General features: G+C 37.0%; 2 non-coding genes and 1 pseudogene across 2 annotated transcripts; 1 reads left to right on the top strand and 2 right to left on the bottom strand.

Annotated features, from left to right (window-relative positions):
- The first annotated feature begins 20,553 nt into the window (after positions 1-20,553).
- LOC120577257 (uncharacterized) lies at positions 20,554-20,635 on the top strand (annotated as a pseudogene).
- An 8,133-nt stretch (positions 20,636-28,768) lies between these two features.
- Positions 28,769-28,875, bottom strand: LOC120577225 (small nucleolar RNA R71). The gene has a single exon (XR_005643300.1). It is a non-coding gene; the product is annotated as a small nucleolar RNA R71 (small nucleolar RNA).
- Positions 28,876-46,616: 17,741 nt separating this feature from the next.
- LOC120577210 (small nucleolar RNA R71) lies at positions 46,617-46,723 on the bottom strand. Its single transcript, XR_005643285.1, has one exon. It is a non-coding gene; the product is annotated as a small nucleolar RNA R71 (small nucleolar RNA).
- Positions 46,724-72,089: the final 25,366 nt, after the last annotated feature.

A 72,089-nucleotide genomic window follows, 5' to 3' on the forward strand; every position in this document is an offset into this window, starting at 1 on the left:
ATACACACATTGTACCACTCCATGTGAGAGTGTATGAGAGACAATACATATGAATTTTTTTGTGTGAGGGACTACAAGGACACTTGTCAAAATTGTATGTGGGTGTACAAATGGTACATGTCATCTAAGATGGTCTTATGTATCACAATGCTAACATTTATAAGCAAACATTGCTTTCTCGATTCAACTTTAGAAAAGGTTACAAAATTATGACAGTGGAAAAAAATCTTTCTCTACCTGAATGCAATGATATATATTTGCCATCAAGAGATGAAATTAGAACTTACCGAAGCAAGTATCAATATCTTCATATTGGGTTGGTGCAATTTGCTATGGTTGAACCTGCATCGGATCGAATTCACACTCAAATTTTTCAAGGAAAGAATCGAGCAGTCTCTTTATCAGTAAGATTAAGAGATTCTAAGTTCCAAAATCTTGAAGACTCTATCTTGGTAAGTTTTAAAACAACAGAGAGTGAAGATGGCACTGCCGTAAAGTTTAATTGGTTTCCGAATTTTTCAATCTCTGTTTGATCTAGCAAATTCAAACGGTTTGGTGGTTACTATAGATCCCTCAAATTGTGCACATTTAGATGTTAAGTACAAGTTATGTTATAAATTAATGAAGACATCTCTTAAACCTAACTACCTATTTGGAAATCCTGTTGTAGAGGTGAACACTAAGATCACAAACTTCGTTGTTCCCCAAATCTAATACTTAGGTACTGTTGCTGAAAGCTTCAACAATGAAGGCTCGAGCCAAGTTTGGAGATTATTATTACTTTTCATGTTTTTAGCTTTCCTATTAAAGTAGCAATTCTCTAGTTGCTAGTTCACAGTAATTAGCATACTTTCCCTCTTTTATATAAATACCATTGTACTGTACTCTTTTCATAACAAAATGAGAATTAAGAGTTTCATTCATTTCTCTCTAAGTCATATTGTAACACTCCGTTTTTCCAATATAAAAATTTCTTAACATAAATCAGAGTAATCATCAATTAACGGGATATCACATTCTTAAAAATCTTAAAAACATAGATAAATAATAATTTATCCTTCATCGACAAAACTGCAGCGGAATTAAATTCAAATCATCATAAAATCTTGGCACGCAGGCCTCCTTAAAACATCTCATAAATTCAGTTAAACATCATAAATGAATACGTAAAAGAATGAAACATGCATATCATAAACCCCATCCCGTTACGTATCAGAGCAACCTAGGACTCAGTGAGGCAAGGCCACTCACGACAGCAACACTACACACTAAGCTCGATCACCTGCAAGTTACTCATACGAAGAGCAACATTTCCAAGCAGAAGGGGTGTTACAATTGGTATCAGAGCAGGTCGGTCCGTCCGGCCAATTAGAAGAGTCGTGTCGAGTCTTAGTAATATTTGTATTACTATCTTATGTTGTTGTTGTTACCTGTTGTGTAGAATCTCAGAATGGCTAGAAGAAACGATGCTGCGTTAGCTACTGCACTACAAGCTGTAGCTCAAGCTGTGGGACAACAGCCTAATGCGAATGCTGGTGTGAATGCTGAGACGAGGATGCTTGAGACTTTCATGAGGAATCATCCTCCTACTTTCAAAGGAAGATATGACCCTGATGGAGCCCAGACGTGGCCTAAGGAGATCGAGAGGATTCTCCCCGTGATGCAGTGCACTGAGATTCAAAAAGTGCGTTTTGGTACACATCAGCTGGCCGAGGAAGCTGATGATTGGTGGGTTAGCCTTCTACCTAACCTAGAGCAAGACGGTGCTGCTGTGACTTGGGCTGTGTTCAGGAGAGAGTTCCTGAGAAGATACTTTCCGGAAGATGTTCGCGGGAAGAAGGAAATCGAGTTCCTTGAGCTGAAGCAAGGAAACATGTCCGTGACTGAGTATGTTGCCAAGTTTGTTGAGTTGGCAAAGTTTTATACGCACCATGCTGCTGAGACTGCTGAGTTTTCGAAGTGTATCAAGTTCGAGAATGGTTTGCGGCCTGATATTAAGAGGGCAATTGGATACCAACAGATCCGAGTTTTTCCTGATTTGGTGAATAGTTGTAGAATTTATGAGGAGGACACCAAAGCTCATTACAAGGTTGTAAATGAGCGGAAGACTAAGGGCCAACAGAGTCGCCCTAAGCCCTATAGTGCCCCTGCTGATAAGGGCAAACAGAGAATGGTCGATGATAGGCGGCCTAAGAAGAAGGATGCTCCTACGGAGATTGTCTGTTTCAAATGTGGTGAGAAAGGCCACAAGAGCAATGTTTGTCCAGAGTAGGTGAAGAAATGTTTCCGGTGTGGCAAGAAGGGCCATACTTTAGCTGATTGCAAGGAAGAGGGTCATATTGGTTCTCAGTGCAAGCAGCCTAAGAGGGCGCTGACTACTGGTAGGGTTTTTGCTCTGGCTGGTACACAGACAGAGAATGAGGATCGCTTGATCAGAGGTACTTGCTATATTAATAATACTCCTTTAGTTGCTATTATTGATACTGGTGCTACGCATTGCTTTATTGCTTTCGATTGTGTTTCTATTTTGGGTCTTGATTTGTCTGATATGAATGGAGAGATGGTTGTCGAAACTCGAGCTAAGGGTTCGGTGACTACTTCTCTCGTATGTTTGAAATGTCTTTTGTCTATGTTTGGTCGTGATTTTGAAATGGATTTAGTTTGTCTACCTTTGAGCGGTATGGATGTGATTCTTGGTATGAATTGGTTAGAGTACAACCATGTTCATATCAATTGTTTTAGCAAGTTAGTGTATTTCTCTTCCGTCGAAGAGGAAAGTGGTGCAGAGTTCTTGTCTACCAAGCAGCTGAAGCAACTGGAACACGATGGTATCTTGATGTTTTCTTTGATGGCTTCTTTATCTATTGAGAATCAAGCAGTGATTGATAAGCTACAAGTGGTATGCGACTTTCCTGAAGTTTTCCTAGTTGAAATTCATGATGTGCCTCCAGAGAGAGAAGTCGAGTTTTCTATTGATCTTGTTCCTGGAACGAAGTCGGTGTCGATGGCACCTTATCGTATGTCTGCTTCCGAGTTAGCTGAGTTGAAGAAACAATTAGAAGATTTGCTTGAGAAGAAGTTTGTTAGACCAAGTGTTTCACCTTGGGGAGCACCAATTTTGTTAGTAAAGAAGAAAGATGGTAGTATGAGGTTATGTATCGATTACTGTCAGTTGAACAAAGTAACTATCAAGAATAGGTATCCACTTCCGAGAATTGATGATTTGATGGATCAGTTAGTGGGTGCACGTGTTTTCAGCAAGATTGATTTGAGATCAGGTTATCACCAGATTAAAGTAAAAGATGAAGATATGCAGAAGACAGCTTTCAGAACGCGGTATGGTCACTATGAATATAAAGTTATGCCTTTTGGTGTTACCAATGCACCTGGAGTGTTTATGGAGTACATGAATCGCATCTTCCATGCATTTTTGGATCGGTTCGTGGTTGTTTTTATCGATGATATTTTGATTTACTCCAAGACTGAAGAAGAACATGATGAGCATCTGAAGATTGTCTTGCAAGTGCTGAAAGAGAAGAAACTTTATGCTAAATTATCTAAGTGTGAGTTCTGGTTGAAAGAGGTAAGTTTTCTTGGCTATGTTATTTCTGGTGATGGTATTGCTGTAGATCCCTCTAAAGTTGAAGCGGTATCGCAATGGGAGACTCCTAAGTCAGTTACAGAGATTAGAAGTGTAACGCCCTCTCTAATTATTCGAATATTTTTAATGAGTTTAGAATACACTTATATGATTTGTATAATTTATATGATTTATTTTGATGAGTGATATTTTGTTATGATATATGTTGGTATTTATTAGTATAACATATATGTTATTTGGTTTAGAAATATAAATGTTATTTGATTTAAAAATATAAATGTTATTTGATTTAGAAATATATATGTTATTTGATTTGGAAATATATATATGTTATAGAGATATATTTGTTATTTATTATTGTTATAGAAATATTTTATATATATGTATATATTAGAATAGAATATTAATATTTGGATTTAAGAGAAAAATAAGTAGGTTAAAGATTTATATAAATAGGAGAGACCTAGTTTAGAAAAACATAACGTACGTGCGACTGCTTTTCGAGAAAAGGGAGAAAAAGTCAAGAGAATAGGGAGAGACCTAGAGGGGCTGCGGTTTCTGCAAATTAAGGTAAGGGTGAGACTAACTTTGCAATTCTATTAAGTATGTGAATCAATGGTTAGGTTTAACATGATGTAGGATGAGTTTTTGAGGGATTGAAAAGTAGGTTAAAATTGTAGAATTAATGAATAAACGGTGGAAACTTGTTAAAAAGATGTAGAAACTGTCCTTAGACCTTAGATAATGATTTAGATGAATTCTGGAATTGAAATTAGGCTTTGAACCATGTTGTTTGATGGATTTTCGAGAAAACCCGTAGTCTGCCCGTGCTTCTGTTCATCGCTCGCCACGGCGAGTGATGATCCTCGCCTCGCGAGTGATGACCTTCATCGCTCGCCACGCGAGCCCTTTTCCTTCGCCTCGCGAGTTGTTTGGTGCAACTCGCCATGGCGAGCAAACCTTCCTCGCCTCGCGAGCTTAGGCAGAGTGCATGTCATATTTTGTGTTTCGACCTTTTTAGTTGGACCTTGGATGCCTTAGAGTGCCTGAACATACCTAGTATTAATTAGGATTGAATGTAGGACCAGATTGAACCCAGAACAACACTAGTTTGGGAGATGAGTGGTACTCGCCATGGCGAGTAAGAACTCTCGCCTCGCGAGCACATCCAGAATTGAGTGCTTTTGAGGAATTTGAGACCTGAGTCGTTTGATTGGATTAGGAATGGAACTTTAGGTACTAATGAGACCTATCTAAGATGTTAACTGTTATTTGTGAAGCTATATTGAAATGCTAAGTGTTTATAATGTGATTTATTGATTGATTGCATTACTTGAATTATTATTGAATGATTAGGAAGTTGTTGAAAATGAATTGATATTAAGCTGTTGATATGATCTGATTATGCTGTTATTGTTATTTAACTAAGTTGCATGAGTTGTTGTTGATTATCATTTGATATTGTTATATCCTGAGATGTTTATGTGTCGCCTATGTTGTTGTTGTTGGTTATGTGAAATATTTATATGCCTTATGTGGAAGATGTTTGATGTTTAAGTTGTTGATGCTTCACATTAATATTGTTATGTTGTGAATTGCAATTGATATATTGATATCTCTCTATTGTTGTGTGATTTGACTGTGCTACTGCTGTTACTTAACTAAGTGCATGATGTCTATATATATATTATGAAATGATGACGTTTAGCTCCAAATTATTGGATGCATGATGATATGTTGATTACGATGATTACGGTGTTTTGTTGTTAAGAGTCCATGCATAGCATTTCATTGAGCTTTGTCCTCACCACGATTAGGAGCTTTGTCCTCCGCACGTTTTAGGAGCTTTGTCCTCCGCACGATAAAAGTATATTAATACTTATGATGACGATTGGTACCACATGCATATAAGTGTCTAAGTTGCATTGTCGCATATGTCGAGTCAAGGTCGTTGTTGATGAATTATCATCCATGAGTTGTTAAGTTGTCGATGAATTATCATCCATGAGTTTGTCGAGTTGTGTTCTACCCATGTGTTGTTAAAGAAGTACCTACGAAGATTATACGATGTGAATTATATGATGTTGACTAAAATGTTGCTATGTTGTTTAACATGTTGATTATGATACTGTTATGTTGCTACGTTGTTTAAGATATTGATTATGATATTGTTACGTTGCTATGTTGTTTAACATGTTGATTATGATACTGTTATGTTGCTATGTTGTTTAACATGTTGATTATGATATTGTTATGTTGCTACGTTGTTTAAGATATTGATTATGATATTGTTATGTTGCTATGTTGTTTAACATGTTGATTATGATACTGTTATGTTGCTACGTTGTTTAAGATATTGATTATGATATTGTTACGTTGCTATGTTGTTTAACATGTTGATTATGATACTGTTATGTTGCTACGTTGTTTAAGATATTAATTATGATATTGTTACGTTGCTATGTTGTTTAAGATAATGATTATGATATTGTTAAGTTGTTATGATGTTGTGTATAATTGTTACTATTAAGTGATGAATATGTTGTTCTATATATGATTAATATTATTAAGTGAATATTATGTTATGTTATTGATGATGATCGAATGTTGTGATTACTTGGTAATTGTTTATCAAAGATGCTATGATGTTTAAGATGATATTGTTTAAGATGTTTATGTTGAAGATTTATGATGTTGATTTTGGTGTTAGTATGTGTTGATTATATTTTCATAAGATGATGAATACGTTGTTGTTATATTATTATAAGAAGATGTTTATGTTATGATGTAGATAATTATTACTATTAATAAGAGATGATTATATTGTGTTGTTTTAAAGTTATTAGTGATGATGATTACATGACGATATCTATGAGTTGTTAAGTGTACTTGATGATGTTTATGTTAAATTGATAAGTTGTCTTTTATTAATGAATTGATAATGAGATGTTTGATGAATAATTATTATTATGAATTAATGATGTTGTTATGTTGTATATGAATTAGGATTAAGATGTTGTTATGCTATATATGAACTATGACTATGATATGATGATCTATGTTTGTTACGATTTGGTTAATATGTGTTAAATGATAATTAGAAGTTGGTTGAGTTATTAAGAATTATTACATGAAGAATTATTATTACTAATAGATGAAGTTATTTGTGTTGTTAAATATAATTATTGAATTATATGCTTGATATTATTGTTTTGTGAAATCTCACCCCTTCTGCTTGAAAATGTTGCTCTTCGTATGAGTAACTTGCAGGTATTAATGATTAGTAGAAGTGGTGGCTCAAGTGTCTTTAGGTGCTCTGATACGTAACGGGATGGGAATTTGTTATTGCTTTCTATTCCTTACGTATTGTTTCTGCAGAGTTATGACTATGTTTTTAGAATAGATTTTTATGACATAATTTTAAAGAGGCTTTAGTGCCAAAGACTGTTTTAGTTATTGAAGAAATTCCGCTGTGAAGTATTAAAGATTTTGTTATTGAATTTTAAATGATAAATAGTTATTTATTCAGTTTATGATTTTAAGAAAAGAAGTGTGACATTCCGTTTTTGTTAATTACTCTGATTAAATAAATGAAATTTTCACGTTGGGAAAACGGGGTGTTACAAGAAGCTTCTTGGGTTTAGCTGGTTACTACCGAAGATTTATTGAATGATTTTCTAAGTTAGCACTTCCGCTAACGCAGTTGACTTGTAAAGGTAAAGCTTTTGTGTGGGATGTTCAATGCAAGAACAGTTTCAGTGAATTGAAGAAGCGACTGACGACAGCTCCGGTTTTGATTTTGCCGAAGTCCGATGAACCTTTTGTGGTTTACTGTGATGCGTCCAAGCTGGGTTTAGGAGGTGTACTTATGCAAGATGGTAAAGTGGTAGCTTATGCTTCAAGACAGTTGAGAATTCATGAGAAGAATTACCCGACGCATGATTTAGAGTTGGCGGTTGTGGTCTTTGTATTGAAGATATGGAGACATTACTTGTATGGTTCGAGGTTTGAGGTATTTAGTGATCACAAAAGCTTGAAGTATTTGTTCGATCAGAAAGAATTGAATATGAGGCAACGAAGGTGGCTCGAATTATTGAAAGATTATGACTTTGGTTTGAATTATCATCCAGGTAAAGCTAATGTTGTTGCAGATGCCTTGAGTAGGAAGACATTGCATATGTCCGCTATGATGGTTAGAGAGTTCGAGTTACTTGAACAGTTTAGAGATATGAGCTTGGTTTGTGAGTGGTCACCTGATAGTGTGAAACTGGGAATGCTGAAGATTGATAGTGAATTTCTGAAGAGTATTAAAGAGGGACATAAAGTTGATGTCAAGTTTGTAGACTTGCTGGTTGCTAGTGATCAGACTGAAGATGGTGACTTTAAGGTCGATTACCATGGTGTGTTGAGATTCAGAGGTCGGATTTGCATTCCTGACGATGAAGAGATGAAGAAAATGATTCTTGAAGAGAGTCATAAAAGTAGCTTGAGTATTCACCCGGGAGCTACGAAGATGTATCATGATCTAAAGAAGATTTTCTGGTGGTCTGGATTGAAACGAGATGTGGCACAGTTTGTGTATTCCTGTTTAGTTTGTCAGAAGTCGAAGATTGAACATCAGAAACCTGCTGGTATGATGGTATCTTTAGATGTGCCAGAGTGGAAATGGGATAGTATATCCATGGATTTTGTGACGAGTTTGCCGAATACTCCTCGAGGGAATGACGCGATTTGGGTGATTGTTGATAGATTGATGAAGTCAGCTCATTTTCTACCGATTAATAGTAGTTTCCCTGTTGCCCAGTTGGTAGAGATTTATATTAAGGAGATTGTGAAGTTGCATGGTGTTCCTTCGAGCATTGTATCAGATAAAGATCCAAGATTTACTTCTAGATTTTGGAAGAGTTTGCAAGAGGCTTTGGGTTCTAAGTTGAGATTGAGTTCGGCGTATCATCCGCAGACAGATGGTCAGTCGGAGAGGACGATTCAGTCGCTAGAGGATTTACTGAGAGTTTGTGTTCTTGAGCAAGGAGGAACTTAGGATAGTCATCTTTCATTGATTGAGTTCACATACAATAATAGTTATCATTCTAGTATTGGAATGGCACCTTTTGAGGCTTTATATGGTCGGAGATGCAGAACTCCGTTGTGTTAGTTTGATTCAGGAGAAAGAGTGGTCTTAGGACCAGTGATTGTTCAGCAAACTACTGAGAAAGTTAAGATGATTCAAGAGAAAATGAAAGCGTCGCAGAGTCGACAAAAGAGTTATCATGATAAGCGCAGGAAAGATCTTGAATTTCAAGAAGGAGACCACGTGTTTTTGAGAGTCACTCCTGTGACTGGTGTTGGACGTGCTTTGAAGTCAAAGAAGTTGACTCCGAGATTTATTGGTCCGTATCAGATATCGGAAAGAGTTGGAACGGTGGCGTATCAAGTGGGATTACCACCGCATCTTTCGAATTTGCATGATGTTTTCCATGTGTCATAGCTTCGGAAGTATGTTCCGGATCCATCTCATGTGATCCAGAGTGATGATGTGCAAGTTAGAGACAACCTTACGGTAGAGACTTTACCGGTGAGGATTGATGATCGGAAAGTGAAGACGTTGAGAGGGAAGGAAATACCCCTTGTGAGAGTCGTTTGGGACGGAGCGACTGGTGAAAGCTTGACGTGGGAGCTAGAGAGTAAGATGCTGGAGTCTTATCCAGAGTTGTTTGCTTGAGGTAAATTTTCGAGGACGAAAATCTTTTAAGTTGGGGAGAGTTGTAACGCCCACTTTTATTTAATTAATTATTTAATCGAGTCTAGACGAGTTATATTATATTTATATAATATATGTGTGAATTTTGATGATTTATGACGATTTAGATTATTTGGATGATTTTAGATGAGTTATGTGTTTTGATGATTTTTATGAGGTTATGAGACTTATTTTATTGTTTAATAAAATAAGATTTGAAAATAAAATAAGATATTTAGTTAAGGGTTGTTTTGAGATTTTAGAGAGCTTTGGGGGAGAAAGTGAGATAAGATAAGATATTAGGAGGAGATATTAAAAGGAAAACCTAGTCTTAGAAAAATTAGTACGTACGATCAAACTTTGGAAAAAGGAGGAAAAAGCCATAGAAGGGAGAAGACCAAGAGAGAGCTGTGATTTCTTCAATCCAAGGTAAGGGTGAGACTAATGATTCAATAGTGTTAATCTATACAATTCTGATGATCAAATTAACAAATTAGGATTGAATTAGAAAGTTTATGAAATTAGGGTTAATAGGTGAAATTGATGATCCAATGATAATAAGCTGTTAAATTGATGCATAAAATGTCCTTTGACCTTAGATTATGTTTAGGATGAATTCTGGAATTGAAATTAGGCTTAGAATCATGAGATTAGATGAATTTTCGTAGAAAACTGCATTCTGCCCGAGCCTACATTCATCGCTCGCCCTCGCGAACGATGATCCTCGCCTCGCGAGTGATGAAGTTCATCGCTCACAACACGAGCCTCTTCCCTCGCCTCGCGAGTTACAAGTCGTAGCTCGCCACAACGAGCAACCTTACTCGCCATAGCGAGCATGACCAGAGAGCATGTTGAATTTCGTAATTTTGACTTTTGAGTTGAACCTTAGATGCTTTTGAGTGCCTTAAGATGTTTATTAAAGATTAGATGATAATTTAGAACGAGATTGAACCTGGTTAGCTTAGAACAACTTGAGTTGGAAATCTGGCTTGTACTCGCCATGGCGAGCAGATGCTCTCGCCTCGCGAGCACTTCCAGAACTAAATACAAGTTAGGATGTTGCGATCTGTTTCGCATAATTTGATTAGGGTTGGACCCTTAGGAAGTAATGTGACCTATTTAAGATGTTAACTGAAATCTGTGAGACTGTTTGAACTGCTAAGTTGTTTGTAATGTGATTTAATGATTAAATGCATTACTTAAAATATTATTGAATGATCAAGATGTTGTTGAAATGAATTGTTGTTATGAAGTTATAATGTTGTTGTGATCTACCTATGCTGCTATTGTTATTTAACTAAGTTGCATGAGTCATAATAAGATGAATAAGATGATGTTGAACATCCAAATTATTGGATATGTATATGAGATGATGATTAAGATGTTTTAGATGATTGAGTCCATGCATTAGCATACATTTGTTGGGGGCTCATGCCCTGGAGCTTTGTACTCACCATGATGGAGCATTTGCTCAAAATAATTGTTGGGGGCTTATGCCCTGAAAGTATATTAATACTATAATGTTGGGGGCTCATACCCTGAATTGGTATCACATGCATAGAAGAGGTTTAGGTTGCATTGTCGCATTGTCAAGTTAAATGATGAAAGATGTTATGTTATTTATTATGATTGAATGAAATGAGTACTTGATATTTGATTATCAAAGATGTATGATGTTTAAGATGATTATGTTGAAGATGTTTATGTTGTTAATTACGATTGTTGAATTATATTGATTAATATTATTGATTTGTGAAATCTCACCCCTTCTGGTTTGAAATGTTGTTCTTCATATGAGTAACTTGCAGGTGATCAAGCTTAGTGTGCAGTGTTGCTGTCGTGAGTGGCCTTGCCTCACTGAGTCCTAGGTTGCTCTGATACGTAACGGGATGGGGTTTATGATATGCATGCTTCATTCTTTTACGTATTCATTTATGATGTTTAACTGAATTTATGAGATGTTTTAATGAGGCCTGCGTGCCAAGACTTTATGATGATTTGAATTTAATTCCGCTGCAGTTTTGTCGATGAAGGATAAATTATTATTTATCTATGTTTTTAAGATTTTTAAGAATGTGATATCCCGTTAATTGATGATTACTCTGATTTATGTTAATAAATTTTTATATTGGGAAAACGGGGTGTTACACATATTATGGTATCAGATTTCTCTCTCATGAGAGAGAAGTTCCGATCCTAACCGTTTTCTGTTACGGTTGTTTCCGCCGCATTCTTCTTCTTCTACCTCTATTTTTCTTCCCTCTTTCCACCATTGTTACTTGCATAAGCTCTTCTCTTTGCTTCTCTTCTTCCTCTTTCTTGTTTCAATCGGTGATTTTCATCTCTTTTCTTCTCTTTCTTCTCCTTGAATTTTGCGTTTTTACACATTGATTTTTCGATTCCTCAATTGAATCATGCCTCCTCGTCAAGCTCCTGTCATCATTCAAGCTGCACCACAACAAGATGTAGAATCGGTTTTCTACGTTCATCCAAGCAAAGGACCGAATTCTGTTACGATCATTCCCAAACTCAATGGCTCAAATTACTTAGTTTGGAGTCGTTCGATGAAACGCGCATTGGGAGCGAAGAACAAACTCGCCTTCATCAATGGCATTATTCAACAATCTGAAGCTTTGGATTTGAACAGAGCAGCGTGGGAACGGTGCAACCATCTAATTCATTCATGGATTATCAATTCCGTTTCTGAATCCATTGCTCAAACTATTGTCTTTCACGATTACGCTTCAGATGTTTGGGAGGACCTGAAAGAGAGATTCTCAAAAGCTGATAGAATCAGAATTTCTACTCTTCCTTCTTCCATCAACAATCTAAAGCAGGGAGGTACAACTGCTTCTGAATACTTCACTGAGATGCGTTCACTTTGGGAAGAACTTAATTCACATAGACCTCTTCCAAATTGTTCTTGCATTCATCGATGCTGTTGTGAAACTTCAACTCGTGCTCATGTTTATCGTGTTGAAGACCAAATCATGCAATTCCTCATTGGATTGAATGATCAATTTCCGATTGTCAAGACTCAGATCTTGCTTATGGATCCTCTTCCATCCTTAAACAAGGTGTATTCTTTGGTGATTCAAGAAGAGAGTAATCATGCACCTATCCTTTCTCTTCCTGTTGATGAATCCAATATTTTGGTTAATGCTGCTGATTCCAAGAAATCCTATGGTCGTGGTAAAGGATATTATAGCAATCAGAAAAATTCATCTAGACACCGTACCTTTTGTAACCGCACCAACCACACCATTGATACCTGTTACCTGAAGCATGGATTTCCCAATGCTAACAGACCAGGAAATTCCACTGCCTCCACTTAAGGATCCACTAATAGTGTTACAGTTGAATCTGAAAATGTTAGTAACACTGAGCATGGGAATGGTGACTCAGGTTTCAGTATTTCTCAAGACAGATATGAGTACCTTGTGAACTTGCTTCAACAAGCAACTCTGTTATCCTCAGCTGTGTCTCCTTTTGTTTCTACTTCAAATCAACTCACCACTTCACCATCCATGCCTATTGTTCCTTATCAGTCAGGTATACAAAGTGCTTTCTCATGCTCTTTTCATATCAATTCTTTGCTTATTTGGATCATAGATTCAGGCGCTAATGATCATGTCTGTTTTTCAAAATCTCATTTCACTGCTTTTTACAAAATCAAACTTGTGCTTGTTACTCTTCCCAATGGTAATTCCATATATGTTCATTATGCTGGTAATGTATATTTTACTCCTCATTTGTACCTAAATCATGTTCTGTATTCTCCTGAATTCAAAGTCAACTTAATTTATGTTTCCAAAATGTGTGATTCCTTATCTTGTAGTGTCAATTTGCTTCTAATAAATGTGTTATACAGGATGTGACATCACAGAAGATGATTGGTTTGGGTGATAAATCAAATGGTCTCTACACATTGTCTATGCAGTTTCCTAATCAGAAGATGCATCCTCATAGTAGTCTTAAGTCTTTACCAAATAAAATGGCACATAGTGCTTGTACTATTTCTGATTCTAGTTTTACTCAGTCTCAAACTGTGTTTGGTAGTTCTAGAATACCTGAATCTGCATTGTGGCATTTCAGGCTTGGTCATTTGTCGAATCATAGATTGTCCCCTATAACTCATTTGTATCCCTATATTATTGTTGATAATAAAGCTGCATGTGATGTTTGTCATTTTGCCAGACATAAGAAATTGCCCTTTTCCCATAGTTCTTCTCATGCTAGCAGTAAATTTCAGTTACTTCATTTTGATATTTGGGGACCCCTTGCTATTAATTCTATTCATGGTCAGAAATATTTTCTCACCATAGTTGATGATCACACTAGATTTTTGTGGATCATATTGCTTAAAACCAAAGCAGAAGTTCCTATGCACATTAAAAACTTCATTGTCATGATTAAGAATCAATTTCATGTTACACCTAAAATCATCAGAACTGATAATGGTTCTGAATTTCTCCTCCATGAATTTTATGCCTCTAAAGGTATTTTGCATCAAAGGTCTTGTGTTGAAACCCCCCAACAAAATGGAAGAGTGGAAAGAAAGCATCAACACATATTGAACATAGGCATAGCCTTATTATATCAGTCAAATTTACCTTTATCTTTTTGGTCATATGCTTTCTTACATGCTGTCTTTCTCATCAATAGAATACCTACACCTGTTCTGCACAATTTATCTCCTTACCATTTACTTTATGACAGTCCACCAGATATCACTACTTTTAAGGTCTTTGGTTGTCTTTGCTATGCTTCATCCCTTCAAAGTCACAGAACTAAACTTGAAACTAGAGCCAGAAAGTCAGTTTTCTTAGGATACAAGTTAGGTTTCAAAGGCTATGTTTTATATGATATACATATCAGAGAGATCTTCATATCTAGACATGTTGTTTTTCATGAATGTGTTTTACCATATAAATCCATTTCCTCATCTCAGAGTCTTGATTGGGAATATTTCACTTCAATTTCATCCCCTCCTATCATTCCTTATGTTTCTAATATCTCTCATTCTCCATCAACTACTGAATCTGTTCCTCATACTCAGCCTACAACTACTACTACACCCACTAATGACCCTTCTCCTCCTCCACCCATTAGATGTTCTTCCAGAAATAAAATCTCTCCTTCTTATTTGAAGGATTATATTTGTCCTCATAAATCATCTACATCTGACAATAACTTGTACTCTATTTCCAATTATGTTTCGTATCATAACATCTCTAATCCCAACTCTCATTTCATTTTGTCTCTTCATGCTCATAATGAACCCAAAACCTACACTAAGGCAAACAAGTTTGAATGTTGGAGGCAAGCTATGCAAGTTGAGCTCACTGCTCTTGAAAATACTGGAACTTGGAAGATAATTGATTCACCTCCTAATGCTAAACCTATAGGTTGTAGGTGGATTTACAAGATTAAGCATCATGCAGATGGCACTATTGAAAGATACAAGGCCAGACTTGTTGCTAAAGGCTACGATCAAGTAGAGGGGTTGGACTACTTTGACACATATTCCCCTGTAGCCAAACACACCACCATCAGATTGGTTTTAGCACTTGCTTCATTAAATCATTAGCATCGTCACCAACTAGATGTCAATAATGCTTTTCTGCTTGGGGATCTTCAAGAGGATGTGTACATGGACATCCCTCTAGGTGTTTCCACCACTAAGCCTAATCAATGCTGCAAGCTTCTCAAATCATTATATGGACTCAAACAGGCCAGCAGGAAATGGTATGAAAAATTGGCATCTCTGTTAGTGAATCATGGGTATAAACAAGCTTCAGATCACTCTTTGTTCATCAAACATAGTACCACTCAATTCACTGCTCTCTTAGACCATGTTGATGACATAATCTTAGCTGGTAACTCTTTGGATGAATTCACTTTTATTAAGAATATTCTTCACAATTCCTTCAAAATTAAAGATTTGGGCCAGCTTAAATATTTCTTGGGTTTGAAGGTTGCTCATTCAAAACTAGGCATTTCTTTGTGCCAAAGGAAGTATTGTTTGGATTTGTTGTCTGATACAGGTCTTTTAGATTCAAAACCTGTAGCCACCCCTTCAGATCCTTCAATCAAGCTATATCATGATGATTCACCTCCATACATAGATATTCCTGCTTACCGAAGACTTGTTGGGAGATTATTGTATTTGAATGCAACTAGACCAGACATTACCTTCATTACTCAACAATTGAGCCAATTCTTATCTAAGCCAACTCAAACACACTACAATATAGCTTTAAGAGTGATTAGATATCTCAAAACTTGTCCTGGCAAAGGTCTTCATTTTCCCAGATCTTCACTTCCTTATATCTAAGGTTACTCAGATGCTGACTGATGAGATAAAACCGCAAGTGCACGGTTCTATCAAAGTAGTAAAAATAAAGTATCGTTCCGACAGGGAGTTATGAATTTAATTAACTTTTAATGATGATTAGATGAAAGAATTTTAGATAAAAGTTTGGATTTTTAATTACAAGAAAATAAAAGAAAAGATAAAAGCCTTGGGATTATTGGTTCATCCTAACGACAAGTCCTTCTCAAACCAATCTATTAAACTTATAACTTTATGTTAGACCTAATTTCTCAAGACAGTTTCTCTTTTGTTCCTCTAGCAACCAAGCCTATTTCGCTGACTTGATTACTATTAGATTTTGGTCCTAAGTTGCAACCAAGCCTATTTCGCTGACTTGATCACAATTTAGAATCCTTGAAGTTTGAAACTATATGTCTCAAAGATTGTAAAGACTATTTTGCTGCCTTTACAATCTTTGTCTAAATTCACTTGTTCGAATATCAAAGCTCCACTTTCGTTTTATGAATTGATATTTGAGATGATGGATAAACAATTATCAAACCCTCCACTTTCGTTTCCACAGTTTGATAATGGTTGATCCATGTTAAAGCGGTGAATTTAGATAAGGAATTAGGGTTACATAAGATTAAGGTTTAAAGCTTGGTTTGATTAGGATTATGTCATTAGACTTATCCAACAATCCCAAGACAAGAGAAGTCTACTCACTGACGTTCATTGTAGACAAGGAGAAGAAGAAAGAAAACATAAAAGTAAATAACAAAGAAAGTAAAATGAACTTTTATTAGAAAGACAATTGTCACATATTGTATTCCAAGAAAAGATGAATATTTGTGATGGATGGCTACTCTATTTATAGCATACATTTGACATAAAATCTAAGCAATTACATTCGGGCTAAAAATAGAGTAGCTTAAAATCTAAGCAAAAGCAGCAAAAGACACTCTGGAGGGTGGCACGGCCGTGCCAATGCTAGCACGGGCCGTGCCAAGCTTCTGACTTTAGGGGAGACATATTTTGTCTTCCAATCTTTGTATTTTCGTACCGAATCAGCTCCAAGTCCCTTTCTTTTGCTCCAAGACTCAATCCATCCAATATTCATTCCTGAAATATAATAAAATGCAATTTGTAGTAAACTATCTTAAAAAGGAAATAATATTAATATAAAATAAACTAAAATCTAATTAAAACTAAACTAAATAATATCTAGAAATAGGTAATAAATGACTCATCAAACTCCCCCACACTTGAATCTTTGCTTGTCCTCAAGCAAAAGGCATAGACATGGCAGCAACAAAAGGATTAATATATGACACTTTAAATAAAAGCTTATGTCTCCCTCGAGGTTTCATTTCAATGTACACTAATCACAACTTCAAGCATTCCTTGTAAACTTATTCAACCCGACAACAAATCTCAAGTGAGTGAGTGTGTGTAGTCCAACCTTTTTCTTGCTCCTGTATAAGATAGATATTATGAGGAACAGGTTCTAACCTTACCACTAAAATGACCGAGAAAAATCTTTTCTTCATTTCATATAAGAGAAGTGGGAGAGTTAAGATAGACTTGATGAATTTATACATTTGGGGGCTTGTAGATGCCTAGGGACTATCATTTCACATTGGAAGTCCGTGAGAGGGTATCCTTTCCTCCAAGTTTCTATGATCACCCTAAGTAGTGCTACAACTTGTTTACTTCACTTAGGAAGTTCCTCTTTTTAGAGGGTTTAATTTAAGCACAATTTGTTTGAGAAGTCATCACCACATTTAGGAAGTCAGTGAGAGGGTATCCTTTCCTCCACGTGCTGGTGATATCCTTCTGCCCCATTTCGGTTTACACATTTCATCACATTAGAATTATTCCCACACAAACTTATACTACTTTTACTCTGAAGATTTTTAAGGGTCCAGGTTACCATTAAAGCTAGAACGTGTTCCTTAAAATACCTATTCATACACTTACTCAAGGATTGCAACTAGGTGCTATTCTCATTGGAGAATTTTCACAATAAAACTTGATGTGGGTATAGCAAGAACACATACAACACAAGAAATCATTTTCATGTACAAGAAACGACCATTGAAGAGACAAAAAAAAATTTATGTCATAATAAAATAATAAAAATAAGCTGCTTATTCATGCCTTTTACAAAAAAACAAAACAAATGAATAAAGTTCAAGGGAGTTTGGAAACACTACGACTAAAGACACTTTATTAGGCTCCCCCCACACTTTGGAGAAGCATTGTCCTCAATGATTTAAAAGAAGAAGAAGAAAAAGAAGAAGAAGAAGAAGAAGATGATGAAGAAAGAAGAGAAGTAGAGAAGAGTAGAGGAAGAGGAGAGCTCACAATTTTATTGTAGTCCATAAGGTGAACTTGGAGGTGAAGGTGTTGCATCATGTATCAGAACATTTGATTGCCCCTTAGGACATCGTTTCTTAGCCCGATCATTTCAACACCTTGTCTTTGTTGCTCAGTGCATGTTCTTTGAACTTTGGTTTGCATCCATGCCCACCGTTCATCATTATAGTTTCCACCGGCTTTTTGTTCATGGTGTTGTGCACCTACCTCCTCTTCATCACCACCATCATCATCACCATCATCTTGTACCTGTGGGTTAGTACCAACATAAAGCAAATTTTCCACCACCTCCGGATTAGTAATGTCCGAATTAGGTAGAATAATCAAACAATTAGCTTTAATGATTCTCCATTCATATTGGTAATTGTGAGTAGGGTCATGGGTTTTAAGGAATGACAAAGTAAAAGTTTAGATAATAGTTCTCATCTATCCTCTTGATCCCTTGATTCACACTCACCCCAAACTTCTTAGCAATAAAAGTGATGATTCCATCTACCATTATATTACCCTTATCATCCGGTTTTCTTTCTATCAATTGAAACAAGATAATCAAGCAAGTAATAGCAAATGTTAACATGGTGGTTATAAAGAATGTCTCATAAATAGCTCATCCTTCCTCATCAGTCCCTATCTCTTTCCTAGTCTATCCATAGCATTATTATCAGTGTATCGACAAGCATAAATAGATTGAGAGATAAGAGCTTTAGACCTACTCCTTTGCTTGTCATCTTTAAAATGGATGTCATGGTTCTTGGATGTTGCTTTCTCTTTCTTTGCACCACTTCTAGAGCTTTCAATCTCCTTGCCTTTTTGATGCCATTGACCTAGTTAACTTGGTTTGGGTTTTAGGGAAGGTTAGGGTTTGGTAAGGTTTGTTTAGTGATGGGTTGGGGTTTAAGTGAGGTTGATGAGTTTAATGATGGAGATTGGTGAAGAATTTTTTTTTGGTTTTTGGGTTAGGGTTAAATGGTGTAGAATTTGGTATTTGAATGGATGAATGTTGGTTTTGATTGGTGGTAAATGTTTGGAATGATGAATGGAGATAGATATGGAGGTTTAAATGTTGATGTTATGGAGGTTTAGAGAGGGAAGTTGAAGGATGAGGGAAGTTTGTGTTTGAGAATGAAGGAAGAAGAAGAAAAGTGAAAAAAAATGGTAAAAGAGGGTCTGGGACCATGGCACGGCCGTGCCACCACAGGCACGGGCCGTGCCAACTCTCTGGAAGTTGGCTAGGTCACAGGCACGGCCGTGCCAAGCTTCTGGACGTGCAAGGCTCAATTTTCTTCATTTTTTTGCATCAGATTTGGACAAATACCTACAAAACAAATTAAAACAACAAAAAAAAAAACAAACAAAATAAAAGCAATTAAACCCGTGGGTTGCCTCCCACGAAGCGCTCGTTTAAAGTCATTAGCTTGACAATCAAGAGGTTTCTCTACCCTATACCCAATCTTTCCAAAAGGGATAACGGCGTCAACCTGACATTCTCTCCCAAATCACACATGGCTTTCTCAATGCTTTCGGATCCTATGACACAAGGTATGGGGAAACTTTCTGGATTCTTAAGTTTAGATGGCAATTTGTTTGGAAGTATTTCAATAAAAATTCTAAATTGGTCATCTAACTTGGAATTGACAAAACCTTGTGCTAATGGATTTTTAGGCTTATGAGGTGGTGAAACAAATGGCTTTTCATTCTCTCCTATAGTTTTTTCACTTTGAGGCTCATCACTTCCTATCTCTCCCTCATTGTTCTTAATTTTCACAACGGGGTCCTTTAATTGGTTACCATCCCTAAGAGTAATAGAACTTATATGGCCTTTGGGGTTGGTTTCAGTTTGACCTGGGAAGATCCCGGTGGTTCGAGAGGAAGCAGTCACGTGTTGGGCCACTTGAGAGGTTTGGGTTTCAAGTATCTTATCGTGAGTTGCTATGGAGTCTACCTTGGATGTGATTTTGGCAAGAGAGTCATTCAAAAATTTAGTTTGGTTTTTAAGTTCTTGGAGTTGCTTGGATTGATTTATAACATAATTTTCCATTAAAAGTTCCAAGCTGGATTTTTGAGGGACTCTTTGGTTGTTTGCATAACTGGGTGGTGTTGTTTGTTGTCCAAAAAGATATTGATTTACTTGCTCAGGACCTCTAACAACACTACCTAGTTGGCAATCAATGCCAATATGGCCAAATACCACAAACTTCACAAGGAGGTGATACAGGAGCAGGTGTGACTGCACTAGTATTCATTGTATCAAATTTTTGTCTTAGTGCGTCAACCTTAGCAGTTAGATGATCAAGGGAGGAAATTTTGTACATACCTGCCTCCTTTTTAGAGGGTGAAGAAGCAGTGATGACTCTCTCACTTGTCCACTGATAGTGGTTTTGTGCCATGCCCTCGATCAAATCATATGCTGCTGTGTAAGTTTTATTCATCAAAGCTCCACCTGCAGCTGCATCAACATAAATTTTTGTGGTATACGAAAGACCATTATAAAAGGTGTGGATAATAAGCCACTTCTTTAAACCATGATGGGGGCAAAGCCTAAGCATTTCTTTGAAACGCTCCCACGCATCGTAAAGAGATTCACCATCTTTTTGAGTGTATTGAAAAAGCCTCGCCCTTAATTGAGCGGTTTGAGAAAGGGGAAAGAATTGGGCAAGGAAAGCTCGCCTCATTTGGTCCCATGAAGTGATATAACCAATTGTCAATGAATGAAACCAAGCACTAGCTCTATCCCTTAAGGAAAAAGGAAAGAGGTGCAGCCTTACGGCCTCTTGGTTTGCCTTCAAAGTTCCACTGAGTCTTAGAAAAGTTGAAATATGAAAATTCGGATCCTCAGTGGGTGATTCGAAAAATTGATTCTGCTGCACTAAGGAAATAAGTGCAGGTTTTATTTCAAAATTATTACCCTCAACCGTTGGGTACACAATAGCATCGTATGGCTTATCAGAAGATGTGATTGCATACTCTTTGAGAGCACGTTCCTCAACCATATCGTTATTATTATGTGTTTGTTATCTTCTTTTATGTAAGAATCTTTCGATCTCGGGAACGAATTCACCAAGACTTTTGTTTCTTCGCATAAAAGAATGAGAACCCAAGAAGTTAACGGTAAAAACTAAGAAATAAAAAGAGGAAGAAGAATAAAAATAAAGAGAGAGAATTTTTTATTTTTTTTCAGTCTAATCGTTAAAAAAAATTAATCAAATTGCAATAACTCCCCGGCAGCGGCGCCAAAAACTTGATGAGATAAAACCGCAAGTGCACGGTTCTATCGAAGTAGTAAAAATAGAGTATCGTTCCGACAGGGAGTTATGAATTCAATTAACTTTTAATGATGATTAGATGAAAGAATTTTAGATAAAAGTTTGGATTTTTAATTACAAGAAAATAAAAGAAAAGATAAAAGCCTTGGGATTATTGGTTCATCCTAAAGACAAGTCCTTCTCAAACCAATCTATTAAACTTATAACTTTATGTTAGACCTAATTTCTCAAGACAGTTTCTCTTTTGTTCCTCTAGCAACCAAGCCTATTTCCCTGACTTGATTACTATTAGATTTTGGTCCTAAGTTGCAACCAAGCCTATTTCGCTGACTTGATCACAATTTAGAATCCTTGAAGTTTGGAACTATATGTCTAAAAGATTGTAAAGACTATTTCGCTGCCTTTACAATCTTTGTCTAAATTCACTTGTTCGAATATCAAAGCTCCACTTTCGTTTTATGAATTGATATTTGAGATGATGGATAAACAATTATCAAACCCTCCACTTTCGTTTCCACAGTTTGATAATGGTTGATCCATGTTAAAGCGGTGAATTTAGATAAGGAATTAGGGTTACATAAGATTAAGGTTTAAAGCTTGGTTTGATTAGGATTATGTCATTAGACTTATCCAACAATCCCAAGACAAGAGAAGTCTACTCACTGACGTTCATTGTAGAAAAGGAGAAGAAGAGAGAAAACATAAAAGTAAATAACAAAGAAAGTAAAATGAACTTTTATTAGAAAGACAATTGTCACATATCGTATTCCAAGAAAAGATGAATATTTGTGATGGATGGCTACTCTATTTATAGCATACATTTGACTTAAAATCTAAGCAATTACATTCGGGCTAAAAATAGAGTAGCTTAAAATCTAAGCAAAAGCAGCAAAAGACACTCTGGAGGGTGGCACGGCCGTGCCAATGCTAGCACGGGCCGTGCCAAGCTTCTGACTTTAGGGGAGACATATTTTGTCTTCCAATCTTTGTATTTTCGTACCGAATCAGCTCCAAGTCCCTTTCTTTTGCTCCAAGACTCAATCCATCCAATATTCATTCCTGAAATATAATAAAATGCAATTTGTAGTAAACTATCTTAAAAAGGAAATAATATTAATATAAAATAAACTAAAATCTAATTAAAACTAAACTAAATAATATCTAGAAATAGGTAATAAATGACTCATCACTGACTGGGCAGGTTGTAGAGACACCAGAAGATCCATTTCTGACCAAGAAACAACTCACTGTCTCTAGGTCTTCTTCTGAAGCTGAATATAGAGCATTGGGAGCAGCTACCTGTGAGCTTCAATGGCTGATGTATCTTTTGAAAGATTTGCAGATTACATGCACTAGAATTCATGTGTTGTACTGTGATAACCAGAGTGCTCTTCACATCTCAGCTAATCCAGTGTTCCATGAAAGAACTAAACATTTGGAAATTGACTGCCACATTGTCAGAGAAAAACTTGCAGCCGGAATCATGAAACTTCTTCCCATTTCCTCTAAAAATCAACTTGCAGATTTTTTTACTAAGTCCCATCTTCCTCAGCCTTTCAATTCTTTGTTGTTCAAGTTAGGTTTAGTTGATATATACAAACCTCCAACTTGAGGGGGACTATTACTTTTCATGTTTTTAGCTTTACTATTAGAGTAGCAATTCTCTAGTTGCTAGTTCACAGTACTTAGCATACTTTCCCTCTTTTGTATAAATACCATTGTACTGTACTCTTTTCATAAAAAAAATGAGAATTAAGAGTTTCATTCATTTCTCTCTAAGTCATATTAATTATTCTGCTTGTTGTATCTCCTTTTATTTATATTTATAATTTGGTATATTATATGTGCGGTTTGTATTATATATGACTAGTAATTATTGTTGGGTGGGACTTGGTAAAGTTTAATTTCCGTACTGATGTTCTTGTGTTAATGTATGAAAGATTTAGATTTTTATGTCTCAGGTGTATGGTTTTCTTATTAGGGTTTCCGTCTATACACGAAGTCCTGTGATAAGATTTTACAAATCGAGAGTGTACCTTAACTCGTTTTTCCTAGGTAAACTCGTTTCGAGAACTCGTATGAGTTTACCTAAAATTAAAATTAAATAAAATTTATTATTTACATGACATATGTAAACTAATATAATATTATTTCCGTTTTCAGCCACCATAATTGTAACGCCCACTTTCGTTTAATCGTTTATTTAATCGAGTTTAGGTCATTATATTATAATTATATAATATGTGCATGATTTTGGTATGTTTTGATGATTTACGATGATTTGATTGATGACGTGATAAGTTATGAGATTTATTTTATTGTTAAATAGAATAAAGATTTGAAAATAATATAAAATATTTAGTTGAGGGCTGTTTTGATATTTTAGATAGTTTTGGGGGAGAAAGTGAGATAAGATAAGTTATTAGAAAGAGGTATAAATAGGGAAGACCTAATATCTTTAGAAAACCATTGTACGTGAAAACTTTTGGAAAAAGGGAGAAAAGCTTAGAAGGGAGAAGAGCATAGAGAGGGCTGCGATTTCTTCATAACCAGGTAAGGGTGAGACTAATAATTCAATAATGTTATTTACTGTAATTCTGATGATTAGTTGACAAAGTTAGGATTGATTTAGAGAAGTTTTGGAATTAGGTCAAAACCCTAAAAAATTGATGATCAAACGGTAAAACTTGTTAGATTCATGAAAGAACCGTCCTTTAACCTTAGAATATGTTTAGGATGAATTCTGGAATCAAAACCACGCTTTGAACCATGTTGTGTGATGGATTTTGAGAAAAACCCTAGTCTGCCCGTGCTTCTGTTCATCGCTCGCCACGGCGAGTGATGATCCTCGCCTCGCGAGTGATGAACTTCATCGCTCGCCACGCGAGCCCCTTCCCTTCGCCTCGCGAGTTGTTTGGTGCAACTCGCCATGGCGAGCAACCTTTCCTCGCCTCGCGAGCTTAGGCAGAGTGCATGTCATATTTCGTGTTTCGACCTTTTTAGTTGAATCTTGTATGCCTGTGAGTACCTGAACATACCTAGCATTGATTAGGAATGAATGTAGGATCAGAGGGAACCCAAAACAACCTTAGTTTGGGAGTTGAGTGGTACTCGCCATGGCGAGTAAGTACTCTCGCCTCGCAAGTACAACCAGGATGAACTTGTTTATGTGTTTATGCGATCTGTGTCGCACTTGTTGATCAAGAGTGAACCCCTAACTGGTAATGAGACCTAGTGATGTCGTTTAATGCAGTCTGTAGAGTTGTTTAAGTTATATTAATATTAATTGAATATGAACTATTGTATTGTATATTCATGCAAGATAAGAAGATGTGATAATGATACAAATTATGTGCTTTGATATAATGATATCATCTTGTTATGTGACCTGTTTATGCTGCTTCCGTTATTTAACTAAGTGCATAATTATATGATGAAGTTTAGCTCCAAATTATTGGATGCATGTTGATAAGTTGATTACGATGTTTTGTTCATATGTGTCCATGCATAGCATATCATTGAGCTTAGTCCTCACCACGAATATTAGGAGCTTTGTCCTCCGCACGTTTTATAGGAGCTTTGTCCTCCGCACGATTAAAGTATATTAATACTTATGATGACGATTGGTACCACCTGCATATAAGGAGTCTAGGAGCATTGTCACATTGTCATGATTAAGATGCCTTGTTGATAATGAATGAATATGTGATTATGTGATAAGTGTTTATTGATTATTTTACGTTGTTCATAATGAATTGGATATATGATTACGTGATAACTGTTTAGCATTTATGCAAAGTTAATAATGGAATGATTATGATGTTAATTTATGATTCGCAATTACATTGATTAATGTTATTTTATTATGAAATCTCACCCCTTCTGCTTGAAAATGTTGCCCTTCGTATGGGTAACTTGCAGGTGATCGTGCTTAGTGTGCAGTTGCCGTCGTGAGTGGCCTTGCCTTCACTGTGTCGTCTAGGTCGCTCTGATACGTAACGGGATGGGGTTTTATGCTATAACATGCTTCATTCTCTTACGTGAACTGCCATGAATATTTACTGTTTTGACTAACTCTTTTGAGATACTTGTTGGGCCTGCGTGCCAAAACGTTTTACGAATTATGATTATGATTTTCCGCTGCAATGTTTAAGATATTGGTTAAATTATTATTTGACTGTTGGATTATGTTATATGTGATATCCCGTTGTTTTGATGCTTACTCTGATAAATGCTATGTTTTTAATGAAATTTTGATATTGGGAAAATGGGGTGTTACAATAATAAACTTGCAAAATCATAAGTCTCTTAAGTCTTAACCATCCAAAAAGGCAAGTTCCACAAGTTCATGAAGTTGTTAATAGAATTATAAAAAAAGGGTTAAATATGTTTTTCACCCGTCATTTCCGGTTTTCGTCCCTTTAAAATTTTCGGTTTGATTTTCGTAAAATATTTATTTTCCGGAAAACACTCTTAACAGGCCATTCAAAAACCAAAATTTCTTGAAAAAAAATTCTGAAAATGGCCTATTAGGGGGTGTTTTCAATATATATTTTTTTTACGAGGGTGTGAATCAAACCGAAAATTTTATAGGGGCGAAAACCGGAAATAACATATATTACAGGGGTGAAAAACACTATTAACCCTTTAAAATAATAACGGGAATTAAGAAAATTGAAAGTGGTAATAAATTTATTTGTAATTACTATTGTTTTTACAATTTTATTCTTTAAGAGAGAGAGAGTTAGTGTATATTTTTAACATAGTATTTAATGTTGATTGAAGAAAAAGATAAAAATAAATAGGGATATGTTGGTAAATTAATAGGCTCTGAGCCCCGTTAATTTAATTATAATCAAGTTAAACTAATATGACCTTCTTCTGAACTCTTAGTCTTTATGATGTGAGATTATTCTGAGTGTTATTCCGAATTTAATGATGAATTTAATTAACATTGATAGAACTCAGGGGGAGCTTACAAACCTCATACCCTAATAGTCAACGTGTTAATTAGATTAACAACAATTGAACATTTTAAGTACTATTGTTTGTCATCACCAAAAAGGGGGAGATTATTGGAACAAAATGTGTTTAGCAATAATAATCCTTAAGAGTTTTGATGATAACAAAGTATTAAAAATTGTCAATTGGATATGCTTATATTTGTTCAAGTGTACAGAACTATAGACAAAATTTGACATCTTAAATTGGTCTTGGAAGAACAAATATAGAGCAAGTACATCAACAAAAAGGGAAGATTAAAGCGTCTGAAGAAAACTGCTTCTGAAGTCTGAAGTGCTCCTGAAGTGATGACGTCATCAGAAGCAAGTTCATCAGAAGCTGTAAATCACCAGAAACTGCAGTTCATCAGGAAATGCAACCTAAAGTTTCAAAAGCTGTTTCAAGGATTCAAACTCGCCTAAAATTGCAGAAGACTGGAAAAGTATAGCAACGGCTATTTTGAAAAGCATTGGATGCTTAGCGTTGACATAGTACGTTTGTATGAAGTGTACAACCACTAACTCCACTACTCTGTTTTTGTCTCTGCTACAAGACAAAGATAACAACTCTACCTACAACAATGTTTATTCACATTGGGAACGCATTTGAAATTGATCCTTCATAGGACAATAACCATATCAGGCAAAGGATCATTGGTGATTGATGAGTCATTTATTGCTTATTTTTATATGCTTTTTAGTTTAGTTTTAATTAGATTTTATTTTATTTTATATTACTATTATTTCCTTTTTTAGAATGGTTTATTACAAATTGCATTTTATTTTATTTCAGGAATGAATATTGGATGGATTGAGTCTTGGAGCAAAAGAAAGGGACTTGGAGCTGATTGAATGCGAAAATATGAAGATTGAGAGACAAAAATATGTCTCCCCAAAGTCAGAAGCTTGGCACGGCCCGTGCTAGCGTTGGCACGGCCGTGCCACCCTCCAGAGTGTTTTTTGCTGCTTTTGCTTAGATTTTAAGCTACTCTATTTTTAGCCCGAATGTAATTGCTTAGATTTTAAGTCAAATTTATGCTATAAATGGAGTAGCCATCCATCACAAATAATCATCTTTACTTGGAATTCAATAAGTGACAATTGCTTTTCTAATTAAATTTCTTTTCTTTTCCTTTATTTTCTTGTCATTTACCTTTATGCTTTCTCTCTTATCCCACATGTCTACGATGAACATGAGTGAGTAGACTTCTCCTTGTCTTGGGATTGTTGGATAAGTCTAAATGACATAATCCTAATCAAGCCAAGCTCTAAGCCTTAATCTTATGTAACCCTAATTTCTTATCTAAATTCACCGCTTAAACATGGATCAACCATTATCAAACTATGAAAACGAAAGTGGAGGGTTTGATAATTGTTTATCCATTATTCCAAATATCAATTCATAAAACGAAAGTGGAGCTTTGATATTCGAACAAGTGAATTTAGACAAGGATTGCAAAGACAGCGAAATAGTCTTTGCAATCTTTGAGACATATAGTTTCGATCTTCAAGGGAACTAATAATAATCAAGTCAGCGAAATAGGCTTGGTTGTTAGAGGAACCAAAATCTAATAGTAATCAAGTCAGTGAAATAGGCTTGGTTGCTAGAGGAACATAAGAGAAACAGTCTTGAGAAATTAGGTCTAACATAACATTATAAGCTTTTAGTTTGGTTTGTGAATGACTTATTATTTAGATGAAACCAACGATCCCAAGGCTCTTTTTATTATTTTCTTTCAAATGCTTGAAAACCCCAACTTGCAATTCTTTTCTTCTCTAATCATTTCCAAAGGTTAATTGAATTTAACTACTCCCTGTCAGAACGATACTCTTTTCATACTACTTCGGTAAGATCGTGCACTTGCGGTTTTATCTCATCAAGTTTTTGGCGCCGCTGCCGGGGAGTAAACTAATTTAATTAACTCTTTCTTTTTTGATTAGAACTCCTTCTTCTCCCTCTTTTCTTCTACTTCTTTCTTTGTATTACCAATTAACTTCTTGGGTTCTCGATTTCTTATGCGAAGAAGTAAGAGTCTCGGAGAATTTATTCCTGAGATCGAAAGATATTTGCATAAGAAAAAGAGAGAGGCACAAAATAATACTGCTATGGCTGAACGCACTCTCAAAGAGTATGCTACTCCTTCAACGGAAGAGCCACAAGCTATTATCGTGTACCCAACGGTTGAGGGTAACAACTTCGAGATCAAGCCTGCACTACTCAATTTGGTGCAGCAAAATCAGTTTTTTGGATCACCCACTAAGGATCCAAATCTCCATATTTCTTCCTTCCTTAGACTCAGTGGCACTATAAAAGAGAACCAAGAAGCCGTAAGACTTCATCTCTTTCCCTTTTCCTTAAGGGATAGAGCTAGCGCTTTGTTCCATTCCCTAGAAGTCGGTTCCATCACTTCATGGGATCAAATGAGGCGAGCATTCCTTGCCCGATTCTTTCCCCCTTCTAAAACTGCCAAACTAAGAGACCAAATCACGCAGTTCAACCAAAAAGATGGGGAGTCTCTCTATGATGCGTGGGAGCGTTTCAAGGAAATGCTTAGACTTTGTCCCCACCATGGTTTGGAAAAGTGGCTCATAGTCCACACTTTTTATAATGGCCTAACATATACCACTAAGATGTCTGTTGATGCAGCTGCAGGTGGAGCACTAATGAACAAGAATTATACGGAGGCTTACGCATTGATTGAAGACATGGCTCAGAATCACTACCAATGGACCAACGAAAGAGCCATCACCGCCTCTACACCCTCCAAAGAGGAGGTAGGTATATATGAGGTCTCTGATTATGATCACCTTGCTGCTAAGGTCATGCATTAACTCAACAATTTGAAAAACTAAATGTTAATGCTGTCACAGCTTCTCCTACATCTCCTCCTTGTGAAATCTGTGGTATATTTGGTCATATTGGTGTTGATTGTCAGTTAGGTAGTGCTACTAACAGTGTTGAGCAATTAAACTATGCTCAATACAACCAAGGAACGAGGCCAAATCAAAACTTTTATAAAAACCCTCAAGGTTCCTATGGGCAAGTAGCACCACCTGGCTATACAAACAACCAGAGGGTGGCTCAGAAGTCTAGTTTGGAAATTCTGTTGGAAAATTGCATGATGAATCAGAATAAACAGCTCAAAGAACTAAAAAACCAAATAGGATTTCTGAACGACTCTCTCTCCAAACTCACTACCAAGGTTGATTCTATCGCCACACACACCAAAATGCTCGAAACGCAAATCTCCCAAGTGGCCCAACAAGTGGCCACCTCTTCTCAAACACCAGGAGTCTTTCCCGGTCAACCTGAAACAAACCCGAAAGCTAATGTCAATGCTATTTCTCTTGGGGGTAGTAAGTTAGAAGAGACCGTTGCTAAAGCCAAAAGTGTCAAGGGAGAGAGTGTTAAGCTTCTAGGTAAGAAGGATGCGATAAAGAAACCACTTGACGAGAACAAAGCCCTTTCCCCATTAAGGCTCGTTAAGCTTAACTTGGAGGCTCGATTTAATAAATTCTTAAACATACTTAAAAAGATTTGCATTCAGATTCCCTTTGCTGAAGCTTTGTCTCGTATGCCTCTATATGCCAAGTTTTTAAAAGACATTTTTTCAAAGAAGAAGGCTATAGAGCAAAATGAGACAATAGCTTTGACAAGAGAAAAAGGTGCAATCATCAAGAAGCCACCTCCAAAGCTTAGAGATCCAGGAAGTTTTGCCATCCCTTGTGTGATAGGGAGTGAAACCTTAAACCGAGCCTTATGTGATTTAGGAGCTAGCGTTAGTCTGTTGCCCTTACCCCTCTTTAAAAAGCTGGGGATGGGAGAGTTAAAGCCTACCAAGACAACATTGAAGTTAGCCGATCGTTCTGATATCCAACCTGTCGGATATGTTGAGGACATCCCCGTTAAAATAGAAGGGATTAACATCCCAACTGATTTCATGGTGCTTGACATAGATGAGGACAATGAGTGCCCTATAATTTTAGGACGACCCTTCCTTGCCACTGCGGGTGCTATAGTAGATGTCCAGAATGGTAGGATTGTTTTTCAAGTGAGTGATGAGCTGATAGGGTTTGAGTTGGAGAATTATATGAAAGGTCCCGCTCTCTATTCTTGTAACGTGATTAAAGGTCATGATGTGAAAGAATGCTCATTAGTATCATCTACACAATATGACCTCTTTGATCCCTTCTAATGACACTTTCTTAAAACGTCAAGCTAACGACTATAAAGAAGCACTTCGTGGGAGGTAACCCACACATTTAACTGCTTTTGTTTTGTTTTGTTGTTTTGTTTTTAATTGTTTTGTATGTAATTATCCGAGTATGATTCAAGAAAAGGGAAAGTTTTGAAGCCCCGATATCCAGAACCTTGGCACGGCCCGTGCTAACACTGGCACGGCTGTGCCAGCCCTTACCTTCCAAAAACCCTCCAAAACTCCAGAAACTTGGCACGGCCCGTGCTAGGGTTGGCACGGTCGTGCCCGACTCCAGGTAAAGATTTACCCCACCTTTCATCTTCTTCTTCCCTCATTCTCCACCACAAACATCTCTCTACATTCAAACTTCTCTCAAAAACCTCCATAACCATAGAAATTCCAAACCTCCATATCTCCCTCAAAACCTCACCAATTCACAAAATTTCTTCACCCAATCAACCACAATCAACATTTCAATCATAACCCTTCAATCAAAAACAACTTTCCTCCTATCGCGTCATTTTTTGGAGATCAAGGCTATTTGATTAGCTTTTGACTCACTAATTCATTTCACGACTGAACATTTAATTTTTTAAGAAAAAGGGGAAAAAAGTTCAAACTACCCCTATTTGAAAAGATTTAGGGTTCGGGGGTTAGTTACATAAAGGGAAGGTGTTAACACCCTTCATGTCCGTAGTACTCTACGGGAACCTCTTGGTTTTTATTTAATTTTCATGCTATAACTTGCTTGCTTATTTTTAAAAGAAGAACTAAAGTGGAAAAAATAAAGACCTAAATATCTACATTTTTTATTGATTTGGAAGGACATGGTCCTCTGCCTACGTACCCATGAGGGATCAAAACCTCGTAGTTCGGGGTAGAAATTGACGTTTTATCGGTTTTGTGTTTTTTATTAGTTTTGAAAAAGGTTTTAAAATGAAAAGCCAAGTGGCAAATAAGAATTTGTTTGTGTTATTTTAATTTAAAAGAAAATGGACTTGAAGTAGAATTAAGTTGATTGAAATTTGATTAAGAAAATAAAATAAAAAGACGGTCACTTGATTTAAGATCAAGGTTTATTGTAAAAAAAAATATTTTTGGTGGTTTTTGTTATTCGCATGTTTTTTGTGTTTTTTTGAATATTGGATCAAAATTAAACTAACGGAGCATAAAAATAAAACGTAGATACCTTATGGTGGCGTGGGACCACCACAAGGACCATTGACCTAAACTATGAAACATAAAAATAAAGCATACACCACACACGCACACATGCATGATTTACATTAAAGCCTAGGATACATGCTGTGGTCTGCGAAAAGTAAATGACGGAAAAGTAAATTGTTTACATTAAAAGCCTAGTTTACATTCTAGTATCCTTGCTATAAGATAAATGACATAAATAAAACATGCATGAGAGAGTATAAAATAATAATTACAATGCTGTAAATAAAAATAAAATGCATGAAAGAAATAGAAAAATGAGGTTCAATCACCAGGCGGGGGTACAGTAAAGAGGTGTAGCTAGCAGATAGAGTAAAAATCAGAAAGGGAAAATGGGCTGAGCAGCAAACCGAACCGGGTCAGTTGGGTAAACAAACTGGGTCGGGTTAGAGCATGTATAAATATGTTGTGACCCTAAAAAATCTCATTTTCAATGAACCTTTCTCTCTCTTATCCCCCAAAATTCTCTCTTCTCTCTCATGTTTCTTCTTTTCTTCTCCGATTGGAGAATGGGTGGCGGAGGGTTTCCGGTGCGGTGGCCGTCGAGCCATCGCGGCTGCGCCGCCGCGCCAGAGTTAAGGGTACTCTTTTTTCGATTTTTTCGTGCTTTATATCCCTCTCTCCTTCCTATTGTTGTTTCTAAACCCAAAATCTCCACAGAACAAAAGACTAAGCCTGGATCTAAGAAAGCATGAATGATTAAAAGACTACCTTTTTCGTGCTATGTTTCGATTCTGGTCCCGGATCTGCTTTGTTTCCGATTCTGGTTCCGGATCTGCTTTGTTTCCGATTATGGTTCCGGATCTGCTTTGTTTCTGATTCGTCCTCCTGATTCCGGTTCGGTCTCGCTTGACTGGGCTTGTGGTGACTTTGGTGGTGCACTCACGAACTTGGTGACGTTTTGTTTTATGAATTGATGTTGAGTTCCGGTTTTGAATGCGGCTGTGGCCTTTGGCGTTTGTTTGATGAAGGTCGATGTTGTTGTAAAAGTTTGGGTTGATGTTTTATGTTTGGTAGGTTGTGATGAATGGTTCATACATGGTTCTTGATGAATTTTTGGTTGTTTGTGCGTGAAATTGTTGTGCAGTTTTTTTGTGAATTTTCGGCCGTTTTTTGGTTCTCTCTGCTCTATGAATTTCATCCCCTAATTTTTGTTTTGCAGGTCTGATTTTATAGCATTAGGGTTGAAAAGAATAAGGAAATAAACTTGCAGAGGCAGTAACACTTTACTGGATTTGGAAACAAAAGTATGACCCTATGATTCTGCCTGTAAATGAGGCGTATGGAAAAAAAAGAAATTTGGACCCTTGCTGGAAATTTTTTCGGACTCATTGACATTATTGGACAGAACAAAAAAATATATAAAAAGTAGTAATTAACCTTAAAGTTAAAATTAATAAAAGATGGAAATTAGATGATGAAAATAAAGAGAGAAAACTTGGCCCGACTAAGAGCAAAAAATGAGGTATTTTAAAATACCTCCCTGCCGAATTTTTATTGAAAAATCAGAGATCGATCAGAGTCAAGTGACATGTGTCAGTGAGGCCTTAGGTCAAAAATTGGGGTATGACACTCCATCCCTACCAAAAATCATCAAATTCGTAGCCCCCATTGACCTAACTAAAAACCCACAAATTCTTCACCAATTCACCCAACCCAACTCCTAACACTTACTCAAACCCCAACCCCATCACCCAACCAACCTTTTCCACCAAATACATTTCCCAAAACCCAACCTTTACCCAAAACACAAAAGGTCAAACCAAGGTCAAGGATCAATGGTGTAACAGCCGATTTTTTTAGCTAGATTTATTTTAATTACTTTTATTATGTGTTTGTGTGTGATTATTTGTGCTTGTGTGTATTTAATTGTCATCGGGTGCATTTACGTGGATTACCGTATTAGAAGGGTATTTTAGTCATTTGACGGGTAAGGGTAAAATGGTAATTTTGGTGAGAATTATTTTAATAATTAGTGAGAACCCTTATTTTACTAAGTTACTAGTGTAGTGATTAGTTTTTACCGTTAGTGACCGTTGATTACATTTTACCGTTATTAATTAAAATATCGTTTGGAGTGTAGTAATATTTTTGGTTTGAATAGAAATGGGTTGAGCCCACTAGAAACTAAGTTAAGCCCATTAGTGGAGATAACACTAGGGTTGTGTTAGAAGAACCAATTCATTCATTTCACAAACATTTCTAGAGAGAGGTAGAGAGAGAAAGAGGTGAAGAGAAGAGCAAAAGGGTTTTGGAGAGAAGAACTTGAAGAATCCAATTGGGTAAGCTTAGGAGCTAAATTGAAGCAAGAGTTTGGGTTAATCTTCTTCTAAGGTACGGGGGTTAGTTATTATCATAATCAATTTCAAATTTTACATCTTTTCATGTTGTATGAAAATGGGTTGATGAACAATTCATGTCAAATTCGTGCTCTTGTTATGTTGCTTTTTCTTATACTTGAATTGATGATTATGGTATGTTTGTGGATGAAATTACATGGTTCAATGTACGTATAAATGTCAAGTTGTGAAATTTTGCCTAATTAATGATTTGTGATAAGTTGTGTTGAATTGAGGTGAGAAACAAGTTTCAATCGATGTTGTTGTTGACAAAACATGTTGTTGTGAGTGAATCATAACTTGGGTGTACTTAATTATGGATTGATGATGAAAAATGAGATGTTGTTGTTGTTTTGAGAAAATGGGTCAAATGGTGATTTTGTTTAAAATGATGTTTAATTCAAGTTTGTATATGGATTTGAGTATCTCTTTATGTCTAAAAACATTTGGGTAAACCTTTGGAATCAATTTGGGTATTGGGAGGTCAAAAATTGGGATTTTGGGGTGAAAATGGATTTTTCACGAAAACAGAATTCTCTGCAAACTGTCATCACTCGCGAGGCGAGCTGGAGGCGAGTTGGTGGCGAGTAGGCACTGGAATGGCTCGCCATGGCGAGTAACCTTACTCGCGAGGCGAGCAGCCTAGTGACAGTTTCCCTGTTTCGCGCTCTTGCATCGTTTTCGCATATTTCTATTTTGATTTAGACTTTTTGGTAAACATGAAAGTTGTAGACGATTATGTTAGCTATCTTTTGGTTTTGGTTTGACGTCCAAATGATTTTTAGAACTTGAGATATGATTAAATTACTACACATGGGTCATGTGGATTTTTGTGAAAACTTATCATAACTTTTTCTATGAGCCGTGAAACTTTTCCAAACTTGATTTTGGGGCTTAATGAAGTATTTAGAGTGAATAATTGAGTATGTAAATATGTAATTGGGATGTGATGATTATCATGAGATGTATTTTGCTATCTTACTTGGAATGTGAGAATGCTTGAATTGGTGAACTATATGTGATAGTTGATGTTGAATAACATTGTTGATTATTGATAATCATGTTGATGTGTGATGATGAATACTATGATTTATTTGTGTGGGCATGTTTTCTTGATAATGCAATGTTGTGGAGATCATCAATATAATTGGGTGTTGTCTTATATATTGAGTTGAGATTGTGAATTGTTGTCGCATTATCGAGTCCTTATACATGTCCATGCATCATAGTCGTTGTTGCTGTAAAAGGGATGACTCTTTTACTTCGAGATTATTGTAAGGCAGGTGTGAGTCCTTACATTCGATGTGCAAGTGGCATCGAAAGGTGACGACCTTGTTGAGATTTGGTACCGCATGCATTTATGTGTCCATAAGTGCATATCATAGCATGAGTCTTATGTGAATTATGTGATTGGTGATGAATCGAGATGAATGAATGTTGATAATGATTGTATATGATTGATGTTGTGAATGAATATTTATGATTGGACAATTATTCATGTGATTGATATATGTGGATACGAACTATCAAGTTGTGATATAAGTATTTATGCATGACTATTATTATTCAAGTACATGATATTATTGAATTGATTATTATCTGGATTATGATAATGTAATGCTTACCCCCAGTGGTTTTAACCGCCTACTTGCCTGTATGGGTGAGTAGATGTTGTGCAGGAGTAGTGCTCGGTGAGTCTTTGCGTGGGATATCGGGAGCTTTCTCCGATATCGGGTCGTGTCGGCTCTGATCTAGGCTTGTCGTGTCGGTCTAGATTAGGTTGTTTGTATTTTCCGTTGGATTATGATTTTGTTGATGATTACCCGTATGTTTGGGTTTTGAGATTTATCTTTGAGACATGATTTATTTGCTCATGGCATGTATATATTTGATCACTCTGATTTGTATTCCGCTGTAACTGTTGAGATTTACATACATGTCTATCAGTTTTGAATTTTGAATGAGACGTAATCTCTATTTCTTGAATAAATGTATTATTCGCATGTTTAATTGCTTAAATAGAAATAGGAGCGTTACAAATGGCATCTAGGAAAGGTGGAGCAAGCTCTTCCGGAGGACCACAATCAAAGAAGAAAACGCAAGCCAAGAATCATGGCATAGTCTTCAAGGACGCCAAGCAAAGGGACGGATATAAGATTCTTATCTCTAAACCTTTGCACCCTTGTCGATATCCCGATTCTTATACTTTGAGTGTGCTAGGACTAAGGGATAATGTGTTTAGCTTACTAGGAAATTTAGGATGGGTTGATATGCTTAGACCTATGAAAGGTTTTGAAAATTTCACTTATGAATTCTTAAGTTCTATTGAATTTACGAAGGATAAAGTGAACTTTGATAACCCCGACCATAGAGTCTCCTTCCGACTTTTGAATACGGATTACGAGATGTCTCTTGAAAATTTTTGTTTAGAGATGGACTTCGCAAATGCGGGGTTCATCCATGACTCTTGGAATCCAAATCTAAAATCGGAAGACTATGACCCCGCACTCTTTTGGAAACGCATTACCGGGTTAAGGCATTATAATCCTTGCAACAATAAGGCTAGTAACATTCACAACCCAGTGCTTAGATACCTCCAAAGAGTCATGGCTTGTACCATTTGGGGTAGAAAAGAGGTAGGAACAACTAGGACAGATGAACTCTTTATGCTTTGGGCAATTGTTAGTAACAATCCCGTTAATACTTGCTTCCACCTACTTGATTACCTTTCCTCCATAGGTGCTAGACCTGATAATAGAGCTGAGATAGTAGTCGGTGGTATCATTACCTTCATCCCTAGGAAGTTTGGAGTGGGTGAGGAAGAAGGCATAAAACCAATTGAGGGCAACAATAGGCTTAATATTGAAACACTTGTTGCTATGAATTTCATTAAGATTCACCCGCCCATGACTTATGCACTTCAACTTCGTATACCTCTTTTGTTTCTACTTCCTAACCCATCTCGGACTAACCCCGAGGTGGAGGAAAATTAGTTGTATGTTGGTGATGGATTACAGGTACATGAAGAGCATAATCAAGGTGAAGAAGAAGGTGCACACATGCACCATGAAGAGGAGCCCCATGACCATAACGCCGACAATGTAAGATGGGCATGGATGCAAACCGAGGTACAAAGGATAAGCACCGAGCAACAAAGACAAGGTGTTGAATTATCCAAGCTAAGAAATGATGTCCTAAGGGGCAACCGCATATCCGAAGAGAATAACCAAATGCTTCGGACCATGATGCAACACTTCCACCTCCAAGGTCCTCCCGATGGACCTCAATAAAAATGTGAGCTTTCCTCTTCCTCTCCTTCACCTTATCTCTTCCATCTCTATCTCATTCTATTTCTTCCTCTCCTTCTCTTTTATTTTTCTATCTTGAATCATTGAGGACAATGCTTCTCCTAAGTGTGGGGGGAGCCTAATAAAGTGTCTTTAGTCGTAGTGTTTACAAACTCCCTTAAACCTTATACTTTTGTTTTGTTTTATTGTAAAAGGCATGAATAAACAACTTGTTTTTATTGTTTTAATATGACATAAATTTTTTTGTTGTCTCTTCAATGGTCGTTTCTTGTACATGAAAGTTGATTTCTTGTGTTGTAAGTGTCCTTGCTATACCCACATCAAGTTTTATTGTGAAAATTCTTCAATGAGAAAAACACCTAGTTGCAATCCTTGAGTAAGTGTATGAATAGGTATTTTAAGGAACACGTTCTAACTTTAATGGTAACCTGGACCCTTAAAAATCTTCAGAGTAAAAGTAGTATAAGTTTGTGTGGGAATAATTCTAATGTGCTGTAATGTGTAAACCAAAATGGGGCAGAAGAATATCACCGGCACGTGGAGGAAAGGATACCCTCTCTCTGACTTCCTAAATGTGGTGATTGTAACGCTCCTATTTCTATTAAAGCAATTAAACATGCGAATAATACATTTATTCAAGAAATAGAGATTACGTCTTATTCAAAATTCAAAAACCGATAGACATGTATGTAAATCTCGACAATTACAGCGGAATATAAATCAGAGTGGTCAAATATATACATGCCATGAGCAAATAAATCATATCCTAAAGATAAATCTCAAAACCCAAACATACGGGTAGTCATCAACAAAATCATGATCCAACGGAAGATACCAACAACCTAATCTAGACCGACACGACAAGCCTAGATCAGAGCCGACACGACCTGATATCGGAGAAAGCTCCCGATATCCCATGCAAAGACTCACCGAGCACTACTCCTACACAACGTCTACTCACCCATACAGGCAAGTAGGCGGTTAAAACCACTGGGGTAAGCATTACATTATCATAATCCAGATAATAATCAAATTCAATAATATCGTGTACTTGAATAATAATAGCCATGCATAAATACTTATATCACAACTTGATAGTTCGTATCCACATATATCAATCACATGAATAATTGTCCAATCATAAATATTCATTCACAACATCAATCATAGACAATCATTATCAACATTCATTCATCTCAATTCATCACCAATCACATAATTCACATAGGACTCATGCTATGATATGCACTTATTGACACATAAATGCATGAGGTACCAAATCTCAACAAGGTCGTCACCTTTCGATGCCACTTGCACATCGATTGTAAGGGCTCACACCTGCCTTACAATAATCTCGAAGTAAAAGAGTCATCCCTTTTACAGCAACAACGACTATGATGCATGGACATGTGTAATAACTCGATAATGCGACAACAATTCTCAATCTCAACTCAATATATAGGACAACACCCAATTATATTGATTATCTCCACAACATTGCATTACCAAGAAAACATGCCCACGCACAATTAAATCATAGTATTCATCATCACACAACAATTTGATTATCAACAATCAATAACATCATTCACACAATCTCATTAATCATATGAATATTTCACCACGCTATCTCGGAACGAAACAACTAAAACAAGTTGAACACTATTAACCAATCTTACCCAATAATGTTTACATGAAGTTAAGTCGTCTTCGGACCATCACACTAGACCAAGCACAACTTAAGTTCATAAAGGAATCCCGTTTTCACAACCTTTCATTTCCCACTTAAAATATCATTTTACTTTGATTAAGGTATTGACCACCCTTGCAAGCATCACCTAAGTCTATATGAGCTGTAGGTTCACTTGCAAGCCTCTTTGGATTATAAAATCTGTTTCCCGACAAAGTCTGGAACTCTCAAAATTTCACAAGTTAAGACTCATTTTAAAAATCCCAAGTATATGCAAGCAATCGTTGTTCTAGCAGACTTTGGGGGATTAACAGTGGTTAAACATGTTTAAAACATCATTTAAGAAAACTCGGATTGGCTCCCAAAGACCCGGAACGAAAGATCAAAGTGGCTGAAACTGGAGCTGTTCGCTTAAGCGAACAAGTTACAGTAGCAACTCGCCTTGTTCGCTTCCTGGTCGCTGACTGGTCGCTCACCAATTCGCTTAAGGGACAACACAGAACGCTTAAGCGAACGAGTTCCAGTAGCAACCAGAAATCTTCGCTCGCTCGTTCGCTCACAGTTCGCTTAAGCGAACTGAACCCAGAAAATACTATGAATGTTCGCTTACCAGGTCACTTAAGCGAACCTTCACAGGTTTGCAGAAAAGTTACGGGTTTAGGACCCCTTTCACTCAAAATCCTCCAATTTGATTCCCAAATCCCAAAATATGTTTCCAGAACATGTTTACAGGTCACTATGATTAAAAAGACTCACAAAGGCACAATAAACCTTTAAAACACTTGACATTTGAGCTAACTCTTCATTTTCACCAAAACACCAACACAACTCAAATTCTCATCAACAATCCATGAATATGCAAACCCAAGCAATTATTCATTAATCATAATATCAAATAACATTCATAACATCATTTGAACAAGCATCACATCTCAAATTAACAACAACTTAGGAGAAATTCACCCTTTGAGCACAATATCCATAACTTATCATTTTTACATATTTAAACATGTAATTTCACCAACAATCATACAATCATCATCAATTCATGCATACAAACATAACATCACAGCAAGAGCACGAATTTGACATGAATTGTTCATCAACCCATTTTCATACAACATGAGCAATGCAAAATTACATGATTGTGATAAAACTAACCCCCTTACCTTAGAAGAAGATTAATCCAAACTCTCGCTTCAATTCAGCTCCTAAGCTTACCCCAATTGATTCCTCAAGCTCTCCTCTCCAAAATCCTTTTGCTTTTCTCTTTACCTCTTTCTCTCTCTACCTCTCTCTAGAAATATTTTTGTGAAATGAATGAATTGATTCCTCCAACACATCTCTAGTGTTATCTCCACTAATGGGCTTAACTTAGTTTCTAGTGGGCTTAACCCATTTCTATTCAAACCAAAAATATTACTACTCTCCAAACGATATTTTAATTAATAACGGTAAAATGTAACCAACGGTCACTAACAGTAAAAACTAATCACTACCCTAGTAACTTAGTAAAATAAGGGTTCTCACTAATTATTAAAATAATTCTCACCAAAATTACCATTTTACTCTTACCCGCTAAAAGACTAAAATACCCTTCTAATACGGTAATCCACGTAAGTGCACCCGATGACAATAAAATACACACAATCACAATTAATCACATACAACCGCGTAATAAAAGTAATTAAAATAAATCTAGCTAAAAATCGGGCTGTTACAACTCTCCCCCCCTAAAAGAATTTTCGCCCTCGAAAATTTACCTGAAGGAAATAACTCCGGATACGAAACCCTCATCCTACTCTCCGGCTCCCAAGTGGCACTCTCACCAGTTGGTCCAACCCAAATCACCTTGACCAAAACAATCTCCTTGCCACGCAAACGCTTCAACTCTCGATCCTCAATCGTAACCGGCCAAGTCTCAACCGACAAAGTATCTCTTATTTCCAATTCATCCACTTGGATCACATGAGACGCATCATGCACATACTTCCTCAACTGAGACACATGAAACACATTATGAAGATTCGACAAAGACGGTGGTAACGCAATCCGATACGCTACAACCCCAACCTTCTCAATGACATCAAACGGCCCAACAAAACGAGGAGTCAACTTCCTACACTTTAAAAAAGACCAACTCCGGTCACAGGATTCACCCTCAAAAACACATGATCTCCAACCTGAAACTCAATATCCTTCCTCCTCTTATCATGATAACTCTTCTGTCTACTCTGAGACGCCTTCATCTTCTCCTGAATCATCTTAACCTTTTCCGTAGTTTCTTGCACAACTTCCGGCCCTAACAAAGCACTCTCTCCGGACTCAAACCAATACAACGGTGTCCTACACCTCCGACCATACAAAGCCTCAAACGGTGCCATTCCGATACTAGCATGAAAATTGTTGCTGTAAGTAAACTCAATCAACGGTAAACATTCGTCCCAACTGACTCCTTCCTCCAATACACAAGCTCTCAACAAATCCTCCAAACTCTGAATAGTCCTCTCTGTCTGCCCATCGGTCTGAGGATGGTAAGCAGAACTCAATCTCAACTTAGTTCCCAAAGCAGCTTGCAAACCTTCCCAAAACTTAGAAGTAAACCTCGGATCCCGATCCGACACAATACTAGAAGGAATACCATGCAATCTAACAATATGCTCAATGTAGATCTCAGCCAACTTCGCTACCGACATACCAGTCTTGATAGGAACAAAATGCGCTGACTTCGTCAACCGATCCACAATCACCCAAATCGAATCAAAACCCTTACTAGTCTTAGGCAATGCTCCAACAAAATCCATAGAAATGCTATCCCACTTTCACTCTGGCACAAACAATGGTTGCATCAAACCCGACGGTCTCTGATGTTCAATCTTTGATTTTTGACAAACCAAGCAAGCATAAACAAACTCAGCAATCTCCTTCTTCATTCCAGGCCACCAAACAACCTTTTCAAATCCTGATACATCTTAGTTGCTCCTGGATGAATACTCAAACTACTTCTATGACCTTCGTCCAAAATTTTCCTCTTAAGCTCAAACACATCTGGCACACAAACTCGATCACGAAACATCAAAACACCATTCTCATCCAATCTAAAGCCTCCACCTTTTCCTTGATTAACCACGAGTTCCAAATCTTCCTTCTGACCATTCTCGATCTCTTCCAAAATATTGCTTGTCAACTTCAACATACCCAACCTCACACCATCCGGTGTCAACTCGCTAACCAAACTCAAGTCTCGAAACTGCTCAATCAATTCCAACTCTTTAACCATCAAAGCAGACATATGCAAAGTCTTTCTACTCAAAGCATCCGCAACAACATTAGCCTTTCCAGGATGATAGCTCAACTGAAAATCAAAGTCCTTAAGATATTCCAACCATCTCCTCTGCCTCATATTCAACTCTTTCTAATCAAACAGATACTTCAAACTCTTGTGGTCACTGAACACCTCAAACTTAGAACCATACAGACAGTGCCTCCAAATCTTCAATGTATACACAACAACCGCCAATTCCAAATCATGAGTCGGATAGTTCTTCTCATGCACTTTCAACTGCCTCGAAGCATAAGCTACAACCTGACGATTCTGCATAAGCACACCACCAAGACCCATCTTAGAAGCATCACAATACACAACAAACGATTCCTTCAGATTCGGCAAAATCAACACCGGAGCTGAAGTCAACCTCTTCTTCAATTCATGGAAACTCTTCTCACACTTGGCATCCCAAACATAAGCTTGTCCTTTCCCAGTCAACTGCGTCAATGGCAACGCCAACTTACAGAATCCCTCAATGAACCTGCGATAATAACCGGCCAAACCAAGAAAGCTTCTAATCTCAAAAACAGACTTAGGAGACTCCCACTACAACACTGCATCAACCTTGGAAGGATCCACAGAAATACCACCCTTAGAAATCACATGACCAAGGAAACTCACTTCCTTCAACCAAAACTCACACTTAGACAACTTGGCACACAACTGGTTATCTTTCAAGACTTGCAACACAATCCTCAAATGCTCAGCATGCTCTTCCTCAGACTTTGAATACACCAAAATATCATCTATGAACACCACCACAAAACGGTCCAGATAAGGATGAAATATTCTATTCATGTATTCCATAAAGACACCTGGCGCATTAGATACTCCAAATGGCATCACAGAATACTCATAGTGTCCATACCTCATTTGGAACGCAGTTTTGGATATATCTTTCGCCTTTACTCTAATCTGATGATATCCTGATCTCAAATCAATCTTACTAAACACCTCAGCACCAACTAGCTGATCCATCAAATCACGATCCTTGGAAGTGGATACCGATTCTTAATCGTCACCTTGTTCAACTCCCGATAATCCACACACAACCTCATGCTTCCATCTTTCTTCTTAACCAACAAAACTGGAGCACCCCCACGGTGAAACACTTGGTCTAATAAACTGCTTCTCAAGCAACTCTTCCAACTGATTATTCAATTCACCCAACTCTGATGCAGACATCCGATACGGCGCAATCGAAATAGGACTCGTGCCTGGTACCAAATCAATTGCAAACTCAACTTCCCTCTCCGGCGGTAACTTAGTAATATCCTCTAGAAAAACCTCAGGAAACTCTTGTACTACTGGCAAATCACTAACTCCTTTCTTACCACTAACCTTCAAGGATGCAAACATCATGAACACACAAGCCTCACCATCTAAGGATTTCTTCACTTGCCCCGCGGTCAAAAACTTCCTATCTAAGTCTACTACTGGTTTAGAAAAAGTCAAACTCCTAGTCAAACAATTAATGCTAACCCCAAAAGCTAACAACCAATCCATACCAAAAATCACATCCATATGCTTCAACGGAAGACAAACAAGATCCAACTCAAAATCAACATCACCAAAACTAACAGGACACTTAGCACACATAAAAGAAGTGGTCACCGAACCGCTAGCCGGGGTGTCAATAACCATTCCACGCAACAAAGGAGTTACAACTAAATCCAAACGTTCAACACAACTAGCCGAGATAAAAGAATGAGTAGCACCAGTATCAATAATTGCAATCAAAGGAGTACTATTGATAAAACACATACCTCGGATAAGATTATCCGGCTGCTCCACCTCTTCCGCATTCAAAGCAAACACCTTTCCCGCCGCCTTCTTCGGCTTGGTACACTTGGTACTAATATGACCCTTCTCTCCACAATTGTAACAAGTAATCTCTCTTGCAACACCTCTACAATCGGCCGCCTTGTGACCCGCTTTCCCACACTTGTGACAAGTAAAATCATTCTTGCAATCACTAGCATAATGACCCATAGCTCCACACTTAAAGCACTTGACTTCTGTAACGCCCACTTTTGTTAATTGTTTATTTAATCGAGTTTAGGCGATTATATTATATTTATATAATATATGCATGATTTTGGTATGATTTGAATGATTTACGACTATATTGATGGTTTGGTTGATATTGTGATAAGTTATGAGTTTTGGAAGATTTGATAAGATTAAGGGATTTATTTTATTGTTAAATAAAATAAAGATTTGAAAATAATATAAAATATTTAGTTGAGGGCTGTTTTGATATTTTAGATAGTTTTGGGGGAGAAAGTGAGATAAGATAAGTAATTAAGAAGAGATATAAATAGGGAAGACCTAATTGTTAGAAAAACTATTGTACGTGAAAACTTTTTGGAAAGGGAGAAAAAGCTTAGTGATGAGTCATTTATATGCTATTTTAATATGCTATTTAGTTTAGTTTTATTTAGATTTTATATTATTTTATATTAGTATTATTTCCTTTTTAGGATAGTTTACTTTAAATTGCAATTTATTATATTTCAGGGAAGAATATTGGATGGATTGAGTCTTGGAGCAAAAGAAAGGGATTTGGAGCAAATTGGACACGAAAATACGAAGATTGGGAAACAAAATATATCTCCCACAAGTCAGAAGCCTGGCACGGCCCGTGCTAGCCTTGGCACGGCCGTGCCACCCTCCAGAGACCTTTTGCTGCTTTTGCTTGGACTCCAAGCTATTCTATTTTGGCGCACAATCTACTGAGGAATATTCTTGGAATATACTTGCTTAGATTTTAAGTCAATTGTGTATTATAAATAGAGTAGCTAGCCATCACAAATATTCATCTTTACTTGGAATACAATAAGTGACAATTGCTTTTCTAAATAAAGTTCTTTTCCTTTCCTTTATTTTCTTGTCTTTTACTTTCATGCTCTCTCTCTTCTTCCCCATGTCTACGATGAACATGAGTGAGTAGACTTCTTCTTGTCTTGGGATTGTTGGATAAGTCTAAATGACATAATCCTAATCAAACCAAGCCCTAAGCCTTAATCTTATGTAACCCTAGTTTCTTATCTGAATTCACCGTCTTAACATGGATTAACCATTATCAAACTGTGGAAACGAAAGTGGAGGGTTTGATAATTGTTCGTCCATTATTCCAAATATCAATTCATAAAACGAAAGTGGAGCTTTGATATTCGAACAAGTGAATTCAGACAAGGATTGCAAAGTCAGCGAAATAGGCTTTGCAATCTTTGAGACATATAGTTTCGATCTTCAAGGGAACTAATAACAATCAAGTCAGCGAAATAGGCTTGGTTGTTAGAGGAACCAAAATCCAATAGTAATCAAGTCAGCGAAATAGGCTTGGTTGCTAGAGGAACTTAAGAGAAACTGTCTTGAGAAATTAGGTCTAACATAACATTATAAGCTTATGGTTTTGGTTTGAGAAGGACTTGTTATTTAGATGAAATCAACGATCCCAAGGCTCTTTTATTATATTGCTTTTAACCGTTTAAAAACCCCCAATCTACAATCTCTTCTCTCTTCTAATCATCTCTAAAGGTTAATTAAATTAAACTACTCCCTGTCGGAACGATACTCTTTTATACTACTTCGGTAAGACCGTGCACTTGCGGTTTTATCTCATCAAGTTTTTGGCGCCGCTGCCGGGGAGTAAACTAATTTAATTAATTCTTTCTTTGTGATTAGAACTCTCTTCTCTTTTCTCTTCCTCTTCTCTTCTACTTTTCTTTCTTTTTGTTTTTACCACTAACTTCTTGGGTTCTCGGTTTCTTATGCGAAGAAGTAAAAGTCTCGGAGAATTTATTCCTGAGATCGAAAGATTTTTGCATAAGAAAAAGAGAGAGGCACAAAATAATACCGCTATGGCTGAACGTACTCTCAAAGAGTATGCTACTCCTTCAACGGAAGAGCCACAAGCTATTATCGTGTACCCAACGGTTGCGGGTAATAACTTCGAAATCAAGCCTGCACTAATCAATTTAGTGCAGCAAAACCAGTTTTCTGGATCACCCACCGAGGATCCAAATCTCCATATTTCTTCCTTCCTTAGACTCAGTGGCACCATAAAAGAGAACCAAGAAGCCGTAAGACTTCATCTCTTTCCCTTTTCCTTAAGGGATAGAGCTAGCGCTTGGTTCCATTCCCTCGAAGTCGGTTCCATTACTTCATGGGACGATATGAGGCGAGCATTCCTCGCCCGATTCTTTCCCCCATCTAAAACAGCTAAGCTTAGAGACCAAATTACGCGTTTCAATCAAAAAGATGGGGAGTCTCTCTATGAGGCGTGGGAGCGTTTCAAGGAAATGCTTAGACTTTGTCCCCACCATGGCCTAGAGAAGTGGCTTATAGTCCACACGTTTTATAATGGCTTGTCATATACCACTAAGATGTCTGTTGATGCAGCTGCAGGTGGAGCTCTAATGAACAAAAACTACACGGAGGCTTATGCTTTGATTGAGGACATGGCTCAGAATCACTACCAATGGACCAACGAAAGAGCCGTCACCACTCCTACTCCCTCTAAGAAAGAGGCAGGTATACACGAAGTCTCTGAATATAACCACCTTGCTGCTAAGGTTGAGGCACTAACACAAAAAATTGAAAAACTTAATGTTAATGCTGTCCCACCTTCTCCTGCATCCCCCACTTGTGAAGTCTGTGGTATAACTGGTCATACAGGTGTTGATTGTCAGTTAGGTAGTGCTGCCAATATTGAGCAACTAAATTACGCTCAATACAACCAAGGAATGAGGCCAAATCAAAATTTTTACAAAAATCCTCAAGGTTCCTATGGGCAAACAGCACCACCTGGCTATACAAACAACCAGAGAGTAGCTCAGACATCTAGTTTGGAAATAATGTTGGAAAATTGCATGATGAATCAAAATAAACAACTTCAAGAGTTAAAAAACCAAACAGGATCTCTGAACGACTCTCTCTCCAAGCTCAATACCAAGGTTGATTCCATCGCCACACACACCAAAATGCTTGAGACCCAAATCTCCCAAGTGGCCCAGCAAGTGGCCACCTCTTCTCAAACACCGGGAGTCTTTCCCGGTCAACCTGAAACAAACCCCAAAGCCCATGTCAACGCTATTTTTCTGGGGGGTAGTAAGATAGAAGAGACTGTTACTAAGGCCAAAAATGTCAAGAAGGAGAGTGTTAGGTGTCTAAGTAAGAATGGTGTGATAAAAGGTGAGAAACCACTTGATAAGAACAAAGCCCCAACACCTTTAAGGCCTACTAAGCTCAACTCGGAGGCTCAATTCACTAAACTCTTTAACATAATTCGAAAGATTTGCGTTAAAATCCCCTATGCTGAAGCCTTGTCTCGTATGCCTCTATACGCCAAGCTTTTAAAAGAAATTTTTTCAAAGAAAAAGGCTATAGATCATAATGAAACAATAGCTTTGACAAGGGACACTAGTACAATCATCAAGAAGCCACCTACTAAGCTTAGAGATCCCGGAAGTTTTGCCATCCCTTGTATGATAGGGAATGAAACCTTAAACCATGCCTTGTGTGACTTAGGAGCTAGTGTTAGTCTGTTGCCCCTACCCCTCTTTACAAGGCTGGGGTTGGGCAAGCTAAAGCCTACCGCCACAACATTGAAGTTAGCCGATCGTTCTGATATACAACCTGTCGGATATGTCGAGGACGTCCCCGTTAAAATAGAAGGGATGGAAATCCCAACTGATTTCATGGTGCTTGACATAGATGAGGACAATGCATGCCCTATAATCTTAGGACGACCCTTTCTCGCCACTGCGGGTGCTATAGTAGATGTTCAAAACGGTAGGATTGTTTTTCAAGTGAGTGATGAGTTGATAGGATTTGAGTTGGAGAATTATATGAAAGGTCCCGCCCTCTACTCTTGTAATATGATCAAAGGTCATAAAGTGAAAGAACGCTTATTAGCGCCATCTACACAACATGACCTCTTTGACCCATTCTAAGGACACTTTCTTATAACGTCAAGCTAATGACTATAAAGAAGCGCTTCGTGGGAGGCAACCCACGTATTTAACTGCTTTCGTTTTTGTTTTTAAGTTATTCTGTAGGTAATTGTCCGAAGATGATTCAAGCAAAACAAGGAAAATTTTGAGGCCACTGTCCAGAACCTTGGCACGGCCGTGCCAGACCTTAACCATCCAAACACCAGTTTAAATCCAGAACGTTGGCACGACCCGTGCTAAGGTTGGCACGACCGTGCCCGACTACAGGTAAGGATAAACCCACCTTTTCATCTTCTTCTTCCCTCATTCTCCACCACAAACTTTCTCTCCATTTACACTTCTCTCAAAAACCTCCATAACCATAGAATTTCAAAGCTTCCATATCTCCCCCAAAACCTCACCATTTCACATAATTTCTTCACCCAATCATTCACAAACCCATTTCAATCATAACCCATGAATCAAAAACAACTTTCCTCCATCCCTCCCAAATATCATCAAATTCGTAGCCCCCATTCACCTACCTAAAAACCAACAAATTCTTCACCAATTCACCCAATCCAACTCCTAACACTTACTCAAACACCAACCCCATCACCCAACCAACCTTTTCTACTCAAAACATTTCCCAAAACCCAACCCTCCCCAAAACACAAACGGTCAACCAAGGTTCTGGATAAATGGCATCTAGGAAAGGTGGAGCAAGCTCTTCCGGAGGACCACAACAAAAGAAGAAACCTCAAGCCAAGAATCATGGAATAATCTTCAAGGACACCAAGCAAAGGGACAGGTACAAAATTCTTCTCTCTAAACCTTTGCATCCTTGTCGATATCCAGATCCTTATACTTTGAGTATGCTAGGACTAAGGGATAATGTGTTTAGCTTACTAGGAAATTTAGGATGGGTTGACATGCTTAGACCTATGAAGGGCTTCGAAAATTTCACTTATGAATTCTTAAGTTCTATTGAATTTACGAAGGATAAGGTGAATTTTGACAACCCCGGTCATAGAGTTTCCTTCCGACTTTTGAATATGGATTATGAGATGTCTCTTGAAAATTTCTGTTTAGAGATGGACTTTGCAAATGCGGGGTTCATCCATGACTCTTGGAATCCAAATTTAAAGTCGGAACACTATGACCCCGCTCTTTTTTGGAAACACATTACCGGGTTAAGGCAATACAATCCTCGCAACAACAAGGCTAGTAACATTCACAACCCCGTGCTTAGATACCTCCAGAGAGTCATGGCTTGTACAATTTGGGGTAGAAAAGAAGTAGGAACAACTAGGACGGATGAACTTTTTATGCTTTGGGCAATGCTTAATAACAATCCCGTTAATACTTGTTTCTACCTACTTGCCTACCTTTCCTCCATAGGAGCTAGACCTGACAATAGAGCTGAGATAGTAGTCGGTGGTATCATTACCTTCATCGCTAGAAAGTTTGGAGTAGGTGAGGAAGATGGGACAAATCCAATTGAGGGCAACAATAGACTTAATATTGAAACCCTTGTTGCTATGAACTTCATTAAGATTCACCCACCCATGACCTATGCACTTCAACTTCGCATACCACTTTTATTTCTACTTCCTAACCCATCTCGGACTAACCCCGAGGTGGAGGAAAATTTGTTGTATGTTGGTGATGGATCACAGGTACATGAAGAGCATAATCAAGGTGACGAAGAGGGTGCCCACATGCACCATGAAGAAGAGCCCCCTGACCATAACGACAATAATGAAATATGGGCATGGATGCAAACCGAGGTACAAAGGATAAGCACCGAGCAACAAAGGCAAGGTGTTGAATTATCTAGGCTAAGAAATGATGTCCTACGGGGCAACCGCATATCCGAAGAAAATAACCAAATGCTTCGGAACATGATGCAACACTTACACCTTCAGGGCCCTCCCTATGGACCTCAATAAAAATGTGAGCTTTCCTCTTCCTCTTTTTCACCTTATCTCTTTCATCTCTATCTCCCTCTTCTACCTCTCCTTCTCTGTTATTTTTCTTTTATCTTGAATCATTGAGGACAATGCTTCTCCTAAGTGTGGGGGGAGCCTAATAAAGTGTCTTTAGTCGTAGTGTTTCCAAACTCCCTTGAACTTTATTCTTTTGTTCTGTTTTATTGTAAAAGGCATAGTTAAGTAGCTAATTTTTATTTAAAAAAAAAAAATCATGACTCAAAATTTTTCATTGTCTCCTCTTAATTTGTTGATTCTTGTACATGAAAGCAAACTCTTGTGTTTTAAGTTTTCTTGATATAACCACATCTTGTTTCAAAGTGAATAAAATTCTCCAATGAGAAAAACACAAAGTTTCTTCCCTTGAGTAAATGTATGAATAGGTATTTTAAGGAAACGCGTTCTAATCTTAGTGGTGCATTAACCTTTGAAAATTCTCAAAGCGCCAGTAGTATAAGTGAGTATAAGGGAGATCATAAAAAGCCAAAAAGCCAAATAATTCCAAGATCTCATCACTGAATCTAGATTGGGGAAGGAGGTAGGCCCTCCGACTTCCTACGTGAAGGTGATTGTTATCTTGAGAAAAACTTTAAAAAGCATTGTTGAAACTAGATTGGGGAAGGAGGTAGGCCCTCCGACTTCCTACGTGAAGACGATGTTTTAAGGAATACCATTGAATCTAGATTGGGGAAGGGGGTAGGCCCTCCGACCTCCTACGTGAAAATGTTGTTCCTTAAATAAAGAACTTAAAATGTGCATATGGCAAAAGAACAAAGATTCTCAAAAACTCCCATCTCTCTTATATGAATTGTAGAAGGAATTTTTCTTGGTTAGTTTAGTGCTAGGATTAGACCATGTTTCCTCATTATACCTATCTTATACAGGAGCAAGAAAAGGGTTGGACTTCACACACACACTCACTTGAAACTTGATTGTTGGGTAGAATAAAGATTTCAAGAAATACTTGAGTTTGTGATTAGTGTACATTTTGGGATTTAAGCCCTTGAGAAGACATGTGCTTTAATTAATTGTCATTTGATTTAACTGTTGATGCTACTATGTTTATGCCTTTTGCTTGAGGACAAGCAAAGATTCAAGTATGGGGGAGTTTGATGAGTCATTTATATGCTATTTTAATATGCTATTTAGTTTAGTTTTATTTAGATTTTATATTATTTTATATTAGTATTATTTCCTTTTTAGGATAGTTTACTTTAAATTGCAATTAAATATATTTCAGGGAAGAATATTGGATGGATTGAGTCTTGGAGCAAAAGAAAGGGATTTGGAGCAAATTGGACACGAAAATACGAAGATTGGGAAACAAAATATATCTCCCACAAGTCAGAAGCCTGGCACGGCCCGTGCTAGCCTTGGCACGGCCGTGCCACCCTCCAGAGACCTTTTGCTGCTTTTGCTTGGACTCCAAGCTATTCTATTTTGGCGCACAATCTACTGAGGAATATTCTTGGAATATACTTGCTTAGATTTTAAGTCAATTGTGTACTATAAATAGAGTAGCTAGCCATCACAAATATTCATCTTTACTTGGAATACAATAAGTGACAATTGCTTTTCTAAATAAAGTTATTTTCCTTTCCTTTATTTTCTTGTCTTTTACTTTCATGCTCTCTCTCTTCTCCCCCATGTCTACGATGAACATGAGTGAGTAGACTTCTTCTTGTCTTGGGATTGTTCGATAAGTCTAAATGACATAATCCTAATCAAACCAAGCCATAAGCCTTAATCTTATGTAACCCTAGTTTCTTATCTGAATTCACCGTCTTAACATGGATTAACCATTATCAAACTGTGGAAACGAAAGTGGAGGGTTTGATAATTGTTCGTCCATTATTCCAAATATCAATTCATAAAACGAAAGTGGAGCTTTGATATTCGAACAAGTGAATTCAGACAAGGATTGCAAAGTCAGCGAAATAGGCTTTGCAATCTTTGAGACATATAGTTTCGATCTTCAAGGGAACTAATAACAATCAAGTCAGCGAAATAGGCTTGGTTGTTAGAGTAACCAAAATCCAATAGTAATCAAGTCAGCGAAATAGGCTTGGTTGCTAGAGGAACTTAAGAGAAACTGTCTTGAGAAATTAGGTCTAACATAACATTATAAGCTTATGGTTTTGGTTTGAGAAGGACTTGTTATTTAGATGAAATCAACGATCCCAAGGCTCTTTTATTATATTGCTTTTAACCGTTTAAAAACCCCCAATCTACAATCTCTTCTCTCTTCTAATCATCTCTAAAGGTTAATTAAATTAAACTACTCCCTGTCGGAACGATACTCTTTTATACTACTTCGGTAACACCGTGCACTTGCGGTTTTATCTCATCACTTAGAAGGGAGAGGACCAAGAGAGAGAGAGCTGCGATTTCTTCATAACCAGGTAAGGGTGAGACTAATAACTCGGTAATGTTAGTTATTGTAATTCTGATGATTAATTGACAAAGTTAGGATTGATTTAGAGAAGTTTTGAAATTAGGTCAAATCCCTAAAATTGATGATCAAACGGTAAAACTTGATTAGATTGATGTAGAAACCGTCCTATAACCTTAGAATATGTTTAGGACAAACTTTGGAATCAATACTAGGCTTAGAACCATGTGAATCGTCGGATTTTTGTGAAAATAGGAAGCCTGGCCGTAGCGACATTCATCGCTCGCCACAGCGAGCTATGATCCTTGCCTCGCGAGTGATGATCTTCATCGCTCGCCACGCGAGTCTTTCCCTTCGCCGCGCGAGTTCCTTTGGTATTGCTCGCCATAGCGAGCAACCTTAATGTAAAGCCTTTTAAGACATGTTGTCATTAATTGAGCATGATTAATGTATTGTACAATCATGTAAGATATGAAAGTTTAATTATGATGCAAATGATTTGCTATTGATATAATGATATCATCCTGTTATGTGACTTGATTATGCTGCTGCTGTTATTTAACTAAGTGTATAATGATTATGTGTAATGAATAAGATGACGTTTAGCTCCAAATTATTGGATGCATGTTGATTACGATGATTACGTGTTTTGTTGATTAAGAGTCCATGCATAGCATATCATTGAGCTTAGTCCTCACCACGTTTATTAGGAGCTTTGTCCTCCGCACGTTTATTAGGAGCTTTGTCCTCCGCACGATTAAAGTATATTAATACTTATGATGACGATTGGTACCACATGCATATAAGGAGTCTAAGAGCATTGTCACATTGTCATGTCCATAATGTTATGTTGTTGATGACGATTGAAATGTGAATACGTGATACTTGTTATTTGAATATGCAAAGTTATTTAAGAATGATTATGCTGTTGATGTTAATTATGATTCGAATTACTTTGATTAACATTATTTTGTTATGAAATCTCACCCCTTCTGCTTGAAAATGTTGCCCTTCGTATGGGTAACTTGCAGGTGATCGTGCTTAGTGTGCAGTTGCCGTCGTGAGTGGCCTTGCCTTCACTGTGTCGTCTAGGTCGCTCTGATACGTAACGGGATGGGGTTATTTGCATGCTTCATTCTCTTACGTGACTATCATGTTTATGTTTTATGATGTTGAACAACTATGATGTTTTGTGAAGTTGATTTAACTCATTTGAGATATTTTGATGGGGCCTACGTGCCAAACTGTTTTATGGATTACGAATTAAATTCCGCTGCAACGTTTGAAATAATTGTTAAAGTTAAATTGTTATTTAACTGATTTTGGACTATGTTTGTATATGATATCCCGTTTATGCTGAATACTCTGATAAAATGTTTAGCAATTTTTATATTGGGAAAACGGGGTGTTACAATTGGTATCAGAGCAGGTCGGTCCGTCCGGTCAATTAGAAGAGTCGTGTCGAGTCTTAGTAATATATATATTACTATCTTATGCTGTTGTTGCTACTTTTGTAGAATATCAGGAATGGCTGGAAGAAACGATGATGCGTTAGCTGCTGCACTACAAGCTGTTGCCCAAGCTGTGGGACAACAACCTAACGCAAATGCTGGTGCGAATGTTGAGACTAGGATGTTGGAGACTTTCATGAAGAAGAACCCTCCAACTTTCAAAGGAAGATATGACCCTGATGGAGCCCAAACGTGGCTTAAAGAGATTGAGAGGATTTTTCGTGTTATGTAGTGCACTGAAGATCAGAAAGTGCGGTTTGGTACTCATCAGCTAGCTGAGGAAGCTGATGACTGGTGGGTTGGCCTTCTACCTACCCTTGGGCAAGAAGGAGCTGTTGTGACCTGGGCTGTGTTCAGGAGAGAATTCCTGAGAAGATACTTTCCGGAAGATGTTCGTGGGAAAAAGGAGATTGAATTCCTTGAGCTGAAGCAAGGAAACATGTCTGTGACTGAGTATGCTGCCAAGTTTGTTGAGTTGGCGAAGTTTTACCCGCACTATACTGCTGAGAATGCTGAGTTCTCGAGATGCATCAAGTTCGAGAATGGTTTGAGGCCCAACATCAAGAGGCGATTGGATACCAACAGCTTAGAGTTTTTCCGGATTTGGTTAATAGCTGCAGGATCTATGAAGAGGATACGAAGGCTCACTACAAGATAGTGAACGAGAGGAAGGGCAAGGGGCAGCAGAGTCGTCCTAAGCCGTACAGTGCCCCTGCTGATAAAGGGAAACAGAGGATGGTCGATGATAGGCGGCCTAAGAAGAAGGATGCTACTGAGATTGTGTGTTTCAACTGTGGTGGGAAAGGCCACAAAAGCAATGTCTGCCCTGAAGAAATCAAGAAGTGTGTTCGGTGTGGCAAGAAAGGTCATATTGTAGCTGAATGCAAGCGTACGGACATTGTGTGTTTTAACTGCAATGGAGAGGGTCACATTAGTTCACAGTGTACTCAGCCTAAGAGGGCGCTGACTACTGGTAGGGTCTTTGCTTTAACTGGTACGCAGACGGAGAACGAGGATCGTTTGATCAGAGGTACTTGCTATATTAATAATACTCCTTTAGTTGCTATTATTGATACTGGTGCTACGCATTGCTTTATTGCTTTCGATTGTGTTTCTTCTTTGGGTCTTGATTTGTCTGATATGAATGGAGAGATGGTTGTCGAAACTCCAGCTAAGGGTTCGGTGACTACTTCTCTCGTATGTTTGAAATGTCCTTTGTCTATGTTTGGTCGTGATTTTGAAATGGATTTAGTTTGTCTACCTCTGAGCGGTATGGATGTGATTCTGGGTATGAACTGGTTAGAGTACAACCACGTTCTTATTAATTGTTTTAGCAAGTAAGTGCATTTCTCTTCCGTCGAAGAGGAGAGTGGTGCAGAGTTTTTATCTACTAAGCAGCTGAAGCAACTGGAACGCGATGGTATCTTGATGTTTTCGTTAATGGCTACCTTATCTATTGAGAATCAAGCAGTGATTGATAAGCTACATGTGGTGTGTGAATTTCCTGAAGTTTTTCCAGATGAGATTCCTGATGTGCCTCCAGAGAGAGAAGTTGAGTTTTCTATTGATCTAGTCCCTGGAACGAAGCCGGTGTCGATGGCACCTTATCGTATGTCTGCTTCCGAATTATCTGAGTTGAAGAAACAGTTGGAAGATTTGCTTGAGAAGAAATTTATTAGACCAAGTGTTTCACCTTGGGGAGCACCGGTTTTGCTAGTAAAGAAGAAAGATGGTAGTATGAGGTTATGTATTGATTATCGACAGTTGAACAAGGTAACTATCAAGAATAGGTATCCACTTCCGAGAATTGATGATTTGATGGATCAGTTAGTGGGTGCACGTGTTTTCAGCAAGATTGATTTGAGGTCAGGTTATCACCAGATTAAAGTAAAAGATGAGGATATGCAAAAGACGGCTTTCAGAACGCGTTATGGTCACTATGAATATAAAGTTATGCCTTTTGGTGTTACCAATGCACCTGGAGTGTTTATGGAGTATATGAATCGCATCTTCCATGCATTTCTGGATCGGTTTGTGGTTGTGTTCATCGATGATATTTTGATTTACTCCAAGACTGAAGAAGAACATGCTGAGCATCTGAAGATTGTCTTGCAAGTGTTGAAAGAGAAGAAACTTTATGCCAAATTGTCTAAGTGTGAGTTCTGGTTGAAAGAAGTGAGTTTTCTTGGCCATGTTATTTCTGGTGATGGTATTCCTATGGATCCGTCTAAAGTTGAAGCGGTATCGCAATGGGAGACTCCTAAGTCCGTTACAGAGATTAGAAGATTCTTGGGCTTAGCTGGTTACTATAGAAGGTTTATTGAAGGGTTTTCCAAGTTAGCTCTTCCGCTAACGCAGTTGACTTGTAAAGGTAAAACTTTTGTGTGGGACGTCCATTGTGAGAACAGTTTCGGTGAATTGAAGAAGCGTCTGACGACTGCTCCAGTGCTGATTTTACCGAAGTCAGATGAACCTTTTGTGGTGTATTGTGATGCGTCCAAGTTCGGTTTAGGAGGTGTGCTTATGCAAGAAGGTAAAGTGGTAGCTTATGCTTCAAGACAGTTGAGAGTTCATGAGAAGAATTATCCTACGCATGATCTCGAGTTGGCGGCCGTAGTCTTTGTATTGAAGATATGGAGACATTACTTGTATGGTTCGAGATTTGAGGTGTTTAGTGATCACAAGAGTTTGAAGTATTTGTTCGATCAGAAGGAATTGAATATGAGGCAGCGTAGATGGCTAGAGTTGCTGAAAGATTATGACTTTGGTTTGAATTATCATCCAGGTAAAGCTAATGTTGTTGCAGATGCCTTGAGTAGGAAGACATTGCATATGTCCGCTATGATGGTCAGAGAGTTCGAATTACTTGAACAGTTCAGAGATATGAGTTTGGTTTGCGAATGGTCACCTCAGAGTGTGAAACTAGGTATGCTGAAGATTGATAGTGAATTTCTTAAAAGTATCAAGGAAGCACAGAAAGTTGATGTACAGTTTGTGGATTTGTTGGTTGCTAGAGATCGGACTGAAGACAGTGATTTTAAAATCGATGATCAAGATGTGTTGAGATTCCGAGGAAGAATTTGTATTCCAGACAATGAAGAGATTAAGAAGATGATTCTTGAAGAGAGTCACAGGAGTAGCTTGAGTATTCATCCAGGAGCTACGAAGATGTATCATGATTTAAAGAAGATTTTCTAGTGGTCTGGTTTGAAACGAGATGTGGCACAGTTTGTGTATTCCTGTCTAGTTTGTCAGAAGTCGAAAGTCGAGCATCAGAAACCTGCCGGAATGATGGTACCTTTAGATGTGCCAGAATGGAAATGGGATAGTATATCAATGGATTTTGTGACGAGTTTGCCGAATACTCCTAGAAGGAACGACGCAATTTGGGTTATTGTTGATAGGTTGACGAAGTCGGCTCATTTTCTACCGATTAATATTAGTTTCCCTGTTGCCCAGTTGGCAGAGATTTATATCAAGGAGACTATGAAGTTGCATGGTGTTCCTTCGAACATCGTATCAGATAGAGATCCAAGATTTACTTCTAGATTTTGGAAAAGTTTGCAAGAGGCTTTGGGTTCGAAGTTGAGATTGAGTTCGGCGTATCATCCACAAACAGATGGTCAGTCGGAGAGGACAATTCAATCGCTCGAGGATTTTTTGAGGATTTGTGTTCTTGAGCAAGGAGGAACTTGGGATAGTCATCTTCCGTTGATCGAGTTCACATACAATAATAGTTATCATTCTAGTATTGGAATGGCACCCTTCGAGGCTTTATATGGTCGGAGGGGCAGAACTCCGTTGTGTTGGTTTGAGTCAGGTGAAAGAGTGGTCTTAGGACCAGAGATTGTTCAGCAAACTACTGAGAAAGTTCAGATGATTCAAGAGAAAATGAAAGCGTCGCAGAGTCGACAAAAGAGTTATCATGATAAGCGTAGAAAAGATCTTGAGTTTCAGGAAGGAGACCACGTATTTTTGAGAGTCACTCCTATGACTGGTGTAGGACGTGCATTGAAGTCAAAGAAGTTGACCCCGAAGTTCATTGGTCCGTATCAGATATTGGAAAGAGTTGGAACGGTGGCTTACCGAGTGGGTTTACCACCGCATCTTTCGAATTTGCACAACGTTTTCCATGTGTCGCAACTTCGAAAGTATGTTCCGGATCCATCTCATGTAATCCAGAGTGACGATGTGCAAGTTAGAGACAACCTTACGGTAGAGACTTTACCGGTGAGGATTGATGATCATAAAGTGAAGACGTTGAGAGGCAAGGAGATACCTCTCGTGAGAGTCGTTTGGACGGGAGCGACTGGTGAAAGCTTGACGTGGGAGCTTGAGAGTAAGATGCTGGAGTCTTATCCAGAGTTGTTTGCTTGAGGTAAATTTTCGAGGACGAAAATCTTTCAAGTGGGGGAGAGTTGTAACGCCCACTTTTGTTAATTGTTTATTTAATCGAGTTTAGGCGATTATATTATATTTATATAATATATGCATGATTTTGGTATGATTTGAATGATTTACGACTATATTGATGGTTTGGTTGATATTGTGATAAGTTATGAGTTTTGGAAGATTTGGTAAGATTAAGGGATTTATTTTATTGTTAAATAAAATAAAGATTTGAAAATAATATAAAATATTTAGTTGAGGTCTGTTTTGATATTTTAGATAGTTTTGGGGGAGAAAGTGAGATAAGATAAGTAATTAAGAAGAGATATAAATAGGAAAGACCTAATTGTTAGAAAAACTATTGTACGTGAAAACTTTTTGGAAAGGGAGAAAAAGCTTAGAAGGGAGAAGACCAAGAGAGAGAGAGCTGCGATTTCTTCATAACCAGGTAAGGGTGAGACTAATAACTCAATAATGTTAGTTATTGTAATTCTGATGATTAATTGACAAAGTTAGGATTGATTTAGAGAAGTTTTGAAATTAGGTCAAATCCCTAAAATTGATGATCAAACGGTAAAACTTGATTAGATTGATGTAGAAACCATCCTATAACCTTAGAATATGTTTAGGACAAACTTTGGAATCAATACTAGGCTTAGAACCATGTGAATCGTCGGATTTTTGTGAAAATAGGAAGCCTGGCCGTAGCGACATTCATCGCTCGCCACGGCGAGCTATGATCCTCGCCTCGCGAGTGATGATCTTCATCGCTCGCCACGCGAGTCTTTCCCTTCGCCTCGCGAGTTCCTTTGGTATTGCTCGCCATAGCGAGCAACCTTACTCGCCATAGCGAGCTAAGGCAGAGAGCATGTAGGATTTTGTATTTTTGACCTTTTAGTTGGACCTTGAGCGCCTATGAGTGCCTGAACATACCTAGTAATGATTAGGAATGAATGTAGGGCAAGATTAGACCCAGAACAACACTAGTTCGGGAGTTGAGTGGTACTCGCCATGGCGAGTAAGAACTCTCGCCTCGCGAGCACAACCAGAATGTAGTTGCTTGAGTGTTTGTGCGATCTGTGTCGCACGTGCTGATCAAGAGTGAACCCCTAATTGGTAATGAAACCTAGTGATGACGTTTAATGTAATCTGTAAAGCCTTTTAAGACATGTTGTCATTAATTGAGCATGATTAATGTATTGTACAATCATGTAAGATATGAAAGTTTAATTATGATGCAAATGATTTGCTATTGATATAATGATATCATCCTGTTATGTGACTTGATTATGCTGCTGCTGTTATTTAACTAAGTGCATAATGATTATGTGTAATGAATAAGATGACGTTTAGCTCCAAATTATTGGATGCATGTTGATTACGATGATTACGTGTTTTGTTGATTAAGAGTCCATGCATAGCATATCATTGAGCTTAGTCCTCACCACGTTTATTAGGAGCTTTGTCCTCCGCACGTTTATTAGGAGCTTTGTCCTCCGCACGATTAAAGTATATTAATACTTATGATGACGATTGGTACCACATGCATATAAGGAGTCTAAGAGCATTGTCACATTGTCATGTCCATAATGCTATGTTGTTGATGACGATTGAAATGTGAATACGTGATACTTGTTATTTGAATATGCAAAGTTATTTAAGAATGATTATGCTGTTGATGTTAATTATGATTCGAATTACTTTGATTAACATTATTTTGTTATGAAATCTCACCCCTTCTGCTTGAAAATGTTGCCCTTCGTATGGGTAACTTGAAGGTGATCGTGCTCAGTGTGCAGTTGCCGTCGTGAGTGGCCTTGCCTTCACTGTGTCGTCTAGGTCGCTCTGATACGTAACGGGATGGGGTTATTTGCATGCTTCATTCTCTTACGTGACTATCATGTTTATGTTTTATGATGTTGAACAACTATGATGTTTTGTGAAGTTGATTTAACTCATTTGAGATATTTTGATGGGGCCTACGTGCCAAACTGTTTTATGGATTAGGAACTAAATTCCGCTGCAACGTTTGAAATAATTGTTGAAGTTAAATTGTTATTTAACTGATTTTGGACTATGTTTGTATGTGATATCCCGTTTATGCTGAATACTCTGATAAAATGTTTAGAAATTTTTATATTGGGAAAACGGGGTGTTACAACTTCCGCCAAACTTGGCTTAGAGCCCCCACCAGATTCTCTCTTCTTTCCTTTATCCTTGCTGTAAGGTTTCCCAACTCCATAGCCCTTCCCTTTCTTCTCATTCTGAGCCTTGTAGTAATTAGACTTAACCTTCCCAGCATCATCAAACATACGACACTTATGCACCAAAGTATCAAAGTCTCGGAACTCCTGAACACACATGTACTGATAGATATCCGACCTCAGCCTACTTTCAAACTTCACACACTTGGAAACCATAGCATCCTCCGCATTGAGGTAGGGATAAAACCTTGCAAGCTCCTCAAACTTCGCCGCATACTCGGCCACATACATACTCCCTTGCTTCAAATTCAGGAACTCCACTTCCTTCCTAGTCCTCAAATCCTCTGGAAAGTACTTCCTCAAAAACTCAGCTTTGAACCTTGTCCAAGTCACAACCTCTCCATCAATCTCAAGTCTCCCTTTAGCATTGGTCCACCAATACTCAGCCTCCTCAGCAAGCATGTGAGTAGCCAACCTCACCTTCTGATCATCACTAGTCACCATAGCACGAAAGATCCTCTCCATGCCTTGCAACCATGTCTGAGCTCCATCCGGGTCGAACCTTCCCTTGAACGTAGGTGGATTGTTTCGCAAGAAACGATCAAGCCTCCGCTCCTCAGCTTCTCCCTCATTCCGACGACCAATCGCCGCTTGCTCATTCGATTGAGCCAACACCTGAGCCATCGCTGCCAAGGCTTGTGCAATCGCTGCATCATCACGACCTCCTGCCATGTTCACACTACACAACCATCTAACCGATAAGAAACAACACAACAAAACAAATGTCGAAGGTGCTAAGCTACCATTCGCACATAACAGGGAAAAACAACAAAGATTAATCCAAACACGACTGACCATGGCTCTGATACCAACTTGTAACGCTCCCATTTCTATTAAAGCAATTAAACATGCGAATGATACATTTATTCAAGAAATAGAGATTACGTCTTATTCAAAATTCAAAAACCGATAGACATGTATGTAAATCTCGACAATTACAGCGGAATATAAATCAGAGTGGTCAAATATATACATGCCATGAGCAAATAAATCATATCCTAAAGATAAATCTCAAAACCCAAACATACGGGTAGTCATCAACAAAATCATGATCCAACGGAAGATACAAACAACCTAATCTTGACCGACACGACAAGCCTAGATCAGAGCCGACACGACCCGATATCGGAGAAAGCTCCCGATATCCCACGCAAAGACTCACCGAGCACTACTCCTGCACAACGTCTACTCATCCATACAGGCAAGTAGGCGGTTAAAACCACTGGGGTAAGCATTACATTATCATAATCCAGATAATAATCAAATTCAATAATATCGTGTACTTGAATAATAATAGCCATGCATAAATACTTATATCACAACTTGATAGTTCGTATCCACATATATCAATCACATGAATAATTGTCCAATCATAAATATTCATTCACAACATCAATCATAGACAATCATTATCAACATTCATTCATCTCAATTCATCACCAATCATATAATTCACATAGGACTCATGCTATGATATGCACTTATTGACACATAAATGCATGAGGTACCAAATCTCAACAAGGTCGTCACCTTTCGATGCCACTTGCACATCGATTGTAAGGGCTCATACCTGCCTTACAATAATCTTGAAGTAAAAGAGTCATCCCTTTTACAGCAACAACGACTATGATGCATGGACATGTGGACTCGATAATGCAACAACAATTCTCAATCTCAACTCAATATATAGGACAACACCCAATTATATTGATTATCTCCACAACATTGCATTACCAAGAAAACATGCCGACGCACAATTAAATCATAGTATTCATCATCACACAACAATTTGATTATCAACAATCAATAACATCATTCACACAATCTCATTAATCATATGAATATTTCACCACGCTATCTCGGAACGAAACAACTAAAACAAGTTGAACACTATTAACCAATCTTACCCAATAATGTTTACATGAAGTTAAGTCGTCTTCGGACCATCACACTAGACCAAGCACAACTTAAGTTCATAAAGGAATCCTGTTTTCACAACCTTTCATTTCCCACTTAAAATATCATTTTACTTTGATTAAGGTATTGACCACCCTTGCAAGCATCACCTAAGTCTATATGAGTTGTAGGTTCACTTGCAAGCCTCTTTGGATTATAAAATCTGTTTCCCGAAAAAGTCTGGAACTCTCAAAATTTCACAAGTTAAGACTCATTTTAAAAATCCCAAGTATATGCAAGCAATCGTTGTTCTAGCAGGCTTTGGGGGATTAACAGTGGTTAAACATGTTTAAAACATCATTTAAGACAACTCGGATTGGCCCCCAAAGACCCGGAACGAAAGATCAAAGTGGCTGAAACTGGAGCTGTTCGCTTAAGCGACCCTCTGGTTCGCTTAAGCGAACAAGTTACAGTAGCAACTCGCCTTGTTCGCTTCCTGGTCGCTCACCAATTCGCTTAAGCGACAACACGTTTGCTTAAGCGAACGAGTTCCAGTAGCAACCAGAAATCTTCGCTCGCTCGTTCGCTCACAGTTCGCTTAAGCGAACTGAACCCAGAAAATACTATGAATGTTCGCTTACGAGGTCGCTTAAGCGAACCTTCACAGGTTTGCAGAAAAGTTACGGGTTTAGGACCCCTTTCACTGAAAATCCTCCAATTTGATTCCCAAATCCCAAAATATGTTTCCAGAACATGTTTACAGGTCACTATGATTAAAAAGACTCACAAAGACACAATAAACCTTTAAAACACTTGACATTTGAGCTAACTTTTGATTTTCACCAAAACACCAACACAACTCAAATTCTCATCAACAATTCATGAATATGCAAACCCAAGCAATTATTCATTAATCATAATATCAAATAACATTCATAACATCATTTGAACAAGCATCACATCTCAAATTAACAACAACTTAGGAGAAATTCACCCATTGAGCACAATATCCATAACTTATCATTTTTACATATTTAAACATGTAATTTCACCAACAATCATACAATCATCATCAATTCATGCATACAAACATAACATCACAGCAAGAGCACGAATTTGACATGAATTGTTCATCAACCCATTTTCATATAACATGAGCAATGCAAAATTACATGATTTTGATAATAACTAACCCCCTTACCTTAGAAGAAGATTAATCCAAACTCTCGCTTCAATTCAGCTCCTAAGCTTACCCCAATTGATTCCTCAAGCTCTCCTCTCCAAAACCCTTTTGTTATTCTCTTTACCTCTTTCTCTCTCTACCTCTCTCTAGAAATATTTTTGTGAAATGAATGAATTGATTCAGATTCCTCTAACACATCTCTAGTGTTATCTCCACTAATGGGTTTAACTTAGTTTCTAGTGGGCTTAACCCATTTCTATTCAAACCAAAAATATTACTACTCTCCAAACGATATTTTAATTAATAACGGTAAAATGTAACCCACGGTCGCTAACGGTAAAAACTAATCACTACCCTAGTAACTTAGTAAAATAAGGGTTCTCACTAATTATTAAAATAATTCTCACCAAAATTACCATTTTACTCTTACCCGCTAAAAGACTAAAATACCCTTCTAATACGGTAATCCACGTAAGTGCACCCGATGACAATAAAATACAATTAATCACACATAACCGCGTAATAAAAGTAATTAAAATAAATCTAGCTAAAAATCGGGCTGTTACAGTGATGACTTCTCAAACGAATTGTGCTTAAATTAAACCCTCTAAAAAGAGGAACTTCCTAAGTGAAGATGAATAAGTTGTAGCACTACTTAGGGTGATCATAGAAACTTGGAGGAAAGGATACCCCCTCACGGACTTCCAATGTGAAATGATAGCCCCTAGGCATCTACAAGCCCCCAAGTCTATAATTTATCAAATCTATCTCTCTTATATGAAATGAAGAAAGCATTTTTCTCGGTCACTTTAGTGTTAAGGTCAGAACTTGTTCCTCATAATATCTATCTTATACAGGAGCAAGAAAAGGGTTGGACTACACACACACACTCACTTAAGACTTGTTGTTGGGTTGAATAAGTTCACAAGGAATACTTGAAGTTGTGATTAGTGTACATTGAAATGAAACCTCGAGGGAGACATAAGCTTTTATTTAAGTTGTCATAAATTAATCTTTTTTGTTGCTGCCATGTCTATGCCTTTTGCTTGAGGACAAGCAAAGATTCAAGTGTGGGGGAGTTTGATGAGTCATTTATTGCTTATTTTTATATGCTTTTTAGTTTAGTTTTAATTAGATTTTATTTTATTTTATATTAATATTATTTCCTTTTTTAGAATAGTTTACTACAAATTGCATTTTATTTTATTTCAGGAATGAATATTGGATGAATTGAGTCTTGGAGCAAAAGAAAGGGACTTGGAGCTGATTGAATGCGAAAATATGAAGATTGAGAGACAAAAATATGTCTCCCCAAAGTCAGAAGCTTGGCACGGCCCGTGCTAGCATTGGCACGGCCGTGCCACCCTCTAGAGTGTCTTTTGCTGCTTTTGCTTAGATTTTAAGCTACTCTATTTTTAGCCCGAATGTAATTGCTTAGATTTTAAGTCAAATGTATGCTATAACTAGAGTAGCCATCCATCACAAATAATCATCTTTACTTGGAATTCAATAAGTGACAATTGCTTTTCTAATTAAAGTTCTTTTCTTTTCCTTTATTTTCTTGTCATTTACCTTTATGCTTTCTCTCTTCTCCCCCATGTCTACGATGAACATGAGTGAGTAGACTTCTCCTTGTCTTGGGATTGTTGGATAAGTCTAAATGACATAATCCTAATCAAGCCAAGCTCTAAGCCTTAATCTTATGTAACCCTAATTTCTTATCTAAATTCACCGCTTAAACATGGATCAACCATTATCAAACTGTGGAAACGAAAGTGGAGGGTTTGATAATTGTTTATCCATTATTTCAAATATCAATTCATAAAACGAAAGTGGAGCTTTGATATTCGAACAAGTGAATTTAGACAAGGATTGCAAAGGCAGCGAAATAGTCTTTGCAATCTTTGAGACATATAGTTTCGATCTTCAAGGGAACTAATAATAATCAAGTCAGCGAAATAGGCTTGGTTGTTAGAGGAACCAGAATCTAATAGTAATCAAGTCAGCGAAATAGGCTTGGTTGCTAGAGGAACATAAGAGAAACAGTCTTGAGAAATTAGGTCTAAGATAACATTATAAGCTTTTAGCTTGGTTTGTGAAGGACTTGTTATTTAGATGAAACCAACGATCCCAAGGCTCTTTTTATTATTATCTTTCAAACGCTTGAAAACCCCAACTTGCAATTCTTTTCTTCTCTAATCATTTCCAAAGGTTAATTGAATTTAACTACTCCATGTCGGAACGATACTCTTTTCATACTACTTCGGTAAGACCGTGCACTTGCGGTTTTATCTCATCAGTGATCAAAAGTTTCAAACGACTCTATTTTGAATGTGATGACATTTCAACGTCTCTTTCACATCTCTATATAAAGGTGTGAAGACTTAGAGTTTCACAAGAACAATACTACGCATCAGCTAAGCAAAAACTCTGTTGAAATTGTTCTCCACTTCAAAGTTCACTTAGAATTTCTTATCAAAGCTCATATCTTAAGAATTCTAGAGTCTTTAAAGTATGTATCTGATTTGTATTGTGAACACCACTGATTGTATATCAAGTGTTTCACTTCAAACAATTTTCTTTGTAATTCTGTTTGAATTCAAAAGTCTCTTGCATTTGTGCTTGAGCAATAGAAGTCTCTTGAAATTCTCCTTGAGCAATAGAAGTCTCTTGCAGTTGTGCTTGAGCAATTTGAAGTGTCTTAATAAGTTTCGTAGTGGGCATTTGTAATCAGATATTACATAGTGAACTCTCCTTGGAAGTGCAAGGGGGACAAGTCTGACTTCCGATTTGTGCAAGGAACCTGTATAAATTGCTTGTGTCTTTCTTCTCTCTTTCTCTCTCTCTATATGTTTTATCCGCTGCATTTAGTTCTGAACAGCTTTTCAGAAGTATAACTCTATCTGCTTCTGAATTGCATTTTCAGTTAGGAGAAAAAGCTAACACAATTCAACCCCCCCTTCTTGTGTTTTTCTTACCTTCAGAACAATTTAGTAAAATTCACACACAAACTTAACAGATTAACTACATTATCAACTTTTTTTTAAAGGGTCATGGTAACTTGTGTTCTTAGGGCACATGTTAATAAGGAACCTAAAAAGATTAATTTTGCATTTGAAAACATAACATTTTAACTTTTAAGAAGTTGAATGCATGACTTTTGATACATATATATCTATAATGAGTTCCTTAACATGTGTCCGCCCTCGAAGGCACAAAAGTTAGCATTTCCCATTTAAAAAATACTTGGAATTAGATAAGGGAGCTTATAATAAGGGACAAAAGGAAGTACAACTAGTAAATTGTATTTGAAAAAACAAAGTCGATAGGTTGAACCATTTAACCTATTTTGAACTAGCGGTTTCCCAAACCAAACATAGGAAGTTGCTGCTTTGCTTTGGAAATCACTGTTTTTAATTTCACTTACAATGCAATTTACGAAATGAAGTAAAGCTCGTGTCATTTATAAGTTGCTTCTCAGTTTTAAAGTAGAGCTTCAAATTTATAAGTAGTTCCTTATTCCCCAACAAAATTTTCACAATTCTCTCTTTCCTTTGGCAACTTGGTTTTCATCTGTATCTGCCAGCCGTCCATGTAAGTATTTACATAAAACTCATCTGTGGAAACAAATTCTCAGCAGTCGAGATATCGTGTATTGACATACTCAGTACATCGGTGACGGTTAGATCGTGATTAAATGGTTAAGAGAATATGGAGTTTTTTTTTTGTTTGAAAAACGCAACATAATGTGCTTGAAATCTTAACTGTCCAATCTTGATCTAACAACCATCGAATCTATATAGCTTTGATCTTTGTCTTTCTTACTCCTCAATGATGACATATCTAGTTATATATTCACATGAAAAATTTGTCTATATATTTATACAACTCTTGATATTTAGCAGATTTCATTGGTGATAATGGCTTCTTTTTCTCTTGTTAACCCTAATACCACAACTGATGCAGCGAGTGAGGAGAAATATAGCATTGTTCATTTCCAGTATAACAACAACGAACTTAGCATAAGAAATATACCAACCCGTAACATTTATAATCAAACATTGCTTTCTCGATTCAACTTTAGAAAAGGTTACAAAATTATGACAGTGGAAAAAAATCTTTCTCTACCTGAATGCAAAGATATATATTTGCTATCAAGAGATGAAATTAGAACTTACCGAAGCAAGTATCAATATCTTCATATTGGGTTGGTGCAATTTGCTATGGTTGAACCTGCATCGGATCGAGAACACACTTATATTTGGCAAGGAAAGTATCGAGCAGTCTCTTTATCAGTAAGATTAAGAGATTCTAAGTTCCAAAATCTTGAAGACTCTATCTTGGTAAGTTTTAAAACAAGAGAGTGAAGATGGTACTGCCGTAAAGTTTAATTGGTTTCCGAATTTTTCAATCTCTTTGTTTGATCTAGCAAATTCAAACGGTTTGGTGGTTACTATAGATCCCTCAAATTGTGTAAATTTAGATGTTAAATACAAGTTATGTTATAAATTAATGAAGACATCTCTTAAACCTGACTACCTATTTGGAAATCCTGTTGTAGAGGTGAACACTAAGATCACAAACTTCGTTGTTCCTCAAATCTAATACTTAGGTACTGTTGCTGAAAGCTTCAACAATGAAGGCTCGAGCCAAGTTTGGAGATTCTTCTGCTTGTTGTATCTCCTTTTATTTATATTTATATTTTGGTATATTATTTGTGCGGTTTGTATTATTTATATTTTGGTAAAGTTTAATTTGTAATTGATCTCGTACGTACTGATGTTCTTGTGTTAATGTATGAAAGATTTAGATTTTTATGTCTCATGTGTATGGTTTTCTTATTAGGGTTTCCGCCTATACACGAAGTCCTTTGTTCTTTGTTTGTTTTTGTTTTGGTGGTCTTTACTTGCCTTGTGCACGGACATGGTTAATAATAAAAAATTTCATTAAAAAAAACTGCTATGGTTTGACTTGATGGGAGAGCGAAAGAGATCTTTGAGAAGATTTTATAAATCGAAAGTTTACCTCAACTCGTTTTGCCTAAGTAAATTCGACTCGAGAACTCGTACGAGTTTACCTAAAATTAAAATTAAATAAAATTTATTATTTATATGACATATGTGTAAACTAATATAATATTATTTCCGTTTTCAGCCACCATAATAAACTTGCAAAATCATAAGTTTTTTAAGTCTTAACCATCCAAAAAGAAAAGTTCCACAAGTTTATAAAGTTGTTAGTAAAATTATAAAAAAAAGGGTTAAATATGTTTTTTTACCCTTGTAATATATGTCATTTCCGGTTTTCGCCCCTATAAAATTTTCGATTTGATTTGCACCCTCGTAAATTTTTTATTTTCCGGAAAACACCCTTAATAGGGCATTCAAAAACCAAAATTTCTTGAATTATTTTTTTTGAAAATGGCCTATTAGGGATGTTTTTCGGAAAATAAATAATTTTACAAGGGTGCAAATCAAACCGAAAATTTTATGGAGGCGAAAACCGGAAATGACATATATTACAGAGGTGAAAAGACATTTAACCCTTTTTTTATAACGGGAATTAAGAAAATTGAACGTGGTAATAAATTTATTTGTAATTACTATTGCTTTTACAATTTCATTCTTTAAGAGAGAGAGTTAGTGTATATTTTTAACATAGTATTTAATGTTGATCGAAGAAAAAGATAAAAATAAATAGGGGTATGTTGGTAAAGAATTAATTAAATTACTTGGAAATCCCAAATGAATCTTATAAAAAGAGACAATTTTTTTTTCTTAAAAGAGTTTTATATTTAGAGACGGAGGTAGATTTGCCTAAAAAAATTGTGTTTCTTGATTTCATTTGCGGTTATCTTTTGTTCGGAGAAAAGCAACAATAACTACTCCTCCCGTCTCTAATTATAAACCCTCTTTAAATATAAATTAATAGGTATATTTATTTCTTTTATCTAAACATCCTCTCATTAATACTACTAACTTGTATTAAATTATGAAAAGTCAAATTAAATACACATATGAACAAAGAACAATTTAGTAAAATTCACACACAAACTTAACAGATTAACTATATTATCAATTTTTTTTAAAGGGTCATGTTAACTTATGTTCTTAGGACACATGTTAATAAGGAACTTACAAAGAGTAATTTTGCATTTGAAAACATAACATTTTAATTTTTAAGAAGTTGAATCCATGACTTTTGATACATATATATCTATAATGAGTTCCTTAACATGTGTCCGCCTTCGAAGACACAAGTTAGCATTTGCCATTTTAAAAATAGGTGAAATTAGTTAAGGGAGCTTATAATAAGGGACAAAAGGAAGTACAACTAGTAAATTGTATTTGAAAAAACAAAGCAACGTTGCGTTCGTTAGGTTAAACCATTTAACCTATTTTGAACTAGCGGTTTCCCAAGCCAAACATAGGAAGTTGCTGCTTTGCTTTGGAAATCACTGTTTTTAATTTCACTTACAATGCAATTTACGAAATGAAGTAAAGCTCGTGTCATTTATAAGTTGCTTCTCAGTTTTAAAGTAGAGCTTCAAATTTATAAGTAGTTCCTTATTCCCCAACAAAATTTTCACAATTCTCTCTTTCCTTTGGCAACTTGGTTTTCATCTGTATCTGCCAGCCGTCCATGTAAGTATTTACATAAAGCTCATTTGTGGAAACAAATTCTCAGCAGTCGAGATATCGTGTATTGACATACTCAGTACATCGGTGACGGTTAGATCGTGATTAAATGGTTAAGAGAATATGGAGTTTTTTTTTTTTTTTTTTTTTTGAAAAACGCAACATAATGTGTTTGAAATCTTAACTGTCCAATCTTGATCGAACAATTATCGATTTGTTGACTGCGTGAAGACATGATTTTTCGACGGTAGAGGATCCATATCCACTCCTTTGCTACTTCATTTCTACACTGACATTCCAAATTTGTATTAAATGATTTAGATATTCTAATTTAAACTTATGTTGCAGATCAGGATCATCACTTCTAATGGCTACACCCGTTCTTGTTAATGATTCTGAGACGAAAACTGTTGCAGCTAAAAAGGAATATAGCATAGTTCACTTTAATTATCACAGCTATTATGGCATAGAAAACATATCAATAGGTCACATTTATAAGAAAACTGTGTTTTCTCGAATCAACTTCCTAAAATCCTATAAAATTATAACAGTGGTGCAAAGTTGCTCTTTTAAAAGATCCAAAAATATATATTTGCTAACTAGGGATGACATAAGAAGTTATCGTAGCAAGTATAAATTTTTACATATTGGGTTGGTACAATTTTCCATATCTTGCTCGTCAAGATTAAATTTTGCAGCAATTCCTGTGTCAATAAGTCTGAGAGATTCTAAGTACCCTGAATTTGAAGACTCCATATTGGTAAGTTTTGATTCAGATGCGTGTTGGAGTGACATAAACTTTAATTGGTTTCCGAATTTTTCGACCTCTTTGTTTGATCTAGCAAATTCCAACGGCTTGGTGGTAACAATAGATATCCCAGTTTCTGTAGATTTAAAAGTTGAGTATAGGGTATGTTATAAATTAATGAAGAAATTTCTTAAACCGAATTATCTATTTGAAAATCCGGTATTAGAGGTAGACACCGAGAAAGCAAACGTTGTAACCTACAAATCTAACGTTCAGAGTTTAGTACAACCGGCTGGATTGCTGAAGGGTTCAAGTTGTGAAGATTGAAAAGGTGACCATAGAATCAATGAAGCCTTAGGCCATATTTGGAGTTTTTCTTTGGCTGAAAGTTTGGAGAAATTTTTTTGAATTTATGTATTATGCCTAGTAATTATGGCTTGGACTCTATAAATTTTAATTTTAAGGGATTCTGTTTTTGCTTTCTATAGTTAATAGCAATGCAATTTCAGAAGAAAACACTTAATGTGTCAATAAGTTTGAGAGATTCTAAGCATAGTTTTAAAACTCGGCTCGGTCATCGACTCGGCAAAGGTACTGAGTCATTGGGTTAATGGTCGAACCACTGAGTCGTTGGTTGAACCGCATGACTGAACCGGATAACTCGGTTAGATGACTCGGCTTAAGATTTTTTTTTTTTAGGTATTTAGCTAGATTAAATCGATGACTCGACCACCTTAAAAAAAAAAAAGCT

The sequence above is a fragment of the Medicago truncatula genome, chromosome 7 (genome assembly GCF_003473485.1).
Source record: "Medicago truncatula cultivar Jemalong A17 chromosome 7, MtrunA17r5.0-ANR, whole genome shotgun sequence".
NCBI lineage: Eukaryota > Viridiplantae > Streptophyta > Magnoliopsida > Fabales > Fabaceae > Medicago > Medicago truncatula.